Source organism: Phasianus colchicus, chromosome Z (genome assembly GCF_987193195.1).
Source record: "Phasianus colchicus chromosome Z, bPhaCol1.hap1.1, whole genome shotgun sequence".
Lineage (NCBI taxonomy): Eukaryota > Metazoa > Chordata > Aves > Galliformes > Phasianidae > Phasianus > Phasianus colchicus.
This window is the reverse complement of record NC_143476.1, coordinates 61,524,508-61,596,596: the sequence shown is the minus strand read 5'-3', so window position 1 is coordinate 61,596,596 and position 72,089 is coordinate 61,524,508. Positions and strand designations below refer to the sequence as shown.

Here is a 72,089-nt window from a genome sequence, read left to right as displayed (position 1 = left end):
TCAATCAGTTCTCTGCTCAGCCTGTATTTGTGCTTCAGATTACACTGACTTATGTGGAGGATCTTACATTTAGCCTTTTTGAATTTCACTTGTTCACACAGAACCACCTCTCAAGCCTATCTAGGTCCCTCTCAGTGATATCCCTTCCCTCCAGTGTGTCAAATGCCCCACACAGCTTGGTGCCATCTACTATCCTGTGAAGGATGCAATAAGTTCCACTGTCTGTATTGCCAGCAGAGAAGTTAAATTCCTCATCCACTGAGTGCATCAAATCTACATTTCTCCAGTTTAGAAACAAGGATGTTGTGCAGGAAAGTGTCAAATGCTTTGCAGAAACCCAGGTAGACAATACCAGTTGGTTTTCCCTTATCTCCCAATGCTATGAGTTTATCGAGAAGGTCACCAATAAAGTCAGGCATGATTCGTCCTTTGTGAAGCCATTTGGGATGTCACCAGTCACCTCTTTTTCTTTCTTTTTTTTCTTTTTTTTCCTCTCCCCCATGTGCTGTAGCAGTTTCTAGAATAATTTGCTCCATGATCTTGCCAGTCAGAGAGATAAGTCTGACAGCTCTGTATTTTCTGTATCTTCCATTTTTCCCTTTGGTAAAAATGGGACTGAGATTTTCACTTTTCTAGTCTGTGGGACCTTCACCAGACTGCCACAAATTCTCTTATATCGTGAATATCAGCTTAGCAACATTATTCACTATTTATCTCGGGAATCACAAAATGACATGTTTTTTTTAATTTTTGATTATCAGTATTCCACATCATAACATCATGTAGTACGCTGGGAGTTAAAGAGTTCTGGGTACTTCTCCCAGAAGAGAAGAAGAAGTACGTACTCCAGAGGACTTTGCATTCAGAGAGGAGATATAACCCCAGGTGAAGTCACCTAATGTCCATTTTTTTCCCTTTTTGCTTTTGGATCATCAGGCTCTCTTCCCTGCTGCTCGCCCCAAATTCATGTTTCACCTCAGCACTAATGTAAGGCCTTCATCATAATCAAATTGCTCAGGTTGGAAAAGACATTCAAGATCACAGTTGATTTGTTATTTATGAGTACATTGGTTCTTGTCAGGAAAGAGAATTTAAGAGCATCATCATGCAACCAAACCTTCCTTCTCATAAAAGTTATACAATTTCCTTTACTATGGCATTAGACAAACAATTAGGTTCATTCTTTACATTTCAGTAGACTCTTGGCAGTATACTTAATCTGAAAAGTAAGCTCTGCAGGTGAGATCCATTTTCAAATGTACGTAAATTCTAGAAACATTTTCTTATATTTGCTGATGATAAAGATGACAAATTTTGCATTAATGGTTTTATGACTTTTGTTATTGATATTCCACATCATAGCATTATGTAGAGCACTAGGAGACAAAGAGTCAGTGCTCCAGTTTCATAGATTGTCGATATTTCTGGGTACCTGGTTCTCAGAAGAGAAAAATAACTTCATACATCAGAGGACATTTGTTTCTGTTTTCCATTCTGAGGGAAAGATAAATTTGTTCAAAAGTCACAATATTGCCTTATTATTTGCTGCTGAACTCAACAGCGCATGTTCCCTATCCACCTTGCCCTCAGCATTAGAGTACAGTCTTTGGTTTTTGGACATTCTCTCCCATTTTATCTGATTTATTAACTTCAATTCAAATTATATTGTATTATATTATGTTATCTTGCATTCCGATATCATATTTAGTAAATTCACTTTCCTCATAGATTGTTGCCACTGTTTTGTTTTTGGCCTATCTCCCATCTCCCTATCCTTTCCTCTTTTTCCCCTTTCCCTTTCCCGGGATGTGGGTCTGTGGGTCCCCACAGACAGACCCAGAGACAATTCTGCAACATCTTGTCTCACTCCAATTTATAGGAGGGAGAAGAGGTTCTTTTAATATCTGTATACCCAGCGTGAGATTCAAAAGTTGGTCCGACCAGTTTATTACAGATCTTAATTAGGGAGATGGGGAAGGGGAGGATGGACGCTATTATGAATTAGGGTAATGGGGAAGGGAAGGAGGGCGATAGAAAAGGTAGGAAAGAAGAAGCAAGGAGTCTTTATAGGAAGCAAGAGGGATCACCTCTTGGTCACCACCATGGATCCAGCGTGGTTCATAGTTCAGCCTTTGATCTTCAGTAGTGTTGGGTCATCAGGCATTGTTGTTCTGTTGACTGCGATGACAACAACGATGACGATAGTGACCATGGTGATGATGGCTCCTTTTCAATACTTTCAAAGTGGTCGAGTCAGCTGTCTTTGGAGTGACAGCTCAAATCCAAAGTGGTTGAGTCAGCTCTCCTTGGAGTGGCAGCTTCTGGCTCTGGGATCTCAGCAGAAATTCTTTTGTTCCCACCTTACGGGCCTTGCCAGCAGATAAGAGGGAGCAGGGATGCCCATTTGCATCCTTTTTTTCACAGGACACGATGGTACCATTCCCCAGTTTTCCCATACCAGGCTGGAGCTATTTAGTCACAGGTGAGATCTTCCACCAGTAAACACTCCTGAGCACTCTCTTTCGGAGGTAAGCAGCTGTGGAGGAAGGGGCTTTCAAATGTTCCCAGAGGGATGTCAATTGTCACACAGTAGCACCCATCACTTGCCTCCTCAACAAATCAATCAGAGTCTGAAAAAAAAAAAAAAAAAAAAAAAAAAAAGCATTCTCACACATCTGTAAATCTCCTTAAGAATTCCATTGCCGAAAATGAAGATTTTTTTTTCCTGTCTTCCTGTGACAATTTCAAATTCCACATGTAACTTCATAATTTTATGAAAATTGCACCAATGGGAAATGAGGTAGCTGGAGAATGACAGGATCCTCAATATATGTCACTTGTTCCCACTAGAAAAAAGTTTCAAAGCAAACTAAAGATACCATTCTATTTAATAGAATCAGATTTATTTATCGAAATCAGTATAAATACTGATAAATACTGATAAATACATTTATCAGTATTTATCAGAAAATACATATTTGCTTCATTTATCATAAGTATGGTTTTTTGTTTGTTTGTTTTGTTTTGTTTTTTAATTCAAGCCCTATTGAGCTTAGAAGGTGCACAGTACTTTTTTTTTTCCTCTGGATGTGATTGGAATTTTCACTTATATCACTACTTTCTCTGTATTATTCTTTATTTCTGAATATTCTTTGAGAATACTGCACTGTGAGAACATTACAGAAATAACAATTTGAAGGCTAAATGAAAAATTACGTACTTTAAGTTTTTATTATAATTCTCATGTATTACTCATAGATCTTGGTCATTAACCTGTGAATATTCACAGAAAAAGAAAAGTGTAGAGAAAAAGAAAAGAAAGGAAAAAATTGAGAGATTTTACTAGATTTGCAAGGTATTAAAAATGAATACTTCAAGTTAGATTCTTTGCTAATATAACTCCAAAGGTTGTAGAAGACTTACTTCCTCAGATAATTTTTTTTGTGATATACATGACCGATTTCAGTAGGAATGGACAAAACTACAAAACAAGCTACAGTACATTTTTAATGTAGCTAAAGATTACTGCTTATGGAAATAAACTGTTAAAACATTGGAGTGAATTTCAGTTTTAAATTGAACACAATATTTATAATTATTGTAAGAAATATATTCAAAATATATACACTCACAATTATGTATTATTTTTAATGGAAGAAATATACAGATATAGATGATATAGACATAGTCTTAAAAATTCCTAATGAAGATCAAAAGAAACAAACAAACAACAACTAGCCAGTCTCACATAAATCATTATTTCATACCTATAGCATTTTCCAGTTCATTCTTGATATCATACTTTGCTTGATACTACAGAACATCATCTGATGTGGTTGATGACCTGCACATGTTAGGATGTTTCTTGAATCAGTAATCAATATATAATTTGTTAAAATTGTAACAAATTTTGGTTAGTCACTGGTCAGACTCTGCAAGATATTTGCCTAATGGCTCAATAATTTTTATGCACTAAAAACTGTTTTGGCTAAAGTAATTACAACCTCCCTGCAGGCATATGCATGCAAATCAATTATTCAAAAATAGCACAGTATAGTTCACTCTGGTTTGCTGTTGTTGTTATTATCCTTTGTTTCCTTTCCTTTGGGGGGAAAAAAAAAAAAAAAAAAAAAAAAAGACTTCACAGGTGACTGTAAAGACAGTCAAAACACTCATTATGCTAATGATACTTAATTTTTGTTCTGTAATTATCACCATCTAAGAGTTAATAATGAAACACCCCTCTCCCTCCTTGGGAGAAAGTAAGGGAAAAGGAAGAGGGAAAAGCCCTGATTGAGATAGGATAAACTAATTTATTTAAAAGAATATGAGATAATACTTAATAAATTATTCAAAATAATTAATAAATTATTCAAAAGGAACCAAAAATAAAACCAGAGGAGAGAAAGAGTCAGTCCAACTCTTTATTGGCGGCCCTCCATGACTTGCCTTGCAGTTAGAGAGCTCTTCCCCTGTCACTTGGAATCAGAAATCATATGGAGGCTCTTGGGAAATGCAGTACATCTCAGTGTATCTTCCTCTTGTAGATTCAGAATTCATGTGAGACTGCTAGAGAAACCAGGAAACAAAGCTCCACAGTGCACCGTGCCTCTGTACCCAAACAAACTGTCAACTGATGTCATGATATGGAATACTGATAAATCCATGACACTAATGATAACAAGATTTTCAGAGACCAATAAAGCAAACTTGTTTAGTATGTTCTGTAAGGTCTAGCGACCTTGGTACTTCATTTTTATGACTACAAGTACAATCAATAAACATTGGTTTGGAAGAATGTGTGCTTTCTTACATTAATACTAGTTAATACTTACAGTAATACTAGAATTTCAAAAGATAAGACAATATAAACAGGTAAAGAGAGTGTTTTACTCTAATAACTACAAAAATATTCAACATGACTTGTCTTTTTCCCAATTTCAGTAGTGAATAAGTGGTCTTAAGGAGAGTCTTGCATAACATCCTCATCTAGTCACTGTGAAAAATAATTGAAGTAATTTCACAAGAATAAAAAGAACAGGAAGAACAAATTCACCTTTGTCTCTTTTGTTCAAAAAATTTAAACTTCTTTTTACTATCAAGAAAGGAGTACACTCAAAGCAAGATATAATACTGTGAATATGATGTTTAGTCTTGTAATATCTATGCATCTACATCAATAAAGATACAGAATTTATGTGTATCTCTTTCTGCCTTCAGAATCATCAGATCATTAAAAAAAAAAAAAAAGGAATTCTTAAGCATATTTATTTATGGTTTGGGAAAATCATGGACTTGATATCTTACTTTCAGTGAAAGAAAACTACAAAACTATTACTACATTTAGTACTATAGCACTGTTCAAAATAGCATGCACCTTGTACTGATAGAGAAATACATAGGAAAATCTGAAAATTTAAATATTAATAGAGAGCAGCACTTGGAATATCCTGTAAAAATCTAATAAGAGCTTAAAAGAAGTGATAAATCAGAGATTGCAGATGGCAAAACAAAAACATGAATAGAGATATGAAATAACTATTAAAAATCAATACTTAAAAGTAAAATATGACGGGAATAGTGAAAAGAAGATTAAAAAGTGACAGAAATGTTTATGCACTGGGTGCATAATAGCACTAGAATTTTGAATAACATTAGAATTTCTATTTTACCCTCAAATTATGCCAGAAAAAATACATGATTACTTGAAAGATATGTTCAAATTCTGTCACAGAGTGGTACCTGGAAAATCTATGTACAATATTTTTGATTGTGTTAATTTAATCTGTTTTCTGTAAAATGGAAAAGAAATAAAAATAAAAAGGATGCTAAAGAGATAGTATAAATACAATGTTAATGAGATTAAAAAAATAATGATATGACGTAGTGTAGATGAAAGGAAAATGCCAATTTTACAGCATTTTAATCATCAGTTTGGTCACATTAAATGATTCATTATTTGATGAACATGCAAGTGAGAATGTTTTGTGTTCTGCTTCCATAGTAAGTGAAAGGAAACAAAATGAGCAGTTTTGTATTGAACATTTAGTGACAGATTATGTATCCTTTGGGATTAACATTTGAAGATGATACTTACCTGCCTATGAAAGCATTTTAAGATAACTCTAAGAAAAGACATATATATGAAAAAAAATATTAAGAAAATTTATTAAAACCTTAAAATCAATTTTCATTCATTATTATTTTATCTGTTCAGATTTTATGTGATAAGTTGTCTATGTCTTCAGATAACTATAACACAAAAAAAGAGAACTATGTTCATTATTCTGTCATTACTCCTTTAATCACTGAATCGACAAAGTTGGAAAAGACCTCCAAAATCATCCAGTTCAACCATTTACCTATCAGCATTATTTCCCATAAAAATATGTTCCTCAGTACAACTAAATGTTTCTTGAACACCTCCAGGTTCGATGACTCCATTGCCTCCGTGGACAGCTTGTTCCAGTGTCTGATCACTCTCTCAGAGAAGTATTTCCTAAAGTCCAACCTGAATCTCCCCTATTGCAACTTGAGAGCGCTCCCTCTAGTCCTATTGCTAGTTACACAGGAGAAGAGGCTGACCTCCACCTTGCCACAACCTCCCTTCCGGTTGTTGTAGAGAGCATTAAGGTCACCCCTGAGTCTCCTCGTCTTCAAACCAAACAATCCCAGTTCTCTCAGTTGCTCCTCATTGGGCCTGTGTTTCAGACCCCTCTCCGGCTTCGTTGTTGGCCTTCCCCTGCTCCTCACCCATAAGGATTTGACCTTATTCCCAGAACTGAGCTTTACAACATCAAAACACTCTGTAACATAGTCACACCATCACCTCTCCTTCCTTATCTATCCCTCTTAAAGAGCTGATAGCCCTCCATTGCAGCACTCCTATGATCCCATCATATTTAAGTGATGGTACCTAAATTACTCTTCTAGTGCTGCACAATGGCTTCTAGATCTTCCTCCTTGTTTCCCATGCTGTGTGCATCAGTGTAGAAGCACTTCAACTGGTCTAGGGAACCTGCTTTGGCAGGGGGGTTGGACTTGATGATCTATGGAGGTCCCTTCCAACCCCTACGATTCTATGATTCTGTGATTCTGTGGTCTATTGGTTTCACTCTTCACTTAGGGATGCTGCTCCTAGGTTCATTTCTAGCAGCCTTGATTTTATCTCCTTCCTCCTTCAAGCCAAAAGTCCTCTCAGTGAGCTCTGAAGTCTTCTGGGACAGAATCTTTATCCCTTTTTGAGACAGATGGATCCCATCTGTAGCCAGCAGAGCTGGTGCTGAATAAACCACCCCAGGATCACTCACACACACACACACAAATAATAATAAAAAATCATCTGATGATCCTAGCCTCTTAACCATGTGTTAATCAGGTGAGTTTTCCTTCTCCACTCGGTATCTATCCCTGTTACTGAGGGGATCAGCTACCTGAGCTTCCACTATATAAATAACTACCTTAGTGCCCTGAAAGTCCCTCTTGATAACTCTCAGGCTTCTTTACTCAATTTCATTGCTGCCTAAATAGCAGGAACAGGTAGTAATCAGAGGGCCATAGTGTTTTAAGGAATAATAATAATAATAATAAAAAGAAAGATTACATACTATTTTTCAGCAGATGAATAGCATCTCATTATCCATGGGGCAAAACTTCACACAGTCGCACAAGGACTGCTTGTAATACAAATGTAAAATATCTCAAGCCACAATTTGCAGGAAAAAGATATCATTGACAATTTCAGATGAATAAATGCTAAAATTATTTATCAGTTCACTATGAAGAGATCATTTTTATTTCTGATTTGGAATTAGCAATTTTTTTTCATTTGACCTTTCTATTATGGCGAATGTCATGCTGACTAAAAGAAAAGAGATGGGAAAAGGGAATGAAGGAGAAGAAAAAAAATGAAAATTTCAGATTTATACTGTACAAATGGAGTGAAGAATAGAATTAGTAAAAATTCAGGTACTGAGAAGGACATTAAGAAGAACCTAAACTTCAATAACAATATTGTGATTTTCTTCTTTAAAAGTGAGGAAAGTCTTCGATTGTGACAGAGTTGCTTTAATGTGTGCCACTGGGAGGAATATTATTGAGATAGCTGCTTCACTTACTTTTAAAATATCACAGCAACATAGAAGGAAAAAGGTGGAAGGGAAAATGAATGCACAAATGATTAGAAACCTCCTTTACAGTGAGGTGCTTAGCCCTTTTAGTCTCCAACGAACACATAACAAAAAGTCCCTTCTGCCATCATCAGTGTAGTGCATACTCTGAGGTAAAACATGGATATTTTAAACAATATAAAAAACATTGTAAATCAATCATGCTTAATGGTTTTGGCATGGAACTATAAATTTTGCAGATAGAATTGCAGGAGTAATATCTGAAGTTTAAAATCTGCAGATGAGCTATGTCTCTGACTGTCTGAATTATGTGTAACTTTTTACATAGCTCAATTTCTCTGGATAGTTGAGTGCTTTAACTTGTATCAGTATAAAGGGGATGATTTTTCCTCTCCATCTCAAAAGCATGCTATAACAGTGAAAGAAAATCCATTCCAAATACGTAGCATTTACTTAATCTGAAGATGCTAATAATAGATTTCATATTTATTTTAGAGTTTATGCTTAAAATTCTTGAAGCACTTTGATATCTGAACAGTTGCAGATACTCAGATACTGTAGTACAGTCTGGTCTGCAAGTGCTGAACTTGGGTAGAGGATAAGACTTGTTTTATGAATAATCTTGTACTCTGCAGAAAGGAGGATTATAATTCAATGTGAAATCAAAAAAAACAAGGAACATTAAGAGAGTTGTGAAACTAAACAGTGAAATCTGATTATCACTGTTTACAAGAATGGTTAATCAGATAATGACACCCGTAACATGGAAAACAGGACACGTATATCTAAAATAGTAACATATAAAAACATTTTTGTGTACTTTAATTTAGTAAATATTTACAAAACATTAAATAAAATTCAGTACTAACTGTAGTTTCAGCAAGCTAGGCCTTGAGAAAAGAGTTCTAAGTTCCCAAGCTTAAAACACGTACTGAAAATATCACAAGTTACCAAGAGAGATTACAAAATTGACCTTACATCTCATTTGAAAGATAGATTCTCTGGTTGCACAGTTAATGTTTACTGATTGGAAGGGAATTATGACACTAACTGTATCACTCACAAAGTTGAGAGTGCTGTAGGAATGGAAATAGTAAAACTAACTGACCTACAAGAACTGCTAGAGCTACCAGGCAGAAAAAATAAGACTCTCACAGATTACATTTCTGGTGACTTTCTGAACAATCTGTAGTAGAATAGTTTCACTTCTGCAATGATATTTATGATTACAACAAAACATGTCTGATGCTAAAAACTCTAAAATTATTAGTAGTCTTTAAAGCATTTATTTGGCTTATGATTCCATATGGTATTGAAAAACAACAACTACAACACAAAAAAACAAACAAAAACACTTTTACATGCAGATATGAAGAGAAATTGTGTCAAAAGTTGTTTCCTGTATGATTTTTTAAATAGTAACAGAAGAATATACACATTTTTCTACTTAAAATTTCCCTGTATATATTCAATATTAAAAAAAAAAAAAAAGGGGGGGGGGGGAGAAACAGATTACTTTGGTATTTATGAATCAGAAATCTTGATTCTCAGACAAGGAAAACTGAATCATTACTTTTAAAATATTTTAAGCAGATGGGTAGTTACTATGACAACCAAAGATGATATCACATTAATTATATTTCATTTTAACCACCTATGCATTCTCATTCTATTCCCATTAATGCTTAAAATGATATAGTATGTGTATGACTAAAAAAGCAAAATGTTATCCAAATTCAGGAGATTTAGGTAAGTAGACACCAGTGAAACCAGAAAAAAAAAAAAAAAAAAAAAAAAAAAAATTGACAGCTTCTCACTGTAGGAAAAAAAAAAAACAAAACAAACAACAACAACAAAAAAAACAAGAAACAAAGCTTATAATAAAAAATGCTAAATCTTACATTAAAAAACAAAACAAAACAAACAAAAAACCCTGCCCAACTATAAATATAATATTTGAAATGACAATTAGACCTGAAACAGAAAACATCTTTTTAATATTTTACTGACAAATAGATTTGCAAATGTTCATGAATATAATTGGGACTCCAATATAACCTTTTGTTGAGAACAGATTAAAGCTCACTTTTCTATAATATATATAGATGGATATGACTACATATTTCTTTGTTATATACAAATGAAGAAATTTTCCAATGTTCCTAAATTTATTACTACATTTAAACTTACCAGATTTGATCAGATATTTGTTAATAACATTCTTTTTTTAATCATCACAGTACATAAAGTTGATTTAGGAAAAACAAACAAGCAAAGAAACAGGAAGCTATTTTTTTTTTTTTTTCTGATTGTTGTGGGGCATGATTAATTAACTACGGTGAACTACAAATATATAGTATACCAAAATTCTCAGCAACACTTCAAAATAATAAATGAAAATGCAAAATCAAGATAGGATTTTTATCCTAGAAAATGAAGAAAGGGTGAGGCAAGGGGAGAGGAGGGAAGGGAAGGGGGGGGAGGAAATCCTTCATCTCAGAGAAATGTTTTCTCATAGATTAGAAGTACATGATTTCATTAATATGAACTGTTATTGTAAATATTACTGATGGATTTGAAATTCATTTAAAGACTACACCACTTTGGAAGTGTTCCTGAAGCAAGGTAACTTCTGAGTCAATTCAGCTTCCAATTACTCAGGTGTGGTATACTTTTTTCTTCTTAAATTGACTCTCTAGAACTCCCCCAGAGATAATGTCAGATCTACTAAAAGACACAGAATTGTTTAACAGTAAACTGAATGACTTCTGAGGAATTAGCAATAACCATACGTAGGCACTCCACTTAAAACTATTACTGAGTCAAAGAAATTGACATACTTACAAGAACTTCTACTTCTTTCACTCCTCAAGTGTTTTCTTCCTTATTGTTGGCTGAGAAGATATTTTTGCAGTCATATGGGAAAGTTGCAAATACCATGACTTAAATAATCTCTTTGCTTTCCAAAGTGCCTCACTCTGGATCTATTTATCAAGCATCTTTTCAAAGAAAATGTATCCTAGTCATTTTACAGAATCTGCCATTTTCTTCATATAACTACTGAAATTTTAGAGATGCACATATACTTTAAAATTAAAAACTTGTCACTACCACCACCAAATAAATTAATAAATAAAAAAAGCAAACAAATGAGCAAACAAATAATGAATCTGAGGTGACATCCCTTCAATAGTCTAATGTTAAAGATTTTGAGGTTACCTACCCTGGATTTCCAGCATACTTCCAAAATCTTTGTTTAGAAAGACTAGTGCTGTCATTAAACCACAAAATATTTATAGATTGCTGGAAAAGTTCCTTAAAGACGAGGTACTTGCAGAGTAAGGAATTAATTTTATTCCTTATAACTCCTGAGTTATTATGTTGTCGAGGTTTTTGGTTTTGTTTTTTCTGTTTTTTTTTTTTTTTTTTTCCCCCCCAATGAATTATTCAACTCGGAATGGAACATTCCTAAAATGCAGATTAAATGAAGATTTGCCAGTCTTAATAACGACATGAAATATCTCTGAAAAGATACATGGCATAATAACCTAAATGACACCTAACTGGCACTTAAACTTGGTATTTTAAAGTATGCCTCAAGATCTTTTACAAACTTATTATTTTGGACAAGTTGTAAGTGTCTCACAATTCTTAAAACATAACAATTCAAAATTCAGTTACTGTATTGCTCTGAGAGTTGAAGAGTTAGAACTGAACAGTAAAAAGCTGAAGTATTTATGGGCAATCAATGTCTTTGCTTGTGTCATGGCTTTATGATTTTTGGTTACTGGTATTCCACATCATAACTTCATGTAGTGCACTGGGAGCTAGAGTTAATGCTCTAGTTCCAGGCTCCTGTCCAGAAGAGAAGAACTATATACCCCAAAACACTTTGTTTTCAGAGAGGAGATATAACCCCTGGCAAGGTCATGAGACCTTCTCTTTTTTGGCTCTCTTCCTCCCTGCTGCTTGTCCTAACCACACGCCTCACCTCAGTATCCGCAATAGTTTAAGGCCTTCAGCTTTTGGACACTTTTTCTCTCCTCATATTTGATTTATTAGCTTCAATTCTAATTATATTGTATTATAGTGTGTTATCTTGCATTCCAATATCTTAATTAGTAAATTTGTTTCACCTCAGATTGTTGCCACTGTTTTTAATTATTCGGGGCCCTGTTTCTGCTTTCTGGAGGCCTGGATTCGCGAATCCCTCCAACCCACTAATCATGTAATTGGGCTGAACCAACCTTTAAACTGTTGGCGGCTTGGAAATCTGCTACAGTCAAAGGAGGAAAAAAAACAAAACAAAACAAAACAAAAAAACCTTAAAAACTTCATCCTGTTTATAGATTTATGTTTCCTGTAAGATACTGGCATGTCATTATGCACAGCAATTTGGAAAAGGAGGAGTTCTCAGAGACTGTCATGATTTCGACAAATCATTCTAACTAATATTATCATGAAAAGTACATTTGACTATCCAAAATATATTCCCCCTCAGATCTTCATCTCTTGTTTGCACATTTTTTTTACCACGCAACTCCTTCTTAGCCTTACTTTTTTCAAACACAGTTAAATGAGGAAATGAATTTTCCTCTGACTAACCGCTCTTTTAAGTAGCAGCATTTTTAGATGAAATTTTTCACAAGTTGCCTCAATTTATGCTAAATTTCTGGATTGTAATTCGAAAGCTCAATATTACTGAACCAGAATGATATTTTGCAATTGAATATGTAGCACTGAATAGCCAGTTGTACTTTTATCTCTTCTATCCCCTCCATGTCTTATCTTGCTCATTTTATAGAGTGCAGCCCAGTAATTTTTCATGTCCATTCCACTTGGGAAGATGTACAAATACATTACGCAAGGACAAATCCCACACCAATTCTCCCATACTGCAGTTGGTATTCTTGGAAAATGATGAGCTTTTCAGACATTATTTATTTCTATTTGTTCATTTTGTCATTCTTTGCTTTCCTTTTCACAGATCATAGTATTTGAAATTCATTTTTTGCACACAAGTGGCAAATTTTAAAATATTTTTTATAGTCAAATATCAGTCATTCATAAGTCTGATAGCCAGATATCAATAGCTAAGCCCAGTTTCCTATACCAGACTCATTTTATTTGTTTTAATTCATATTTATTCCACAGGTTTCTGTGCTGAATATTAATCTCGCAAGTGTTTGTGCAGTTTCATTTTGATATTTAATACATATTGAATTGTAAGCAGGTATGAATTTTAAAAATCAAGTTACTGGTTTAAAAACAAAATAAAACAATAATGAACTATGAATAAATTAAATTACAGATAAATAAATAATGAAATATAAAGAAAAAATATTTAAATGCTTTTCTAAATTTTCACCCTCATTGAATATATTTAACTTTACATTTAAGTATCTTAGCAGCTAGTGGATACTTAGAAATAGTAATCACTTTAATATGAATTTAGCAGATCTTTACAGAATAGATTGTTTACTTTTAAAATAAATTATGCTTTCAGTATAAACAAGTATATTATCATCCGTTATCTAGTAGGGCTCTTTCAGACATACAGTTGCTTCTACAATGCATTCCAGCTTGAAATAAAGCACTGGACATGTGCTTAATGTTTTCATGGGAAACAGTAGGTTCTATATATTCATTGTTCACTGTTACCTCAAGTAAATAGTTTGCCACACTAGGTAGAGTGTTTGGATTCAAATCGTGAAATTCACCACAGAATCTCAGCTGGGTAAATGTGTGTCAAATGTCATCTCTTGTTTAAACTATGTTTCCAGTGTCTACTTCATAACCCTGCTCATCTTGATATGTTTCATCAATGCTGGACAATTTTTCATCTCCCTGTGACATGACTTTCTAATGGTTCTGCGCCAGATTGAGAAAAAAGGACATATGATAAACATTCTTCTACATAGACACACTTCAAATATGTCAGTAAATATGATCTCTTAAGTGTGACTGAGATTGGACAGATATTCTGCAACCACAATACTGGAATAGATAGCTATTTCTTCATTGAAAGTTTCTTATGTCTGTGAACAGACTTGAAATAGACACACTATAAAGGCAGCTCAAGAATAAATGTATCTCTTTTGTACTCTTCAAGAATTTAGCGGGGAAGATGAGAGCTGATTAAGATTTTTAAATTTTATTATTCTGTCTTCCAAAATAGTACAAAAAAACCCCATGGAATCGTAGAATGGCTTGAGTTGAAACAGACCTTAACAATAATCTACTTCCAACTCCCCTGCCATGAGTGAGATTGCCATCCACTAGATCAGGATGCCCAGAGCCCCATCCAACATGGCCCAGAACATCTCCAGGGATGAGGCATCCACAGCTTTTCTGGGTAGCCTGTGCCAGCACCTCACCGCCCTATGAGTGAAAATTTTTCTCCTAACATCTAATCTAAACATGAGTTTAAATAATGGAGTTAAACGTTGAGTTTAAATTGAGTTTAAATAATTTGTCCAGTTCTATCACTCTCAGACTGCATAAAAAGTCAGTCTCTCTCTTGTTCATAAGCTCCTTTTAAGCACTAAAAAGCTGTAATGAGGTGTCTCGCTCCCCTTCTCTTCTCCAGGCTGAGCAGTCCTATCTCCCTCAGTCTGTCTTTACAGGAGAGGAGGTCCATTCCTCTGATTGTATTTGTGGTCATCCTTTGGATCTGCTCCAATAGCTTTACATTTTTCTTGTGCTGAACACACAAAAAGAATAAAAGTTAAACCCTGTAGTTTTTCAGGTTCATGTGAAGTATTTAATACAGTTACTGAGTAAGATGAGAAAAGTTTTATCTGTTATTCTAACTTTTCTTTTTTTTTTTTTGAGTGATTACTTCATATTTTTTTTCAGTTCCCATACTAAGCTTTAGCTGACTTTATTAGCAAAGCAAAAAAAGTCATCAGCATATCTTATTTCAGTCCCCAAATATGGGTTCATCATGGGTTTTTTATTCCTTTAGAGAAGGCAGGTGTATTTCTCATGTGCTGCCAAGTATTTATGATAGAGAATGAGAGAAACCTATCTGTAGCTCAAGGAAAGCAGAGAGAAGGTGTTCTACAGTAAGGGTTTTTTTGAATACCAAAATAATACATCAGGTAATGTCAGATTTGTAGTGATTTATAATGGAAATAAAAGACTAATTTTTGCCAAAGGAAAGCTAAAATATCAAATAATCATTAAATCTGAGGTTGGTTAGATTTAGTTGAATCTCTTACCTCAAAGAGGATAACAGCCAAATCTACACTGCATACCAGTCGCCCATTTCCCTGTCATCACATCAGGATATTTTGTCTGACCCAGTTGCCAAAAGTGATCTATGAACCCATGTATTCATTGTATGTTGAGACCAAGAGACCTTTTCACTCATTAGTGGATTTTGTCACCTCAGTATTTTGACCTTGAGAACTAGACATACCTCCTTTCAGAACACACCTTGTTTCAAGTCAGTTCATCCAATCTGAAAGGAACTATGTTGTTCTGTCCCATAAGGAGGAACTGGATGGCACGTTTTAAACCATGAGCAGGTGCACCTGATAACATATATCTACTATTGTTCTAAGCTATTTAAATCACTTAAATTCACTAGGTTAGCAGGTTGGCTAAGCTCCTCACCACAGAGAAAAGGGGAAAAGAAGTCTCCCTGGTACTCAGTGAATACTTATTTTCTTGAAAATATATTTCGGATAACAACATTTTTGTAATTCACTCCTGAAGTGCGCCTTACCATTTTGATTTTACACATACAAAAACAATCAGATGACACTGGCCATTCATCATCTGTTTGCTGAGGTTGAAATTTCCCCAAAGGCTTACAACTGGAAAAAGCCCATTCATCAATAAGGTGTCACACAGACTTTATTCTTGCTTTACCTGAAGTTGTTCATACAAAACTCTAATTTTCATTTCTACAGATATTTTATCAATTATTTCATCATAAAGTCCAGTACACAATATGAACATACGATATGAATTAATACTTGAAATCCAACACACATTGACAATGTTACCTCTGTAGAGTCAGTCTCACTGAACTTGAGTTACATTTAAAATGTTGCTGGTATGCTGAGGATGTGAATGAAGTGATTCTGTGCTCTATTTTTTGACTTGCAAGAAAAAAAAGGAAGATTGTTTATTTCAGAGCATGATGTATACTTCAAGATATTTGGCTTGTCCCCCTACGTTTAACTCTGCTATGTATCATTCTACCAGGTGCACAGCTCTTTCTCTCTCTCTCTCTTTTTCCTTTTTTTTTTTTTTTTTTAATTTCATTTACATTTTCATAAATCAAAGTATCAGACTCACTTTCAGAAGACATACTCTCTACCATCAGCTCACAGACTTATGGAAGTCAGAAATGTAAAATGCTGGTGTGAACAAAAGCTTTTTATTACAGAATCATTGCAATAGATTTCTGACCTCTTAAAAGACTTATTTTTCAGCCACTTACTCTCATTTCTTAATCTGGCAACATTGTAACTTTTTCATTAATGTTTATTATTTGCTCACTGAGATGACTAATATGCCACCTTAATTTAAGTTCTCTTCTAGATTCACTCTTCTCCAAAGACAGTAAAAATTAATTAAAAAGTGCTCTTGGGGTGTCACCATGGACAGATAGTACTTTTTTACTTGATATATTGATAAAAGCAAGAATTTATTTGGAATCAACCCATTATCATCTTCAGAGTTAGTGTCAAGCACATGACTATGATATGAACTGAAAAATTATATCAAAATCAATTTACCATCTTGTTAGATAATAAGGTTCATGTTTTCATGAGCATTTTCAAAGAACCGTGACTAAAATCTGTTGGGTAACAAACTAAATTTTAAGAAAAAAATGTTTGAATATTCAAGAAAATATAAGCAAAATATTATAAATTCTGCTTTAAAATTTCTACATAAAATGGATTCACGAAACAGCAAAATTCAGGTACAGAAATAGAACAAAATAATAATTACTAAATCTTTCAGCTCAAAAACCACTCTTAAATTCAGTGACATAAATCATCTGAAGATTTGTTTAGATTTTCCTGCTTCAGAAACTGTCATTGCAGTTACAATTTCCCAACTAATTCTAACCTTTCTTATATGGTCTAAACAAATAAGTTAGAATTTTTGCATGTGAAAGACTGGCATAAAATTCAAACAATACTGTTTTGGTATGACATAAAAACAAGCCAGTCAGGACAGTCCAGGCTCTCAACACAGCCTTGTCTCTGATAAATATTTTAGGTGAAATTTGGTATGAGTAAGGTCACAGATGTCCAGTCTGGCTCCAAGGTTTTTATGATGTTTCATGGTTTTATGATTTTTTTGGTTATTGGTATTCCACATCATAACATCATGTAGTGCACTGGGAGTTAAAATGTTAACACTCCAATTCCGGGCATCTGTCCAGAAGAGAAGAACTATATACCCCAGGGGGTTTTGCGGTCAGAGAGGAGATATAACCCCTGGCAAGGTCACCTGATGTGCTCTTCTTTGTCAGGTTCTCCTCCCTGCTGCTCAACCAGACTGCGCATTTCACCTCAGCTTTATGGTGAGGCCTATTCACCTTTAGGACACTCTCATTATATTTGATTTATTAACTTCAATTCAAATAATATTGTATTACAGTATGTTATTTTGCATTCTGATACAGTATTTAATAAATTAGCTTGTTTCTCCTCAGGTTGTTGCCGCTGTTTTTAATTATTTTGGGGTCCCCTGTTTCCTTTTCCTGGAGGCGTGGATTTTGCAAAATCCCTCCGCCCCACTAGTCACGGAACCAGGAGGAGAAATGAAAAATTTAAGAAAAGCTGTAATGTGGTAGAATTTCTGCTTTCACAATATATTCACAAACTCCAATGTTTTGAGATTTCAAGGCCTGAAGCATCAGCATCAGAATCTTGGACTTGATCTCCTGAGATCCCTTTCAACTCCTAAAGCTCTGTGATTCTGTGGTTCTGAAGTCTTATTCTCATTACCATGTTTAGTATTTATAAGTACAAATCATATAACACATATGAAAATAGACTCATTTAAGCACTTAAGGCAGCAAGTCATCTTTTTACTGTGCATGGAGAAAGGCAAATTAAAATTATTATACTGTAAGCAGTCTGATACTAATTCCATCAGCAAAAGAACAGGAAAATATAACAAAAGGGGAGGGAGTTCCTGCACTGAAAACTGGCTTAAAACCATGCCACAACTTCCAAGATGGTATGGGCTTTGCCATTTTCTTTAAATTTCATGGAGGAGGGTAACACACCTATTTTCTGCAACTACAATTATCATCCAAATGCACATTATTCCTTTCACATCATAATCATCGTAATCATATTCTGTGCAATACTAAGAATTCTTCAACATGGCATGTAGTACAGCTAACTAAACAAACAAACAAAAAATACTTCCAAATGATTAGCACCTCTAAAACTGAAAAAAAAAAAAAAAAGAGGAAACAGAACCAAAGCAGTCTTTCATTTATATGTATATATATATTACTATTTTTTTTTTTCATGGAGCAGATCATCTGGAGCGTGAAAACATGGCATTGCAAGATAACTGGGGAACAAGTCCTAGCTAACATGGGTTCATGAAAGGCAGGTCCAGCTTAACCAACTTACTCTCCTTTTATGACCATGTGAGTAACCTGGTGAGTGAGGGAAAGAATGTATATAGAACCTACCTGGAACCTCAAATTACTAAACCATTATCAAGGCCCAAATATGACTACTACTGCCTTTTTTGAATCCTTCCATTCGGTGCTTCTGAAGTTTTTAATTAAGCTAGAATTTGAGACAGAAAAATAAAGCCAAAACAACATGAATAAAAACCACAAATTAAAGAGTAAATTCTTCTGCTTAATAATAACAATGAAAATAATAGATGGCAATAAATGTTGATCTCTCTTCAGAATGTGGCTTATAACAAGTTGTTTTCAATTGATATTGTTAGTTCTCTCAGTGCAAATTAAAGATGGGTTTTGTTGTTGTAGTTGTCAGAAAATGTCTGATCACATTTGATGATGAAGGCAGAATAATCAGGTCCCACTTCTTCAAGAGAAGTTATTGATGATTAACTATGCAGTTATGTATTTCATATAAATAAACCTACATTTAATATCTGTAAAAAAATCTTTGGATGTCATACCTTAGTATAAGTATTTGATACAGAAAAAGGAACTTTTACCATAAGAGAAAAATCATTACACCTACTACCATTATTACTCTAAACACCCCTCTTCATTTTTCTATATCATGTTAAAGTTTCTGTTTATATCAATCACCGGGATTCCTTCACCTAAGCCCTCCTCTACCCAAATGTACCTTGCCTCTTGTTATAGATCGAAGCTTGCATTTTCTCTGCATCTCTGCTTTCTCTCCATATGTAGATGAAAAGTTCTCCATAACTATACTTTTTTTTGTCACAATATTTCCTGAACCAACAGTTATTTTGAGTAGAAAAGTGTTAGAACATCTGTAATTTATCCAGTAATTAAACACTTACAGTAAGTAAAAGGTGACTTTAAAAACACTCCAAATTCTGGAAATTGTTAATAGATGACTGATTTGAAGAAAACTGAAATTACTTGGATAGCAATATTATGTCTGTCAGATTAAAAGATTGATGATAAAATTTCTTGTCTCTTTCTAATAATGTCTGACTGTAAATGAAAAGTTTTGTTGTTCTCTTCTCTGAACACATTCTGTAGCTTATAACAGAAGCAGAACACTTGCAAGGTATACTATAAAATTTTCTTGATATTATTGACAAGATGAGAAAGATATGCCATCTTTTTGACTGGCATCACTATATCTTTCTGAGCAAAAATATGTTCTGTATTATTTTCTCCTTCTTACTAAATACTTAGCTGAGGTTTGGCTTTTGTGTTTGTAAATTTCATTTGAACAATTTTCTTTTACTCATCTTGAACCAGCAATGAAATAATTTTCAACAGAGTTAAATCCACTTTATTCAGGACTCTAAACACCAAAGGATTATTTGAAATTCAGTTCGGGATTGTCTAGTGGCATTTCCTCCCACCTAGAGAAAAGACCATGCACAGGAATTACTCCTCAGCCACACAGTGTAAGTGTGAAAGCAGAATAAATAATTAACCTGTCAGGAAAAAAAAAAAAAAAAAAAAAGTCAGTGACAACAATGTATTTACAATGCTGGCTCAACATATTCTTACTCATGACTGCATTGACCTTACTGAAGAATGATCTTCACCAGTTTCTGTGATGTTTTGCCAAGTCTGAGCTTTAACTGGGTTGGAGGATGCAACTGATTTAGATTCCAGAGTATTCAGTTAGTCTCTTTCACTCTGTGTTATCCTGCATATATTGCATCTAATCTGTTACTTTGGAAGGGCCTGCAGATGCTGTTAAGTGATTTATCTTGAGTAACCTCTGTGCTATGACAGCTCTGAGAGAGTAGATGGTCCCAGCAGTGATAAGAGCAGGCACACTCAGCACAAAGTGCACAATTGCACATTTTTGTCAATGTAGGAGTTGCCAAAGAAAATTTGCAATTTTATGATTAATAGGTACTTTTCTTTTAATGAAAATAATAATTAAGAAAGCAATGTAATCTCCAAACTCTTGTGGGGATAATTGCCCTCCTCTGCATAGGTATGAATTTTATAAAATGTTTTCACAAAAACAATAATAGAAAAGTTCTGTGTGCGCACATGTGTGATTAAAAATGTGACATTCAAAAGCAAACAGTTGTACTAAGAAATCTCATTTAATTCTGAAGTCATCAAGTGAATCCAAACAGCAGCAATGTGAAATGTTGCCTTAATTGAAATCATGAAGGCCCATAATATTTAAATATACTTTTTTCAAAATACATACAATTTTATAGACTTCATATATCATGACTTTTTAAAATGTTTTATAGCTTAAACTTATTTACAATTTATTAAGTAAAAAAAAAAAAAAAAAAAAAGAAAAGAAAAATTTTAAAGTGTAATAAAATACCTTTGTTTCATTAAAAAAAAAAAAAATAGTCAATGGAGTCAGGTTTTTAATGTGTCTGAATTTCCAAAGTGCAGAATTATTTTTGGCTAAGTTGAAATGAATGAAACTAAAGGATAACTCATAGTTATCATTATTCCAGCAATTGAACTTTTCAGAATCTTCATTCTTCTTAGCTACTGTAGTGAAAACTGCATTCCACTAAAACTAAATTAGGCTTGTTCAAGCTTTTGGAAGGCATATCTTCAGTATCATAAACTGTTACATTATACTATACTCTTTATTGTTGCCTCAATATTATTTTGAAATGAATTAGTGTTATACTTTCCAGTGTAAGATTATTTGGTTCTCAGTTTCAGTCTGTACCTCTACATAAAGATCTAGTATCTAGGCTATGTAAAGAAGCACATATATTTTTAAGCTTGTTACTGAATGCTGTCCCACCACCGCTTTCAGACTTCATCAGTTTCAAACAAAAATTCTGGTACAAAACTTTCCAGACGAAGTTTAGTACAAGGCTAAATTCAGATTAAATGAGACAATTAAACTTACTGACACAGAAAGAACGCCATAGCTCCAAATCTGAAAAAATAAGAGAAAGGAGATCTCATAAGATCCGTAAGTCTGCTGTAATGGAAAGAATGGGAAAAAGACATGCATTTCAAGTTCTGAATTTTAGCATTCATGAAGTAGGTGTCTATATGAAAATAGAATTTGAAACCTAAATCTGTAATGTGGTATCAACTGTCAGGTGGCTAAGCACCAGACAGTCATTCACTCACTCCCCCACAATGGGTTTGAGAAGAAAATCAGGGAGAAAAAAAAAAAAAAAAGGTAAAATTTGTGGGTTGTGATAGAGAAATTTAACAGGACAGTAAAATAAAAGAAAGTAATAATAATAGCAATATATATGTATAAAACCAGAGATGCACAGTTAGCAGGCAGTTGTGCATTGATGTCCAAGCCACTAGCTAAACATCCGCTGCTCCCTCGCCAACTCCCCATATTTTTATTGTTCAGCATGTCACATGGTATGAAATATTCCTTCATCCAGTTTTGGTAAGTTGTGGGCCCACTCCCATCTTTTTGTGCACCTCTAACCTCCTCACTGGCAGGACACTATGGGAAGCTAAATAGTCCTCAACATAGTGTAAGCAACTGTTCAGCCACAACTAAAATATCAGTGTGTTATCAGTATTCTCATTTTCAATTGAAAAAACACAACATCCACACCATACCAACTAGGAAGAAAATTAACTCTGCCCCAGTAAAAACAAAAAAGGACAATAACAATCTATGTCAAGTACAGGTTTTGTGCTTTTTGCTTTCAAATAAATCAGTACTTTTTTTTTTTTTTAAAACTATATAGACATACATATATCATTCCATTAGTCTGAGTTTTCCCTCTAAAATGTCTGTTGAATTGTCTAGTGACATTGGACTCCCTACATCAAAACAGGCCTTCAGATCTCAAGGGGTGAGATACAGATTGTTACATGCTGAAACTTGTTCTGAGTCTCTCACCATTGTTGTTGTCCAGTTCTATCACCACCATTTTGTTTAGGTCAATCAAAATTCATTCTACATTAATCTAGGTATTCATACTGCAATACATTTGATACAAATTACAGCAAACATAGTATTCATAACAAATAGCATATATATTCCTGCCAAGGGCTGTGCTTCATCACCAGCAATTTCTGAAGCAGTTCAAACCCCTTCATATGTTGTCAGTATCTCTTTTTCATTTGGAGTGCATTGGATCTTGGATCCTCTTCACATCCGAATCTAAAACCTTGAAGAATGTCTTGAAGTGACTTTGTAAATGCCACTGAGTGTAGGTTGGTGAAAATATCAACTAGTCCCCTCAGAATTCTGGGATGCGTTCTCACCAGAATCCATTGACTTACAGATGTTCAGGTTCCTTAGGTAGCCATGAACTCATTCTTCATTTACAGTGAGAGTGATATTGCTCCTGTAGTCCCCACCTTCCGACCCATACTATTAAGGGCTGTGTGAAGAGCAGCCATCAGTGAGGACTGGGTGCCTCAGCCTTTTCTTTTTTCATTGTTATGAGCCTGTTCGTATTGCTCACTAGAAGTGTGAGTGGGTATACCTTGTTGGACTTCTCTTCTCTGGTTTATGTGCCTGCTGAAGCCAAGTCCAGTTCCAGCTGGGACTCAGTTTTCCTGATCCCACCTCTACATAGCCTTGCAGCATCTCACAGAATGGCCAGGGTTCGAAAGGACCTCAAGGATCATGAATCTCCAACCCCCCTGCCACATGCAGGGCCACTACCTCCTCATTTAATGTTAGACCAGGCTGCCTTGGGCCCCATCCAGTCTGGCCTTGAACACCTCCAGGGACGGGGCATCCACAACCTCTCTGGGCAGCCTGTTTCACCACCTCACCACTCTCTCCATAAAGAATTTCCCCCTGACATCCTAAGTCTTCCCTCCCTCAACTTAAAACCATTTCCTCTTGTCCTGCAGTTATCCACCCTTTCAAAGAGTTGATTCCCCTCCTCTTTGTAGGCTCCCTTTAGGTATTGAAAGGCTGCAATAAGGTCACCCTGCAGCCTTGTTTTCTCCAGGCTGAACAAGCCCAGCTCCCTCAGCCTGTCCTCAGAGGGGAGGTGCTCCAGTCCCCTGATTATCTTCATGGCTCTCCTCTGGACCCTCTCCAACAGCTCCCTATCTTTCTTGTACTGGGGGCTCCAGACCTAGACACAGTACTCCAGATGGGGCCTCACAAGAGCAGAGTAGAGGGGGACAATCACCTCCCTGTCCCTGCTGGCCACTCCTCTTTTGATGGAGCCCAGGATACCATTTGCCTTCCGAGCTCACTGGGGCACACTGCTGGCTCATGTTAAGTTTTTCATCTATCAAGACCCCCAGGTCCTTCTCCACAGGGCTGCTCTCAAGGACCGCTCCTTCCAATCTGTATGGATGCCTGGGATTCCTCTGGCCCAAGTACAAAATCTTGCACTTTGCCGTGTTAAACCTCATCAGGTTCACCCGTGCCCACCTTTCCAGCCTCTCGAGGTCCCTCTGAATGGCATTCCTTCCTTCCACCATGTCAACCACACCACTCAGCTTGCTGTCGTCAGCAAACTTGCTGATGGTGCACTCGATTCTGTCTTTGATGTCATTGATAAAGATGTTAAGGAGCACTGGTCCTAAGACAGACCCCTGGGGGACACTGCTCGTTACTGGCCTCCACCTGGACATAGAGCCATTGATGACCACCCTCTGTCTGTGACCTTTCAAACTGTTTCTTATCCATTGAGTGGTCCACCCATCAAATCCACATCCCTTCAATTTGGAGATGGGGATGTGGAGGGGGACCATGTCAAAGGCCTTGCTCAAGTCCAGGTAAATGACATCGGTCGCCTTCCCCTTGTCCACCAATATCACTCCATTAACTGACTCCACTCCATCGTCACTCTCTCTCCATGGAGAAAGCAGGGTATCTGTCCCTGATTTCACTACTTGTGCATTTTTCTCTCCAGTTTGACCCAGCAGGTCCAGTTCAGACAGTTTCTTGCCTTTCTTTCCTAATTTCCTATACCTGGGGATGGAGAGCTCCAGTGTCTTAAGGAAAGCTTCTTTACAGTTCTATCAGGTCTATTTTGCTCCCTTGTCCTTGAGGACAGTTTCCCAGGTTTTTGTTTGTTTGTTTGTTTTTACTAACTCCCTTAAGAGCTGGAATTTGGATTTCCTACAGTTTGGCATCCTGATTTTACTGTCTGTTTGAAATCCCTCAGGCAGGTTGACTTCACCATTACATGGTCACTACAGCCAAAGCAGCCTGTGGTCCTGATGTCACTAATCAGCTCACTTGTTTTGGTGAGCAAAAGCTCCACTATTGCATCTAGCGTTGCCTGGGACTATTACTAGCTCAAGAAGTTATCTCTGATGGACCACAGGAGCCTCCTGGATTGCCTACAGCTAACCATTCTAATTTTCCAGCAGATATCAGAGTGTTTGAAGTCCCTCAGCAGGACAAAAACTGACAATTGCAATGCCTCCTGTAGCTGACCTACAGTAGACACCAACCACAAAGCTGCTTTTATTGCCCTGGTCTCTAACTCTCACCCATAGGCTATTAATTTGGTTGTGGCCATTCTTAAGGGACAATTCTTCTCATTCAATTTCTTTCTTGTTATAGAGGGCAATGCCTCTTCATCTCTTTCTTTGCTTGTGAATTCTGAACTGCTTGTAGCCCTTAATAGCCACATTCCAGTCATGCTAATCATCTCATTAGGTTTTGATGGAATTATTTGTTAATGTCAACTACATCATAGTTTTCCAATAGTACCGTGACTTCTAACTCTGCCTGTTTCTTTCACTAGCTATGTATATTGGTGTAGAGGCAACTTCAGCTGGGCAGACAGGGCTGACATCTTCTTGGAGAAGGACTCCTTCATTCCTTTGAAATATTTTTCTTGGTTTCCCTATTGTCTTTTCTTTTTGCCTCAGATGTTCCTGGCTCTTGGTTGTAAGCGTCCTGCAGTGTTGCCAGCATATCTCAGGGCAGCAGGTTGAAGGTCTCCACTTATACCTTGTCCCTCTACCTTAGCTAAACCTTGCCATACCTTATCATGGGTAGGCTCATTGTTACCTCCCTTGCCACTCCCCCTTCACACCTTGTTTAAAGCTCTTACAATGACCCCTATCAGCTTTTCCCCAAGGACTCTCTTCCCCCCTTTGAGAAAGGTGAACTTCATCTGCTTCCCACATGCCTGGTGTCACATAGGCTGCTCTGCTGTCAAAATATCCAAAGTTTTGGCGGCAGCATTAGAGACAAAGGCAGGTGTTTATAAACAAGGTGTTTTCAATTCTTTCAATATCCTTATGTAGTACACAAAATCAGAAAAGATAAAATGATCTGTGTCCCTGATTACTTCAGCTGATGTCTTAAAGCCCTGGAGTTTCTTTTGATGGCATTTGAGCTATATGTAGCTGCTTCTTCATTCACTACAGAGAAAAGCAGTAATGGTCTGTTGGCTCTAACAGGCTAGGGATTTCTGGGTGCAATCCTTAACCTGAGCCCCGGGAAAACAGGAGTCTTCTTTAAGAAGATATACTGCTCAGCAGTGGGGTTGAATGCACTCTCAGCAAGTTTGCTGATGGCACCAAAACATGGGGTGCAATCAACATACAAGAGGGACAGAATGCCATTCAGAGAGACCTCAGCAACCTTGAGCAGTGGGCCTAGGTGAACCTCATTAGCTTCAGCAAATCCAAATGCACAGTCTTACACCTGAGTCAAGGCAACCCCCATTACCAATACAAGCTGGAGGATGAAAAGATTGAGCTCAGCCCTGATGAAACAGACCTGAGGGTATTGGTGGAGGAGAAGCTGGATATGCACCAGCAACGTGTCACTGCTGCCCAGAAAGCCAACCGTACTCTGGGCTGCATCAAAAGAAGTGCAATCAGTCAATCAAGGGAGGTGATCTTACCTGTCTACTCTGTGTTGGTGAGACCTCACCTGGAGTCCAGATGTGGAGTCCTCAGTTTAGGAGAGAGGTGTGTCCAGAGAAGGGCCACAAATCTGATTCAAGGGATGGAACCCCTCTCCTGCAATGACAGGCTGAGTGAGCTGGAGCTGTTCAGCCTGGAGAAGAGAAGTCTGCAAGGTGACCGGATAGTGGCCTTTCAGTATCTAAAGGAGAGCTACAGGAAAGAAGGGAACAGACTCTTCAGCAAGGTTTCTCCCTCGGGAATCCCAGACCCTGGCGGTTAGTGAGAAGGTCTGGGGAATGGAAGACTTCCCTTCAGTCAGGGAAGAGGCGGTCCAAGAGCGCCTAGGCAACACCAATGTTCATAAATCCATGGAACCCGATGGGGTGCATCCACGGGTGCTGAGGGAGCTGGCAGAGGTGATTGCTGAACCGCTCTCTATCATCTTTGAGAGCTCTTGGAGAATGGGGGAGATGCCTGAAGACTGGAGGATAGCCAATGTCACTCCGGTCTTCAAAAAGGGCAAGAAGGAAGATCCAGGTAATTACAGGCCAGTCAGCCTCACCTCTGTCCCTGGAAAGGTGATGGAACAGACTGTGCTGGATGCCATCTCCAGACAACTGGAAGAAAAGGAGGTTATCAGGAGTAGTCAGCATGGCTTCACCAGGGGGAGGTCATGCTTGACCAACCTGGTAGCCTTCTATGATGTTGTCACTGGCTGGGTGGATGGGGGGAGAGCAGTGGATGTAGTCTACCTTGATTTCAGCAAGGCGTTTGACACTGTCTCCCATGAAATCCTTATAACAAAGCTGAGGAAGTGCGAGATAAATGAGTGGACAGTGAGGTGGGTTGAGAACTCGCTGACTGGCAGAGCACAGAGGGTCGTCATTGGCAGTGCAGAGTCCGGTTGGAGACCTGTAACTAGCGGTGTTCCCCAGGGGTCGGTGCTGGGTCCGGTCTTGTTCAACATCTTCATCAATGACCTTGATGAGGGGATAGTGGCCACCCTCAGCAAGTTTGCTGATGATACGAAGTTGGGAGGATTGGCTGACACACCCGAAGGCTGTGCTGCCATTCAGCGAGACCTGGACAGGCTGGAGAGCTGGGCAGTAAGAAATGAGATGAAGTTTAACAAAAGCAAGTGTAGAGTCTTGCACCTAGGGAGGAATAATTGCATGCACCAGTACAGGTTGGGGGATGACCTGCTGGAGAGGAGCTCTGCAGAGAGGGACCTGGGTGTCCTGGTGGACGACAGGTTGGCCATGAGCCAGCAGTGTGCCCTTGTGTCCAAAAAGGCCAATGGCATTCTGGGGTGCATTAAAAAGAGCGTGGCCAGCAGGTCGAGGGAGGTGATCCTCCCCCTATACTGTGCCCTGGTAAGGCCTCATTTGGAGTACTGTGTCCAGTTCTGGGCTCCCCAGTACAAAAAAGACAGGGATCTCTTGGAAAGAGTCCGTTGGAAAGCTACAAAGATAGTGAATGGCCTGGAGCATCTCCCCTATGAAGAAAGGCTAAGTGAACTGGGTCTGTTTAGCCTTGAGAAGACTGAGAGGGGACCTGATCCAGGTCTATAAATATCTGAGGTGTGGGGGGCAAAGTGGCGAGGCCAGACTCTTTTCAGCAGTGTGCGGAGACAGGACAAGGGGAAATGGCCAGAAGCTGGAGCATAGGAAGTTCCGCACCAATGTGCGCAAGAACTTCTTTACGGTGAGGGTGACGGAGCACTGGAACAGGCTGCCCAGGGAGGTTGTGGAGTCTCCTTCTCTGGAGATATTCAAGACCCACCTGGATGCCTACCTGTGTGACCTGGTGTAGGGAGCCTGCTTTGGCAGGGGGGTTGGACTCGATGATCTCTGGAGGCCCATTCCAACCCCTACGATTCTGTGAATGTCTGTGGCAACAGAACACATGGAAATGGTTTCAAGCTCAAGGAGTATTTAAGTTAGATTTAAGGAAAAAAATTGTTTGCAGTGTGGATGGTGAGGCACAGAGCAGGCTGCCTAGTGATGTGGTTGATGCCCTACTCCTAGAGACTTTCAAGGCAAGGCAGGATAACCTGGCCCTGGACAACCTGATCTAATAGTAATGTTGTACAATCAATAAATATACAGATGTTATACTATACCAGAGAGCTTGGGTATAAAGTTACTACACTAAAGCAGTAAAGATAGAACACTTACCCATACCTTGGGCTCACTTGTGAAACTCCAGCAGAGTGAATCTCCAGAAGAGATCCCTCCTTACTGGTAGTCAGCTCATAAATGGGTCTAGAAGAGGTGGAGACAGGCTCCACCCCTTCTGGCAGCAGGTGAATTGCCTTCACCTGTGCTTCCCTGGCTGACTCATTGCTCACCTCAGAGGTTAATCAGAGGTTCAGGCTGTGATTCAGCAGTTCCCATACAGATGTCCCTGTACATTGCAGGGGAGTTGGACTAGATGGCCTTCAGAAGTCCCTTCTATCTCTCAGGACTCCATGGTTCTTTGATTCTATGATTCTGTGATACTGGGCGTTCAGTTCCCTGCAGGGAAGAGTTGTAGGCTTGTCTCTTCATCTTAGATATTGAGCCTTGTTAAATGGGAGAAGCCTTTGTTTTGTTTTGTTTTTTGTTGATTCCTCTAGTGTAAGTAGGCTTTTATTAATAACAGATAAGCATTCTACATCCAGAGCTTGTACAATAGGTACAGAGAGAACTCAGGGGATAGAATGGGCAGGCATGAGTTTCATTTACAGCTCTGAGCAGAGACATTCCTCCATCCATTCCTTTCCTTTGAGTTCTTGTCTTCAGCCTGACAGAGAGGGGATACAGGCTGCCTTGAATCTTGTGCTTTCTTCTGCAGAAGAATTTGTCCCTGAGAGGGCAGAGTGTATTTCCTCTGCTCCTTCCCAGGGATCCTTTCTGATCCCTGTGATACTTTTTAACCTGCACATTTCATCTGGTAGCCTCACCATTGGGCTGAGCAATACACCCACTTGACTGCACCATACATACTGTTCTCGCTGTTGCAATACCAGTGAAAGACTCAGGTACTCTGTGGAGCTGAAGGTCTGGATGACAGCATATTTGCCTTGGAGTTCAGTCTGGGTTTTGGAATCCTTTCTGGTGGATGCAGGCAGTCTGGCTCTCTGTCATGTGGATATCATGGCTAGGGTCTTTATACTCAGAGGGTGATAACACTATATTTATGGGACAAACTGATGCCCCAAGTTGTTTACCCATCCTGTTCCCAGTGTTCTTGGTCTCTTGTGGTCATAGAAGCTTCCTTTGTAGGTGTGGAAGGATTCTACCACCCATGTAACTTCACCCATGCTGTTAGAGCAGCTTCTCATCACGGGTTTTGCACTTCTGACTTGGTGGCTTTGCCTTGCTGAGAAATGTTGGCCACTGAGACCTTCTGCTCTGTAGCTGGTAACCTCAAAGTCATCCAAGTTCAAGGCCGTTCAAAGCCCCATCTCAGCTGGCCTTGAACTTTTTCAGGGCTGGAGCACTCACAGCTTCTCTAGGCAACCTGTTCCTTTGCTCTACCACTTTGAGAGTAAAGAATTTCCTCAGAATATCTAATTCAAAACTACTCTCTTGTTGTTTAAAGCCATTGTGCATTGTCTTATCACTACATTCCATGATGAAGAGTCACTCTCCAACTTCCTTGTAAGTACCTTTTAAGTACTGGAAACTTTCCATGGAGCCTTCTCTTCTGTAGGCTGAAAAAAAACCAAAATAAAACAAAACATGCTTAGGCTTCTTTGAAAGGAACTGCCTTAAAATCTTTATGTTTCTATTTTCCAGTTTTGAAAAAGTACATGTGATTTCTTTTGTGATTCTGCATAAGGTATCTGAAGTAATGAACTTTTTTTTTTTTTGGGGGGGGGGGGGGTGTAAAGAACTGTAAGAATGCGTATTTTACTCCCCCACCTTTTGAAAAAAAGGTAAAAATGCTACAGATAAGGTTTTTTGTTTTGTTTTGTTTTTAATTATTCTCAGAATGTGTATATTTAAGAATGATGATAAATTTTCTCTCTTTCAAGAGCAGTTCTAATAAAGAACTGGTTGTTTAGGTGTACACCTGCATGAAAAAAAAAAAAAAAGAAAAAAAAAAAGTATGCAAAGATGATGAACATCTATATAGATAAACAGCTGAACATTAATTACTGGTGTCTAAATCTTCCTCTCAGTATTTTTCATTGCTTGTTTTTCTTGCTGTTCATTTAAGTGAACACTAAAAGACTGACATCTCTACGATACCCACCATTTTTTTTTCTGGCACTCTCAGCTATGAAACAAGCAAGTATATTACAATTATAAAGATTGATTCAGCAAAAATTACTAGAAGAAAGATAACTAAAGAAGTACTGCTGTAAAAATGACCTTGTAAAATAAATGACTGATTTCTTTTGAATCTGTGTAAAGACATTTTAAAGGAAAAGAAATAACGGGATCTCTTTCAGTTACCCGAGTACTCTGAGTTCTTACTGCTAACAGACACTTCAGGTTCACTTTCCCTATATGCAAGAGTTGTCCAGTACTTTCCTTAAATTTCTTTATGTATGTTCAAATGATTAGTGGTTAACCACAAAATTTCAGTATTGTTTTTTCAGTGGCAATTGAGGTTGTTCTGAGTTTTTTCTGTAGTTGTACTGTTATCTTTCAAATTCACTAGCTGCCACCCCAAAATGTAGTATCCTTCCTTTCTGCACCTTTAAAGTTTAGATAAAGTGAATTGTATTAAAGAAGCTCTGCCATAAATTATAGCTGACAGTGGAAGTGATTAAAGCACATAGTTTGATTGCATGCATTAATCTCTACACCTTACCTCAAGTTTAATTTAATTACATACAGGTGTACATTTGTTTTTAATTTATTAACTTTGTCACTAATCAGTTGCCTTGTATGCTATTGCCTTCAAAATGTTCAAGCCAGATACATGAATAGAAGAATAGGACACTAAGGAGCAAGATAAAAATAAAACAAGCAAACAAGCAACCAAACAAACAAAAAACATACAAAAACAGAACACTAAGTGTCATAATCCTCCATCAATTATGGAGGATTCAATATAATCTTTCCATCTTTCCATCATCTATTCATTTTTCATTATGCCAAAAAAAAAAAATGGAAGTCAAAAGGCACTAGATCCTGACTATACAATAGGTGTGGTAGGACAATCTAGCCAAGATTGTCAATTTATTCCATCATCTTCAAAGTGTTATGAGGGCTGGAATGATCACATTTCAAGAAAAAGATTACCTTCTTCTTTGGCCTGACTCTGGAAGTTTGAACCTTCATTAAGACAGCATCACAATGTGGTAGTCAGAGTTGATGATTTGTTTGGGTTCCAGGAAATCCATAAGAATCACCTCTTTCCTTTTCCAAAAGACGATGAACACCGCCTTACCTGCTGAGGGCTGTATCTTGAACTTTTCTTTGATGAGGAATTCACATATCATCACTCCACTGACAGCCATTTTGATCTGTCTCATAGTGGTGATACAACAACCTATCCCTGGTAATAATGCTATTCAGGGAAATGTCACCTTCAGCCTCATATTCAGTTTAATAAATTCTGACAAACATGCCTACAGTGTTCTTCCTGTTCCTATTCTTGTTCCTGTCTGAGCATTCACAGAACCCACTTGGAACAAAGTTTGTGATATTCCAACACTGGCACTATCATTTCCAGTGCACTAAAGCTGATATTCAGCTCCATGCACAGTGCCTTGGTTGCAATTCACCAATTTGCACAGAGAAGCTGATAAAGAGGCTTTTCATTTAGTGGTGTGTTAACTATGGAAAAAAACTTGTTTTTCCCGTCACTACTGTTACTACTGAAATGCAATGCCCAGTGTCTCACTGTTCTCACATCCACTGGTTTCCATAAATGCTAATCAAGTGTTGATGAATGTCAACGGGTGCTATTTTTTCTGCATGGAGGAATTTAATTACATATCTTTGCTTCAACCACACTTCCATGTCAGATACCATTTTGTCAGACTCTGTTGCCATCTGTAACTCAGCAACAAAAGGTAATGGAATATTGCTGGGAAGATTCAACCTGCACTGTTATATCACCAATATCCGCCTCTGACTTTGCAGGTCAGTAAAATAATAAAGGAAACATTATTCAGTTGTCATCAATCATACAAACTGTTGCTGTTATTTTATTATTTAATTTTATTTTATTTTACTTTGGTTTATTTCATTATTTTATCACTGTTTGGATCTGGCTATTCAATGTTTGTGTGTGTGTGGTGTGTTCATCATGACTGGTTGACTTACGTCCAGTGCACTACTTTCATTCTCCCTCCCTAACAAGACAGGCTGAGAAAATACAGATGAAGAAAAAAATCTTTTCGAGGTAAGGATGATTACAAGCACAGGCAAAACAAACCTTTTGGAAGATTAATGTATACCCATTTAGCAACAGAAAAAAACATTAGAAATTAAAATCTGGGCTACAGAGAACTTCTGCTCCACTCCTGGGGCAACTCCTGCCCTCCTTCTGCACTGATTTTGAAGTCTGCAGGGTTAGTTATCTCACATTCTCACTCCTCTCTTCCAGCTACTGATGGGTAATGGTTTTTCCCTTTCCTAAATGTGCTCTCACAGAGCACAGCCAGTGTCATTCACTGGTTCAGCAGTGACCAGTGGAGAATGTTTGTTTTGTCATTTTATCTTCCTCTTGTAATAAACAGTAAAGTTAATTTTCAATTGTGGTTAAAAGAATAGAGAGAACATCTCTGATTTTATTATTTCCATGTAGACATAGTCAAAAACACAAAACTTAATTTTTTTATGCATCCAGAAGTGAGGAATAGTCAACAACTGTGCACTGTATTTTCTCACTATCAATTCACAACATGTGTGAAACCTAAATGAGTGAGTATCTGACAGAAGAAAGATTCACTTAGCTAGTTATACAGTTAGCTAGAATAGGTTTATACCCTGCTGACATTTAAATAGCACACAGTAAAGAATTTCAAAAAAAAAAAACATAATGTTGAGAATATACACTGTGGAATTTAAAAAGGTCTCTTAGAAGAGTGAATGGCACAGCACATACAATAATTATTAAAGTTGTTTAGTAAATATAAGCAAGTAAATTATTTGCTTATGACCAGTGGTTTTAATTACTGCACTTGCTGATAGAAAAATAAGCCTTCCCATGGCATAATTAAGTCATATTTCATAGCTATTAATTTTAGAAAATATTTCTAATACAATACATGTACAGTACTACTGGTTTTGGTTGATAAGCGCAGTATCACATCCTCAAGTGAGGAACAATTATAGTACAAATTATAACTTACATACAAGTCCCTGACTGTGTCCTGCATTGTGCCAAACTTCATGAAAGGACAGAATGATTCTGAAGAAATGCATGAACAAGGGAATTAGGAACATTTCCAGTTTCTATGCCATATAACAACTACATGATATAACCAGCAGGTAGATAGTGCTAAATGTGATATTTTAAAATGTATTAATTTCCACCATTAAGTGCATTATATAGTGGAACTAAGTCTAAAAGTGTCATTGTTTTTTACATGTATATAAGCTGATGAGCAGTCTGGCAGACTGGAGAGAAGTTTAATCCCCATTCAGTGCTAAAAGAAAATCCCATGACAAGAAAAATAGTTTGGAAGGAGTTGCCATTGGACCATCATCAGGTATAAAAAATAAAGAAAATTCTAAAAAAGCCAGGAAGCTCGTTTAGTCTTCATAGTACATATACATAAGAAGAGTTTTCAGAACAAGGAAAAATGTGTAAAATGCCAAAATGTTTAGTGCACACTAGCATTTTCAAACCAAAAAACAGCATAATACAAGTAGTTGTAACAGAATAAATTTCTTCATTGACTTATACAATTTCTTGCTAATTTGCTTTTCTATATTTTTCATCTGTTACTGTTTCATGCAGAAATTTACTACTTGCACTGCAATAAAAAACTGAATTGTTTCCTTGTAAATGTCATCAAAACAGCTAAGTAATGCACAAAAATAACCTTGCAACCTAAGATATCAAGGTGAAGATACAAAGATACATGAAAAAGAAATTTAAAGTGGAGAACCTGATTGGAATAGCTATTAAAAATAAGAGTGAATGTCTGAAGACAATGAACTAATGAAACCCTTATTTTTCAGGTATCAAAACAGAATAACAAGTGCCAGGAAGAACACTACTTCTTGGGAAATTTATCACCTGTCTAGAGAAGATGTGCTCACTTTACATGCAATCTGATGAAATAGCTGTTCCTTACATTTAGGAGACAAATTAGAAATGTTTACTGTGACGCAAGTACATTCCTTCTACATGCCACAGTTATTTAAACACTATCATAGATTAACTGCACTGCAATATTATTTCTCAGATTAATTAACATTCAGAAGTAACATTAATTTTAGAAGAAAAACATTTACCATAGTGAAAAGTAAAAAGTTATTTAAAACTTAAAAAAAAAAAAAAATGGAGGAAGGGAAGGACGTGAAGATATTCTGGCATTGATTTGTTAGTACTGCTGTCTAATCTCTTAGAATACTTATCTTGAATAAAGACAGACTATGGCTTGCTCTGCTCTATTGAGTACAAAATTGTTCTGTTATTCTTCACTCTGATTTGGATATAGAGTGTGATAACTCCAGTAATCCATTTAACTTATGCAGCTCTGTGACAGTCTTCAGAAAGATGAATAACAAGAAGGGGATATTGATGAATGTCAAGTTAAACATCTTAAGCCATGTAAACAAAAGGAATAATTACTTAACTTACCAGGTTGCTTTTTATGTCTCCAATAAGAAAAAGAAGAATGAAATGGGCAGCCTAGTCTAGTATTAAATGGGGAGGTTGGTGGCACTGCATGTGGCAGGGGGGTTGGAGATTCATGATCCTTGAGGTCCCTTTCAACAGTGGCCATTCTGTGATTCTGTGAAAAGTAAGTTATTTTTAGAGCAATGTATTTCAAAGGAAAAGAGATAAATTCTATGTAATGCAGATTCTAGGCTAGAAAACATCTTTCCTTAGCCCTGTGCAACACAATATATCCTTGACATTTGGCTAGAGATCTAAGAACATCTAGATCTTGCTGAAAACAGGAAGATAAGTTGTTTTGCTCCAATTTATAGGAGGGAGAGAAGGTTCTTTTAATATATGTATACCTAGTCCTAGTCATTTAGGGAGGAGGGGAAGGGAAGACAGACGATAGAAAAGATAGGAAAGATAGAAATGATAGGAAATAAAAGCAAGGAGTCTTTATAGGAAGAGAGAGAGAGATGGTCACCACCATGGATTCCAGCATTGCTTGTAGTTCAGACATTGATCTGCAGGTGGGTCATCAGAAGTTATCGTTCAGTTGATGATGACAACTTTCAACAATATACAAACTTATTTGTAAGTCCAGAGTGGTTGAATCAGCTCTCTTTGGAGTGACATCTCAAATCCAGGGTGGTTGAGTCAGCTCTCTTTGGAGTGGCAGCTTCTGGCTTTGGCATCTCAGCAGAAACTCCTTTATTCCCATCTTCCTGGCCTTGCCAGCAGATAAGAAGGAGCATCATATCCTATTTTTCACAGGATATGATGGTATCATTCCCCAGTCTCCCACTGCAAGACGGAGTTATCTGGTCACAGGCCAGATCTTTCACCAGTAAACACTCCTGAATACTCTCTTCCAAAAGCAAACAGCTCCAAAGAAATGTTTTCAAATGTAAAATTGTCCACAAAGTGATTCCAACTGCCAATGGCAACATCCACCTCTCATCTCCTAGATAAGTCAGACTCTTATCAAAAGAAATGCCTCAGAAAGCAAGCTCTGAGCCAACAAAAAAGAAGGGTTTGGACATAGATGTACCTTGGTGAATGACCAACGTGATTTGTAATGGATAAACATTTTTAAGTACTCCTTTATCAGAACTAAACAACTCACGTCTTACAACACTCTCTAAAGTTTAAATTCTCTTAAGCACAACTTTCAAGATTTTTCACTAATTGGGTGTGTTGTTTTTTTGGTGGCATTACAACCCATTCCTTTGTAAAGAAAATTATTCAGAACAGAACATATGATGCATTCTCCCTTAGAAATGGAGACCTAGTCTCCATAATGGAAGAATTATGTAAGAAGGGCATGTTTCATATTCAGCACAAAACCACATGTATCATCTGCACAAACTTTCATCCAGAGGAACCTGGACAGGCTGGAGAAGTGGGTCCATGAGAACCTAATGAGGTTCAACAAGGCCAAGTGCAAGGTGTTGCACTTGGCCCAGGGCAATTGCAGGTGTTTATACAGACTGGGGGAAGAAGTCCTTAAGAGTAGCCCTGCAGAGAGGGACTTGGGAGTCCTGGTGAATGAGAAGCTGGACATGAGTCAGCAGTGTGCGCTTGCAGCACAGAAGGCCGGCTGTGTTCTGGGCTGCATTAAAAAAGCAGTGGCCAACAGGGAAAGGGAGGTGATTGTCCCTCTCTACTTGGCTCTTGTGAGGCCCCATGCATCCAGGCCTGGGGACTCCAGCACAAGAAAGATGTAGAGCTCTTGGAACTAGTCCAAAGGACGGTCACTAAGATGATCAGAAGTCTGGAACACCTCTCCTGTGGAACTGGCTCATTTAGCTTAGAGAAGAGAAGGCTCTGGGGAGACTTTATTGTGGCTTTCCAGTACTTGAAGGGAGCGTATCAACAGGAGGGGGAATGACTGTTCATGAAGGTGGATAGTGATGGACAAGGGGGAATAGTTTTACACTGAGACAAGGGAGGTTTAGGTTAGGTATTAGGAGGATGTTTTTTACCTAGAGGGTGGTGACACACTGGAAGAGGTTGCCCAAAGAGGTTGTGGATGTCCCATTCCTGGATGCATTCAAAGCCAAGCTGGATGTGGCTCTGGGCAGCCAGGTCTAGTGGTTGATGACCCCGCCCACAGCAGCAGGCTTGAAACTAGATGATTTTTGAGGTCATTTTGTACCCAGGCTGTTCTATGATTCTAAATGTTATGCAAAAGGTAAAATGACCAAGATAGAGGCTTATTAAAATTCTTTTGTTTTTGTAATTGTTGTTCCTTTGCATGACTTCTGAGAGATCATATCCACAGGGGAATTTGGCATCTGCCTAATTTTCAGGATCCATTGTTGCTAAAGGATGTTTTTGTTTTCAGATCACTGCATTCTAAAGCAGCTTGTGCACTGAAAGCTGAGACATGGAAACTGGAAATTGACATGCTCCACAGAAGACTGAGACAGAATGTTTCTCTACTTAGTAGCTCAGGCAGAACGTGTAATTATTGTCATGACTTCCAGGAACTTTAGTTTAGTCTTAGATTGTTTTAATGTTTTGCACTTGCAGGGGAAAAATAAAAGGAAAAAAAAAAGAAAAAGAAAAAAAAAAAGAAAAAAAAAAGAAAAAAAAAGAAAAAAAAAAAAAGAAAGAAAGAAAGAAAGAAAAAGAATCATTGTGATTCTGTCACTTATCACTCTGTACCAGCTTAGTGAATTTGTTAGAATCACTTTCAGGTTTCATAAGTGACTATTGATCAGTTCTATCCATGGAGAAAACAATTAGTTTCCAGTTAGATTTGTCATAAAGTTTTCTTGCTTCTTCTCTATCATCTTGGTAGATTATTTTCAAGGATTGTGAGTAACACTGCAGGCATCAAACAGAAGTTTGGTTGCCGCCCTCTCAATCCTGCTTTAATGAATTATACTGCTTATCTGTTCTACAGAATTGCATCAGCCAATACTTGGGAAAAAAAAAAAAAAAAGTAAAGAGCTTTTATATGCATCATAGAATTATAGAATACCTAAGTTGGAAGGGAACACAAAAGACCATTTGGTCCAATATTCTGTGGGAAGATGGAGGTGAGATGTAATTACACAGCACCCTGTACAATTGTGTTTTTAAAATCTCCATTGATAAGTGTTTTTACCATAACCTTGACAAGGCTGTTCCAGTGATTGATATTTCATACAGTGAAAAATTCTGTCATATCAACAAGAAACCTCACCCATAGTAACTTGAATCTGTTAGCACTTTTCTTCTTTATGTGGCTTTTTATTAAGAGGAAGTTTCCACTGTCTTTATGGCTGCCCTCTAAGTACTAGAATACTGTGTGATGTCTATCCTGATCCTTCTCCAGAGTGAAAAGACCTAATTCCTTTAGTCATATTTCCTTATAGGGCAGGTTCTCCAGGCTTTTGATCATCTTTGTGGCCCTCTTTTAGACCTCTCCAATTTCCCCTTTGCTGTTTCGTTGTTGTTGTTGTTTTTGTTTTGTTTGTTTGTTTGTTTTTAATTGTGGGAACCAGAGCTGATCACATTATTCCAGGTATGGCATGACAAACACTGAATAGAGTAATGACCATATTTCTAACTCAGCTAGTATGCCTCTGCAGATGCAAAGGCTTGATTTGTCTTCACTGTTATAGTAGCATATAGCTAACTCAAGTCCATTTTGTCGTCCACCAGGACACTCATGTCTCTTTTAGCAAATCAGTTTCCCTACCACACAGATTCCAGCCTATGCTGAGGTCATGAAGCCCTTGATGGCTATTTGGACACATTTTTATAGCTTGTACTCTTTTTTGCTTCCGTGTGCATACAAAAACCTCACTGTTTGGCCAGAGTGGTTTCTTTTTCTGCCTTCTTCCCTTCTCCTCATAGAAGATGAAATATTTCTGTGCATCCAGGAGGTTTGGTCCTGAATGACTGCCCACCCTCACAGACTCCTTTACACTCTATGGACACTTCTCAATTATTTTTGAGTTTTTGCTTAAATTATTGTTTCTTCAGACTTTCTCAGAAAATGAGGATCATAACAAAAATAACATTCTTCAGCATTCATTTTATCATCATATAGTAACTTCAAGCCAAAGTGTTGACATATGAATAGGATAAATAGAGTGTAACATGAGTAGAAAATTGTCAAGACTATGAGGATCAAAAGTCTATGAACAATAGCAAAGTCCAGTTGGATATCAGTTACTACATATATTTATGTCATATTTATTACAGCCTGGATTATAGGATGACCTGCACCTTCAATAAATTTGTGGATGATATGAAATTTGGATAAATGATTAATACACTGGAGGACAGGGTTATGATGCTAAGGAATCTAGGCAGCTGAAGAAACAAGGAGAAAAGAACTCCATGAAATCAATCAAAGACAAACGCAAAGCCTAGCCACTGTGATGGAAAACAAACGAACAAACAAAAAAAAAAACTCTGCTGCAGGACAGGTTGGGGTTGACTGCGTGGGATTAGCTCTGTTCATCAGTGCCCTGATTGCCCTGTGGACAATGCTGATGCACAATAAATTTGCCCCCACATCAAGCTGAAGAAACTCAAGTATTCTATCTTGTTACCTGGGACCTGCAAGATGCACCTAACCTCTGTGGTGAGTCCAGGACTCTCACAATCAGCATAGATACTGATTTATTGAAAGTGTCCTGTGGAAGCCACTGAGGCTGTCTGGGTTGGAGCACAGCATTTGAGGAGTGGCTGTGGAAACGGTCTATTCAGCCTTTAAGAACAGGGATAGTGAGCCAAAACATTATTCCTCTCTTCATGTAATGGGAGAATGTAGAGAAGATTAATCTGTATGATGAAATAAATAGACAACATGTAGATGGGAAGTTTCTGGTATATAGGAAAATAAAACTTTTGAACCATACTGGATACTGGAAAATGTTACTCTCAAAAACTGTGTGATACTGGGGGACATTCAAAACTCTTAACAGAAGTACAAACATCTTAACAATTTGATCCAGCCAGGCTTGCTTTCCACATGGAACTAAATGATCACTTGAAATTTTCCATGTATGTTTTTTCATGATTCTGTGCTACAGAAAGATTATCTCTAAAGTAATAACTTTACTGGTGTTTTACATAATCAGCCACACAATGATTTTGTTTAAATAATAGATCACATATATTTACACATTTCTCTTAATTGTCTTTCAAAATCTACTTGCACTACACAGACAACAAGGAATTTTAAAATAAAGTAAGAAGTTCTCCATTTGGAAATGCCACTGGTCTTGTTTAGATCAGACTTTCAGTTCTACAACAATTGTTTCTTGACCCATATTCTTTGGCAGTCTTTTAATATATGTATACCCGGTGAGAGACTAAGAAACAATGGTTCAAATGTTGGTCCAATCAGTTTATTATAAATCCTAATATAAATCCTAATTAGGGAGACGGGGAAGGGAAGGAGGGCAATAGAAAAGATAGGAAAGAAGCAAGAATAGTGTAAAGCAGGGATAGTCACCACTGGGATCCAGCAGCAGTCCCACTGCATGCTGTTTCAAAGGTCTGAGATAAAGAGCTGGGGGGGGAGGGGGGGAAGATGGAAGGAGGTGGGGGGGGGGGAGGTGGGGGGGGGGGAGGTGGGGGGGGGGGAGGTGGGGGGTGGAAACAGCAGCATGGCCGGCCTTGGGCAGCAAGCACGTAGCAGGAAGAAGTTGCAGAGCCAATCTGGGAGGAAGCAGCAGGGCTCAGGTAGCAAGCCCAGGAGAATTCATCAGCATGCAAGAATTCCGTAGTGAACAATCTGATGGCAGACACCTATCCTCATGGTTGTTGATCCTTTTTTTATCCTCCCTTTTCTCCTGCTTACATGACATCCCTGGGTGCTTGAGCAAGAGTCTTGTGAGTTCCCCCGGAAATGGCTATCTTCCTTGAGATAAGTCCACAGAAAAGACTGCTTCATGGAAATAAAACTGCAGCTTATCTCTCTCTCATTGCCCCTGGCCTTGTCCATCCCTCAGACAAAGGATTTCATGACCCTTGCCCAGGACTTGCTTGGACTTGTTCATCTGTGTCCCCAGCAAGTTTGAGACAATGATGTAAAAGAATATCTTGCAGGCTGCTGATTCCTACTCTTATTATTGGACAGTCTCTTTGCTACACACATTTTTGCCAACCATTGATCAATCCAAATAATGTCAAGAAGATTTTAAGTATGATAAAACAGATAAACTTAAAATTTTCAGTACTTTGTGGGGATGTGAGACTTTGAGCACTTAAAGGATATAAAGCAGACATGTCAATATGAATTACAAGTGAATATACAGAAGGAAGTGATTCAGTTTCCCACTCGCAACTACTGATTGTTTCTGTATTTTATGAACTGAAAACGTATTGCTTTTATTTCCACAAATGTTGGTTTGGGAGAAGTCTTGGGAAGTATCAAACTCTGTATGCTATGATGATAAATCAAATGTAATATACCATTAGAAGAAACGCTACCAAAATAATTAATGTTTTAACTCACTCAGAGAATTTTCACCGGCTGTTCCATGTACTAGAAACTGAAAGGCTTGGCTATTTGCTCTCCCTCCTCACCCCCCTCCCTCAACTATCCCCATGACCAACTGAAGAAGTTCAGTGAAATGAAAATAACATTAGAATCACTGTCATCACCAGATATCAAAATGTGATATGGAAGAGTTAATGTCAAGCTACTTCATTACTTATTTGCTTGAATTAAAAACACATTAAATATAAAACTGAAATTACCTTTTGTTCAGGTTCTAGTTTCCTAACCAATCAGCAGCCTGTGGAATAGAAGAAAAGCTGTAAGAAATATTTGCTGAAAATTGTTTTTGTGAGAAATCTATTTTCCCTGATGGATTTGCACAAAAGTGTAGCAATATTTTCATCACTTCCCTTCCCTTATGCAGAGTTTCCTTCAAAGCTTTGGTATAGGATTGTTCTTAGTCTACAGCAAAGGCGAAACCTCTTGTGATTTGAAGCTGTGACATCTTCTCTAAGAGCGCCTGTATTTAGCATTACAAAGAGAGTCCATATTCATTATAATTTATACTAAAACCTGCGTCACTGTCTCTTGGTTTCTATGAGAATTTTAAAATTCAAATTGCTCATAGGAAATGCATTTCAAGCACTTAATACACCATATTATAAAAGAGAAAAAGATACAGTAGTTTAGAGCCACTGGATCTTTTTTTTATCTACATTTACAGAAAATCAAAAATTTTCTTTTCTGGAGACAGTGAAAAAAATTAGAGCTTAGAGAGAAAAAAAAGTCTATCAAGGACACCCTCAACATTATAAATCACTTTTTTTTTTGTTTTGTTTTGCTTTTCCAAAGCATCACAAAAATTTAAAATATTTTGTCTTTTAAAATTCTAATTGTTATTTTTATAATCTTTACTTTACTAATTGTAACATATACTTTATATCATGAAAACTAAAATAAAAACATATTCCTCCCATGTGTAGATGGCATCAACAGCTGATGATCTGTAGAAAACCATGTTCCTGAATAAGTTTGTGCTATTTTAAAAATCATTCAACATCTACCAACATAGTTCTTATTTTGGTATATAATATATCCAACTAAATATAACCATAGCAAGTCAAGGGATTTCTTAAGCCAAGAGCCATTCCCTTACTATCAATCTACTTGTTGGAGAATATGGGGTAGCAATAGATTGCTGATCTTAACATGGGATTCACTGACTGAAGCATCACTTAGTGTAAATAAGTTATTATATTTAAATAATAATAATAATGTCACATTTGTGAATTAGGAAGATTCTTTCTGCAGCATTTTGGTCAGAAATAAGCGTAAACTCATAGATGCCATCAGAAACTTCACAGCAAAATTACTTCTTATTATTAAAATTATATCACAAAACATCATTTGTTAAAAGTAAATAAAGTAGTACTCTGTTCCATTGCTGTTGCTGCCATTCATATGTTCATTAAAAGTAACCTTCTCATAAACATTATGTAGTGAAATTACAATTTTAGTTTGAGTGGAGATTTTTGATTACACGGATAACATAGAATCATAAACTCATAGGCTATCCTGAACTGGAAGGGACACAAGGATCATCGAGTCCAATGATTGGCTCTTCACAGGACCATTCAAAAATCAGACCTTACGTTTGAGAGCATTGTCCAGATGCTTCTTGAACTCTGGACAGCTTTCCCAAGGAGCCTCTTTCATGCCCAACCACCCTCTGGTGAAGAACCTTTTCCCAACATCCAACCTGAACACATGCTAATGCAGTTCCACACCATTCCACACCATTGTATCTTGTTGCTGGTCACCAGAGACAGTAGATCAGCTCCTGCACCTTTGCTCCTCTCCTGAGAAAGTTGTAGGCCACCATGAGGTAGAGATGTAGGGCATCTTCTCTGGACTGAACAAATCAAGAGACTTCAGCTACTCCTCAAATGTCTTTCCCTCCAGACCATCCAGAATCTTTGTAGTCTTTCTTCGGACATTCTAAACTAGTTTTATGTCCTTTTTTAATGTGGTATTTAAAACTGCACACAGTTCTCAGGGTGAGGCGGCCTCAATTCTGTGGATATCATACAAGTGCAAAGCAGCATGCTAGTCAGGGCTATCCCAGAAAGATATGAATAACTACAAGGACAGGAACACCATAGCCTGTTCGAACAACCTGTTCAAGAGTTTGACAACCTTCACAATAAAACCACCAACAATAAAATAAAAACACAATAAAAACACCAACAAGGCAACAAATAAACAATTTTTTTTCTCCTGTTAAAATGATTTTACTGTATCTCAGTGTGTGCTGATTTTCTCTTGCTTTGACAGTGGATAACACAGAGGTGAATTTAGCTCCGTCTTAGCACACTCCATTAGATATTCACACATATGGAGAAGATTCCCCGTAGGTATTATTTTTCTACAAGGTGATTGGCTCTCTCAGACTTTTCCTATGTGAAAGATATTCCAGTCGCTTCATGGTTCTCTGCTGGACACACTTCAGTGTTTTAATGTTTTTCTTGAAGTGGAGAACCCAGAACTAGCCACATCACCCAGACATATCTCATATGGGGGAGGGACTCCCTTGCTGGACTTGCTTGCAGACCTGCCCAATGTAGCGCCTGGAATGCTTTTGTCCTTCAACGCAGTTTAACCCTAGTAAGCATTTAAGCACTACACATATGTTTGCTCTCTCCACACCTGCTACCCAGCTCAGTGAGAGGAAAAGAATCAGAATGGCAGAAGTTAGAAAAAATCCAGTTAGATAGAAATAGTTTAATAAAAATAGAAAACATACACTACTGAATGAGAAAAATAAAACTTCTTATATAATTAGTAACTTCATTTTAGCCATGTTGTGATTATAGAAACTTTGTACTGCATAGTCCAGCTTCTACTTAAAAATGTGAGCTTGTGTTTTCCCTCATGATTATTTTAGTCTCAGCTGTCACTACAATAATAATAATAATAATAATAATAATAATAATAATAATAATAATAATAATAATAATAATAATAATAAAATTTAAAAAATAAAATAAAATATTGCACGGCTTCCTTCAGTTTACACTGGTAGAAAAATGGCTGCTATGCTACCTAATGATGGAGTCTGATCCAACTCATTTCAAATGAGAATCCAGCATTATGCAGCAGCAGTTTAAAATCTATTAATATCCTTTGTACAAGTCTGTGGAGAACAGCAGCAAAAATCTTGGATTTAAATTTGCTTGCACTGAACTTAATGGGTATCATATCGCTAATTCCACCACAACAGCTACACCAGTGATGACTGCTTTGGAAAAATCCTGCCATATGTGATTTTTAAATATTCTTAATTCAGATTAACAGAGATAAGGGTTGGTGTTTTTTTTGTTGTTGTTGTTGTTTATTTGTTTTTGTTTTGTTTTGTTTTGTTTTTCTTGAAGATAGTGTTGTTTCTCAGTGAAGGCTTAATTTGCCTCAAAATTCACTGCAGAAGAGAAATATTTGCACAGCAAAGAATACAACCATTTTTAAATTTTTTCTTACTTATGCTTAAGAACAGAAAGCTACTTTACAGCAATTTTTCAAAAGACAACGAGAAAAATTCTTGAACTGTAAGTTTTATATAGACTGTGAAATGGAAATCAAGCATGAAACATTAAAAATTTATGTTAAAAAAGTGTAATTTATATATATAAATATAAATATATATATATATATAAAAGCACATGTGTATATATATTGGAAAGGCAGTCCAGGAACCATATCTCTGCCTACACCATTTTTAGGGAAAACAATGTGACAACCAATTATCTGTGTGGATTTATTTTAAAATAATAATAATAATAATAATAATAATAATAATAATAACAATATATTTTTGATACAGAAAACGTAAAGGAAATATATATATATATATATATATAATATATATATATATATGATAAATATAAAAGAAACAGTGTTCTTCTTTTCATTCCAAGATATTTTCACTTTTAAATAAATTCAATTTTAAAAATTGAACAGACCGACTCAAGGTGAAGCATTACTAGACCTGATGCTCACCAAAGCAGAGTAGATCACTAAAGAGTTTAAAATGAAAAGCAGCCTAGGTTGTAGCAGTTGTGCCTTAGTCAATTTTGGGATCTTGAAGAACATGGTCCTGGCAAAGAGCAGAGTCAGGAACCTGAAATTCAGGAGATCAAAATTCAGGCCACTAATGAAATTATTTGATGAGCTCCCCTGGAAAACTGGAACAGAGCTGGCAGTTCTTTAAGGACAACCTTCTGAGAGCTTGGGAGCTCTCCATCTACCAAAATAAGAAATCAAGTGGAGGAGGCAGGGAATCAGAATACCCAAGCAGGGATCTGCTGCTCAAGCTGAGGGCTAAGAATCATAGAATCATGGAATCACAGAATCATAGAATCATATAATGGTTTGGGTTGGAAGGAAGCTTTAGGATCATCTAGTTTCAACTCCACCACTATGGAACACCTCCCCTAGACCAGGTGGCTCAGAGACTCATCCAGTCTGGCTCTGAATGCCTCCAAGGAAGGGTCATTCACTGTCTCTCTGAGCGACCTGCTCTAGTGTCTCACCACCCTCACAGTAAAGAATTTCTTCCTAATATCTAGTCTAAATCTACCCTCCACCAATTTAAAGCCATTTTCCCTTATCCTATCAATACCTATCACTACTTATAAAAAGTTCCTCCCCAGCTTTCCTGTAGGCCCTGTTCAGGTACTGGAAGGCCGCTGTGAGGTTCCCCTAGAGCTTTCTCTCCTTCAGACTGAAAAGCCCCGACTCTTTCAGCCTGTCTCTGAATGGGAGGTCAAGCCCTCTGGCCATATTCATGGTTTTCCTCTGGACCAATTCCAACCGTTTGATGTCCTTGTGTTGGGGACCCAAGAACTGGACTCACTATTGCCAGTTGGGTCTCTCAAGGACAGAGTAGAGGGCAGAATCACCTCCCTCAACCTGCTGGTTATACTTCTGTTGATGCAACCCAGGATATGATTGGCCTTCTGGGCTACAAGTGCATGTTGCCAGCTCATGCTGAATCTTTCATCTGTCAACACTTCATATCCTTCTCCTCAGGGCTGTTCTGATGCCATTCCCAGTTCATCCTGTGTCTGCTTGTGATTGCCCTGACCCAGATGCAGGACCTTGCACTTGGCCTTGATGAACTTCATGAGACTGTCATGGGCCTGTGGGGGAAGATGTAACTTTGAGCAAGTCACCAAAGAGCTTAACAGACTACTTGATAGACCTTATCACTGAGAAGCCTTAGGAGACTGGAATGTAAGACAAAGAGCAAGTGGAGTCAAAGGATGAACAGGAGGTTCTTTTGTATTCATTGCTAATCTTGACACAATTGAGAAACCTTTCATCCTTTATCACTGTTGTTAGGGAGAAATTAGGGCCAATTAACTGTTACAGGAACTTACTGTTTGTAAGTGAGTGGTATATAAAATATATGATGAACACAATAAAGAAGATCTATTCTGATGCTAGAAGAAACTGAGAGAACTCTAACTCGACTGAGCACTGACAAATGGCACCTGAACAGGGACCTGAAACTTAACCTGACTTGAAGGCCGGTCTAGAGCACATTTAGACAAACACGGGGTACCTTGAGAGAAAAACAGGGTGCTTTGAGAGAAATGTGGCAGGCATTGAAAGAAACGCGGCATGTGCTAAGAGAAACACAGAGTATGTTGAGGAAAATGCGGAGTGCGTTCAGATAAACCCAGCAACCTGAGGATTCATTGTCCCTACGCACTCCAATTGCTTTTTGCTGGATGAAGGTAAGCGTTACCATGGGGAATAATAATATGACCTTGGAACAAAAGAATGACCTAGTTACTTTTCAAATTATTCTTAAAAAATGGAGAAAGACGGTGCCCTCTGCTGCTTTACAGCAAATGCTTGTATGGGCTACCAAGTACGACCCCTTGATCACAAATCTGACAGTTTACAATTCTGAAGTATGGGACCAGACTGGGGTGATGTAATGGCTGATTCTAAGAGTGATAAGACAGCATTTGGGTTGCTACAGACTTGGAGAAAGATTTTTGAAGCTCTGAAGAGCCATGTAAGATAGCAATCTGATACCCCCAGTCTGCCTGAGGGCAAGAAAGTGACCAGTCCCTCTATAAATCAGCCTTCAATGTCATTGGCTCCCCCGCTACCACCATCGGATGGGGTTTTTACTGCTTCCCCTCCCAAGGATTCTTGCGGCCCTTTTGGTCCTGGCCCCATAGACCCTGAAGAAGAGCTGAATTTGTCCCCTCCTGATCCACATGACACATGTGCAATTGTTTGGAGGGAGGCTAGGAAAGCCAGAGATACAGATATGTTGAAAGATTTCCTCTCTGTCATAGTCCTGGATCAAGAGCCATGTTGGGAAACTTTATCATATAGTGTCACACCCATGCATCCATGTGAAGTACTGGCAGGCACTCGTATTGCTCAACTGATTTATTCTCAGGCACAGCCAGTGCCGGCTTCACCCATGGAAAGTGGGGCTGCAGGGTTTGTATCAACAGGTACCCCCACACAGAAGTTTGATATTTCAGGAATTTTATAACTATTGACTTAAAAGACTGCTTTTTCACCATCCTTCTGGACCCCCACAGTGCTCCTAGGTTTGCATTTTCTGTCCCCTCTGTAAAGCGTCAGTACCAGCCCAGCAGTATCAATGGACAGTATTACCTCAGGGCATGAAATATAGCCCTACAATTTGTACTGATAATGGCCCGGTACATATATCCCAGAAAGTGTTACAATTTTTACAATCATGAGAAATTTAACATCTCGTGGACATACCTTACTTGCCCATAGGATAAGTCATAGTTGAACATACCCATAGCACTGTTAAAACTATGCCACTTAAACAAAAAAGAGGGAATTGAGAAGGCATTTCAGCAGAAAGGCTTGCTAAAGCTACATATGTATTGAACTTATTAAATCAAGCGTGTGATGACAGAGGACGGCTGATAATCCTCATTTCATTTAATTTAACAAGGACAAAGTGAATATTCATGAAAAAATTATGATACTAGTAAAGAATCTGAAATCAGGTCAATGGGAAGGCCCATTCCTACTGATAAGATGGAGGAGAGAAAGAATCCTTAAGATAAACTGTACTGGTTATTGTCACTGTCTTTGTGATTGTTAAATGTTTGTGGTATATAAAAGTGTAACTGTTAATGGTATACAGAAATGTAATTGTTAATAGTATATGGAAGTTTGATAGTTAATGATATACGGAAGTGGAATTGTCAATGGTATATGGAAGCATAAATATTAATGTTGCGTGGAATGTTAATGTTAATGCTATATGGAAGTGTAAATGTTGATGCCATATGGAAGTGTAAACATAATGTTATATGGAAATGGAATTGTTAATAGTACAGGGAAGTAGGAAGTGTAATTGAGGGCACAAGTAGTGGAATTGTGAAAAACAAACAAGCAACACCAAAAACAAAAACAGCAAAAGGTTACAGAAGAACAATGAATTAGAAATATGAAAGTTTGTGATCTGCTCTAGCCAAAGCAGATAAGTGCTGGCAGGAGACCATGTCCCCCGCACTGCTCCCCCCGCAACTTGTAAGCAGAATGTAAACAAAGTATTACTTGCGAATGGGGACAAAACAGAACACTGGAAGCGAGAATAACCTTTATCTGCAGAAATCCAGGAAACCCGATATCCCAGTTTTAGCACTGGGAACCTCTGGAGGAGGTGAAATTGAGATATATAAGTAGTTTTGTAAAGTCTGGAAAATGAAATGTTTGGGAAAGACACAGGTTGAGGAAGGCAAATAAGAGCAAGGTTTAACTGTGGCAATTAGAAATGGACTCCCTTGGTAGTGAAGAGCAAAAACTTTTATTGCTTGTGATGAACTTGAACAATATACACTTGGTCAAGTGCCTTATTAAATGTGACTCTCCTGCTGCATGCATCAGTGTTGGATCTTCCATCCTTCCCTGAAGAAGATGGTGCTGGAGCTTGTCTTGTCCGTCTTGTGTCATCCCATGGCACCTGCATCAGCACATGCTCAGCTTTGGTGTTGATGAGGTTGGCGTGGTACCAGTCTTTGCTGCTGTGGGTGTTGAACCAAGGCATTGGCTCTGTCAGCCTAATTTCAAACCTGTTGTATCTCAGCAGCATCTCTTGGTAGCAGGTGATAAGATCGAAGAGGCTGTCAAACACCAGGCTGTCAGTCAAAAACTTAGGGCTGCTGGCATCCTGCTGCCAATGGATGCAGCAATTCTGCACCTTCTCATTACACCAGATGGACAGAACATATTCCCCAACGAATGTCTCACTCTCCCTGACAAGGTAGGAGCCATCAGGGGCCCCTGTCTTGGTGCGGTACTCCATCAGCTGTCATTCAGTGATGTGTCACTACCTACTGCGCCCTGCTCCCAGCTTGCCATGCAACCATTCCTGCATGAGATGCAGCTTGATGTTGTTGCTCACCTCCTTCTGCACAGGTCATCTCCCTCATCTGTTCCTGGCCAGGACAATGTGAAGTGGGTTCCATGCATAACTGATGGAGTCTACCATAATTTGATAATCTGTCTTCTGCTCCTTTGTCACACGTGGACCCATGGTTCCTTGCCACTTATTTCTGTCAGCCACCCCAGGTTTGGTGGGGCTTGCCAATGGTCTTTATAGCATCTGCTCACATCCATGACAGATATACAAGCTTCATGTCTCGTGATTATGTCAAGAAATTCTGTCCGGCACAAACAGTTAAAATCTTTCAGTTTTCTCTCTCCATGTCTGCTGAACTTGTTTAAACTATCAGAGGTCTTTTGCTAGTCAGAATGAGAATGTCTTTATTTTCTCCCAGTAATATACAAATTAAAAGAATTGAAGTAAGGATAAATAAGGATTAAAGGAATTGAAGTAAGGACCTGGATAAATTAATTGAGGGGGCTTGGAAAATATATAGAAACAGATATTGGAAGGAAAGAAAGAAATTGGGAAGAGCAGTTGCACTAGAGCAGGACTGGAAAGGCCCAAGGATGAGTTTTGCTCCCAGTGGACTGAATGCAGTGTGCACTCATCAGGGTAAAGATGTATGTTTTCTGTTTGATACAAGCACCTCTCACTCTGTGCTTCATCAAGAATTACTCCCCATAGATGATTTTTGTAACAGTAGTAGAAGCCACTGGCCAATAAGAAAAAGCTTACCAATTAAACTAAAAAAAAAATGGAGCTAAGGGTAAAGCAAGAATCCACGGGAGTGACTATAGCTGTACTTTCTGTTAGTATTTTATTTTGTAGAGAGATCTAATTTAGTGGTTTGTTCTGTTTTGCAAACAGGTATTCCACTTGGACTCTTCATCATGCACTGGCCATGTGGATGTGGGATACAAATGGAAAAAAAAACCTGCACACCTTGAGAATAAAAGCAGGAGAGAGTCTGCATTCAGTGAGAGAGGGAAAGTATACTTTGAAGCAGGGGATGCCCTGCTGGCACTGCCTATCACATCCACTGCTGGCATGTTTCTTTTCTCTCCTTTCAGTGGTTTGCCATCTCCCAGGGGTCAATAAGTAATAGTATATTAGCTTAAAAAGTTTCCATTTCTCCCTTATGGAATTGTCTAAAATAGATGCCTATTGTGAGTGTGGATATTTTGACTCAAAATATTGTGACCTTCTATGTAAATCCTTTCTTAAGTTTAGTATGTTATCAACTGAGGCCTTGATTGAGTTATGATAATTATGTTATTAATATAATTACTGCTATTATTTTATAGTGTGCTAATAAACAAAAAAGGGAAAAGTTGTGAGGGAGTATGGAAAGCTAAAAAAGGAAACTTGTGAATATATTAAGGGGTCTCTTTGGAGGTTTTGCAGGATGGATACAGAGCTTCCTAAAAACACGATTTGTCTTATTGCTTTTCTCTATTTTAATTTGTATTCCATGGATGTTACAGTGTATACAAAAAATGATACAGGATGGTATGAATTGTGCCTTTTTTATTAATAAAGAGGGAGATGTGGGGAAGATGTAATTGTGAGCGAGTCACCAAAGAGCTTAACAGACTCCTTGATAGACCTTGTCAATGAGAAGCCTTGGGAGACTGGAATGTAAGACAAAGAGAAAAGGGAGTCAAAGGATAAAATCAGGAGGTTCTTTTTTATGCGCTGTTAATCTTATGTCAATTGAGCCCAACAATCAAGCTTGTCCAGATCGGTCTGCATGACATCTGTTCCCTCTACCACATCAACTGCACTACTCAGCTTGATGTTGTCTGCAGACTTGATGAGGGTGCGCTTGATCCCAATGTCCCCACCACCTACAAAGATGGTAAATAGCACTGGTCCCAACACTGATCCCTGAGGTCATAAATGTGTGGACACTGAACCACTGACCACAACTCTCTGAATGTGACCATCCAGTCAATTCCTTATCTAGGGAGCGGTCCATTTATCAAATCCATTTTTCAACTATATTGGTGGCCAGGATGTCATGCAGAACAGTGTGAAATGCTTTGCACAGGTAAATTACATCAGTTGCTCTTCTTTTGTCCACTGATGCTGTACCTCCATCATAAAAGGCCACCATATTTGTCAGGCACAATTTTCCCTTGGACAAGCCATGTTGGTTACCACAAATCACCTCATTTTTATTTTTCATGTACCTTAGTAGGAACTACAGGAAGATCGACTTGTGGTCTTGCCAAGGCATAGAGGTGAGACTGACTTGCTTCTAGTTTCCTGGATCTTCTTTTTTTCCATTCTCAAAAATGGAAATATGCTTTTCCTATAGAAAAAGCATTCCTTTTCAGGCCAAGAAAGCAGTCACCCTACCAAGCAGTTCCCTGAAGAGGTCAAAAGTGCTTTCTTGAATTCCAGAGTAACAGTTTCGCTGTGCATCCTCTTTGACACCCTAAGGATCTGGAATTCCACAATTTTGTGGTGACTAAAGTCAAGGCTTCACATTATTCATCAGCCCCTCCTTATTGGTGAGGATAAGGTCTAGCATAGCACCTTTTCTCATGGGTTCAGTGGGACTTAGTGCACCGTCTGCAAATTTGCAGATGACACCAAACTGAGTTTTGTAGTTGATATGATAGGTGGAAGTGATGCCATCCAGAATGATGTATGCAGGCTTGAGAAATGGGCCCATGTGAACTGAATGAAGTTCAGCAAAGCCTAGTGCAAGGTATTGAACTTCTGTTTGAGCTATCTGGAAATGTGTATAAATTGGCAGAAGAACTCATTAAGAATATCCCTGTTGAAAAGGACCTGGGGGTACTGATGGATGGAAAGTTTGACATGAGCCAATAGTGTGTAGCTGGGGCCCAGAAAGCCTGACATGTCTTGGACTGCATCAAAAGAAGGGTGGCCAGCTGGGTGAGAAAGGTGATCGTCTCCCTGTATTCTGATTTTGTAAGGCCCCATCTGGAATATTAAATCCAGGCCTGGGATCCCCAGCACAAGAAGGATGAGGAGCTGTTGGAGTGGGTCCAGAGGAGGTTCATGAAGATGATCAGAGGGCTGGAGCACTGTTCTTCTGAAGATAGCCTGAGGAATTTGGGTGATGCTTAAAGTCTTTTCCAACCTGAGTGATTCTATGATTCTACTCTATTCTATGGTTCTATGATTCTATGGACATTCTGTTTCAGTAACTCATATAGTGTCTAATATGATTCAATATGATTCATAGTGATTAAATAATTTCCTCCTAGTATCTAATCTAAATTTCCCCTCTTTTAGTTTAAAACCATTCCCAATTTGTGTTTTCACTATCAGTCAATGTAAAAAGTCATTCTTCCTTCTGTTTATAAGTTTCCTTTAATTACTGGAAGGCTGCAGTACCTTGGGAGGCCATTTGGAAAGTGTCCTCCTTCTCTTCCCCAGATTGAATGAGCTCAGCTCCATCAGTCTTCCTTCATAAGAAAGATGTTCCGGCTCTTCAATCATCTTCATCAGCCTCCTCAGGTAGCTCCACGTCTTTCTTGTGTGGGGGCCCCAGGCTAGTACTCCATGAGGCCTCATGAGATCAGAACAAGTGAAGATAATCACTTTGCTTGCCCTGCTGGCCGCTCCTCTTTTGTTCCAGCCTTCTGAACTACAAGTGCACACTGTAGGCTCATGTTCTGCTTCTCATCCACTGGAATAATCAAGTCCTTCTCTGCAAGAGTGTTCTCAGTGAGTTCTTCTACTAGTCTGCACACATACCTGGAATTACCCTGGAATAGGTGCAGTACCTTGCACTTGGCTTTATTGAGTCTCATTTGGTTCATGTGGGCCTACATCTTAAGCTTGTCCATGTCCCTTTGTGTGGCATCCCTGCCTTCTACTATATTATCTGTATCAATCAACTCGGCATCATGTACAAACTAGTTGAGGGTATACTAGAATCAATTGCTTATGTGCTTGAGCAAGATGTGGAAGGGTACTATTCCCAAGACAGATCCTTCCTCAATGGCCTGCACACAGACACACAGCAAATTTCTGGCTTCAACCATCCAGCCAATTCTTTATCAACCACATAATCCATGCATAGGTTTTATTCTTTTTTTTTTTTTTTTTTTCAATTTAAACCAAAATCAAACATCTCATTCACTTGTATGATGTGGAACTTGGTGTTTTGTATATTTTAATTTTATGAAATTGCTTCTAGGCAAGAAGTACAAATGTATATGCCAACAGCAAGATCAGATAGAGTAAAATAATCTCTATTGTGATTTCTATGCTGTTCATTTATTTTCATTTAGCATTCAATCACATATTCATATGGATGGAAAGAGAACTCCAAGAGTGAAATGACTTTGACTAATGTGACTATGTATCTCAGTAAGATTTGACAGGAATCCAATAGAAATTGCCTGAAAACCTGTACCATATGGGCACAGAAAGGCTGCTGTGGACCATATGTTCCAAAAATGGTCCAGAAAGACTTCCCAGACATTGGATAGACAGTATCAGGAAACATACAAGAAATGAGTCTAATAGTCACGGATTTATCAACATTTCATCTAACTACTGATATAGCTAATAATCTGAAGTATTTGCCCAGTAAGGAGCAAAGCATTTTTAGATAAATTGTGTCACAGTATATAGTTCATATCATAATTCCTTTAATTGAGAAATACGATGAAGTTAATGCCATTTATAAGCAGTGACATTACAATCAAACTCATACATACTAAAAAAAAAATCATCAAATTATGCAAACTATAATATAGAAGAAAGCTCCTTTTCCTTGCCTTGCTTTGCCTTTGCTTTTCCTTGAGAGTTGCTATTAGCATCTGAATTAGCTATGTGAGGGAGGAACAGGTCATGTATCTGCTGATGAACAACAGGACCAAGGCTTAGAAAACAAGCTTTGTTCAAAAGTCCTGGCAAAGCAATACAAAGTTGGATAATCTCTTGAATTACTGTTTTTAAAGATAGCTTCTTTACTACCTTGAGCTATTGCATTTTGATTGAATCTCCTTACTTCTTGATAATCTCATAGATTTTGATGGAAAAAACCTTTTGAATTTTATTAACCAGATGATCTGTCGCTAGAAAAATTCTTGAAAATAAATGGAGAAATGGGAAAAACTGCAAGGAGAAATAATGATATTCTCATGAGTATACTTTGACACTTTTTTATTGTTATATGAACTAAACCTACCTTTATCTTCATCTCTTCTACATAAGAAAAAAAGAAGTGTTTTTGTTGTTGTTTTGTCTCGGAGCACAGGAAATTCTATTATTCTCCTCTTTTCACATTTTTTCTTAATTCCTCTACTGACTGGTAGAAAACAAAACAAAACAACAACAACAAAACAAACAAACAAACAAAAAAGCAAACAAACAAAAGACAGACAAAACTCTATTGCTAGTTCCGGAGAAAGTAAAACATTGCCTGCAATGCAAATAAGCAAATGAATAATGATATGAAGAAGTAATTACACAGAATATTCTGTTAATGTTTGCTTGCAACACAACAGAAGCCTTTAGACATTGTGGATGATAATTGTGATGTAGCACTGTATATGGGAAGACAGGTTGTAAGACTGTTCTGCTCTAGGAAGGCAAAAGAAACAACTGAAACTGCAGCTGTTTAGTGAAGTTTTTATCACTTACCAACTTCAAAGGAAGCCAAGATCCATACATAAGAGGCAGAATTGGCCTAAAATGTGACAGAGAGCGTCAAGACATTCCCCTTTGTCCTCCTTGTCTGTGTATGGAGCGACTTCCTAGGTTGCATTCCACAGCACTCTTTGGGACAAAAGGAATGTTGGGAGAAAGCTAATGACATCCCCCCCCCCCCCCCCCCAGTCTACTAACAGTGGGCAAACAGTGCACTATCACAATTCCAGGAGGACTAGACTATGTCTTTTGGGCAATCATTGGGAGTGGTTAGGATAATGATTTGGGGAATGTAATTAATATGTAATATATGAGAAAATATAATCTGTTCATGAATGATCAACTAGTGGAGCATTCAAGGATAGTTCTCCCAGTGCTACCCCATCAATGCTTAATAGTAACAAAGTAAGCAAGGATACCTTGCTTAGTAGTAACAAATCTTTGCTGTTATGTTCCTAAACACATCAATTTCTTAGAATCAATAATTGTCCCAAAGAGTTCTGTGATCATTTGGGAGCAATATGAAGATGTGTTTACAGGAACAGGTCTTGAGTCCTAACATAAATCAATGCCTGTCTTCAGCAAATCACATAAGTCCTAAAAGCTAGATCTAGAAAATGCAGTTGAATGATCAAATTCAGTGGAAATTTATTGGGAGATACATATATGCAAGTCAGGTATTTATAAACTTCAGTATTCTCTGAGTTCAGTGATCATTAGACGCCACAGATCTTTCCTTCAGAAATATAATGAGGAAGTATCTTTTCATTTGGTACAGAAAAAATAATTTCATCCTTTGCCAATATGCGGATGATAGTGGGAACGGAAATGTATTTACTTTGATTAGGATGACGCCAAAGGGAAAGTGTCTAAAAACCCACTCATCTGATGTTATTAAGCAGTTGAAGGAAACTCATAAATCACTATTCATTTTGAATCATATAAAATAATCATGTCTAATTGGGACCTTATTACTTCATTATTCATCTTGTTTTATTGGGAGTATTCCAAAATTCTAAGTTATAATATATAGTCTATCAGAGAACACTCTGCTTTATGCTGGCACATCTTTTGGTTTAAATCATTTCCTTCCTGTTTTCCATCTTTGCATATTAGAACATTTTAATTCAAATTACATCACTGAAAAAGAAACTCTGCCATGGAAAATGATAATAATGGGTTCAGGATGTGAATTCAAACTAAGTATCTTTTGCTCTGAATCTCTACGATTATCTGTTATTATATTGGATTGATTATATGTGGTTATATTTGTAGGAAATTCTTTTCTTCTGTTAAATTATCTTAATAGATTGAAATTCAGGGCTGAAAATACTTAATCAAGATTCTTAGACTCTTAATTTCTGGTAAAATTTATAATGTTCTGAATACAGCTTTTCCTCCATACTACAATTATATAGTCTATTCCTGAGTGAAAATACACAGACTATTTTTTTTTTTTAATTGGCCTAAATGTGCTGAAGATCAGTACTCCTTCTGAAGTCTATTCCTTATAATCACTGAGTTCTATATTCTGAAATGAGTATTTTGACATTTTTTAGTTACTAGTTACAAATTATTTTCTCCACATTACATTTTTTCAAGCAGCACAAATGACAAAAATGATGAAGATACAACAGAAGTGCTAAATAACAGTCAGCTGATAAGGACAATAAGCTCTATGTCAGCCTTTACAATAGAAACTGGTAATAATTCTCATTAAATCCACTCCATAGGAATGCAACAAGTAGTTTGGACAAGATCCACAACTAATATAAAATTGGCAGAGCTCCACTGAAGTCAGTGAAGCTATGCTGAATTCCATCATCTAAGCTTTAAGTTTCTAAGTTGGAGGAAATGTAAAGTATTTTAAACTTAAGCCAGTGAATTGTGGGTTCTTTTATTTGTTTACTTATTCATTCATTCATTTATTCATATATATATATATATATATATATATATATATATAATTATTATTTATTTTTTTTTCTGTAAGGCAAAATAACTTCCTGCAGTTTTATGATTTAATCTTATATTTGCCAGTTATATCAACCATGAAATGTTCTAACCTGTAAGGGAAATTTGCTATCAGATGTACCTGTAAATACATGTTTGTTTAAATAATTTCTTGATCTTTTATATTGGTTTTAATTATGCATATTGCCTCAATTTCTGTAAGAAGAAGAAAAATTAAAATGCACGCTGAAGATCTCTATATCTATTCCTGTCTTTCATTGTTTGAAAAACTACTATAAACCCAGATTAGATACAAGAGTCCACTAGAATAATGTTTTTTATCAGTTTGTGCATGCCAGTTGTTGTTTATGATACGCATAACATGACAGCACTGATCTGGTAAAACTCCAGTATTAAAAGGAAAGAATAGTACAGACAGATAAAAAAACACATACTGATGATACATATTCCACTTGGACTAATTAAAGAGAGTTTATATTCAGATACTTTTCCCTACTTTGCCCTCTTTATCCATCATCTTTTTCCTGATGCTGTGTTTTGATTTGGCTTTATAACTACTGTCTAAGTACAGTTCAGCATTCATGGCCTGGCCCTCTTCATACACTGAAATCTTATTTTCTTGCTTACAGGCATTAAGTCTCTCTCTAAAATGTTGTTGAAGAAACCTCAGGGGCACAACATTTGTTGATCTGCCTGAGGGTAGCAAGGCCCTACAGAGGAATTTGGTTAGTCTGGATCAATGGGCTGAGATCAATTGCATAAGCTTCAACAAAACCATCTCCTGGGTCCTACTCTTTGTTCATAGTAACCTAATGCATCTCTACAAGCTTGACACAGAGTGGATGGCAAGCTGCATGGTGGAAAAGGGTTTGAGGGTGTTAGTTGACAGTCATCTGAAAAAGGCTGGAAGCACCCTGGCTTGTACCAGAAATAGTATAGTTGGTAGGACTAGGGACATAATCACCCCTTTGTACTTGCCACTGGTGAGGCCCCAACTTGGGAAGTTTGTTCAGTTTTGGGCCCTTCACTACAGGAAAGACACGAAAGCCCTGGAGTGTGTCCAGAGAAGGGCAATGAAAATAATGAAGGGTCCAGAGCACAAGTCTTACGAGGAGTGTCTGCGGGAACTGGGATTATTAAATCTGGAGAAGAGGAGACTCAGGGGAGGCATTATTGCTCTTTATAACCACATGAAAGGAGATTGTAGTGAGGCTGGGGTCAGTCTCTTTTCCACACATTATCAGAAGCTGCCAGTTACATTCATCTTTCAGAATACTGTATTGAGCTAACATGTCAGGATTTTGGTAGTGGTGTGTCTGTAGGGGAGGCCTCTGCATGAAGCGTCCAGGAACTGCCAGATCAGAGACAGTTCCAGCCAGCTCCAAAAGGGAATCATAACTGGACAGAACTGAGACAAGAGTGATATTAGTTGCACCTCCCTAGTAATGTACTTAAGAAAGACTAAGAAGTCAAGAAATAGAGGTAAATATGTGAGAAACAGCTCTGCAGCCACCAAGATCAGTGCAGAAGGAGGGCAAGGGGTGTCCAGGTACAGAGCAGAAGCTCCCTGCAGCCAATGGAGAGGACGATGGAGAATCAGGCTGTCCCCCTGGATCCTATAGGCACCATGCTGAGCCGCTGGGCAGATTTCCACATGCAGCCATGCATCCCACACTGGAGAAAGAAAGAAAAGAGAGGTTAAATTTGTCAAAGTAGCAGAAACAAGCGTTATTGACTACTGCAACACTCAATCTCCATTCTCTTTTGCCATTTTGGAGGAAGAGGTAGAAAAGAGAGAATAGGGGGAAGGTGTTTTTAATTTGTTTTTAGTTCTCAGTGCTCTTGTCCACTGACAACTGACAATAAATTACATCAATTTCCTGATATTGAGTCTGTTTTGCCCATGAGAATAATTAATGAGGATCTTACAATCCTTATCTCAACACACAATCATATTTTCTCTGTCTCTCTCTCTCCTTTTTTTTTTTTTTTTTTTTTTTTTTAAGAGGAGAAGAAGGAGAATACTGCGATGGACCTGAGTTGCACTTCAGTGTAAATATCTTTGTGGATGATGAAGCAAGAGACAAGAAAGACTTGCTTTGATTTTTAGAGAAAGGACACTTCTGTATTTCTGCCAGTTAGAATAATCTGTCTTTAGCTAGCTAGTCAGTGGATTTGATTACTCAGTGATGACAATAAAGATAGAAAAGCAGGATATCATTTTACAGTGGCTAGTGTTCTCATTTTTCTCTACCCTATGATGCTCAAAAGTTATCTGGGAGAAGTTTTAATGAGCACCATCCCAACATTTTACCTCATGGCAATTTGATCAAATCATGGAGGGATGAGGAAAGAATTCAATGGGGTGACAGCTTGGAAAATGAATGACAAATTTAACTGTCATTACATTCAAATAATAAAATGAAGTAAAATAAAATAAAATTATATTAAAATAAAACAAAATAATAATGTCTAATTAACTTCTTAGAGACAAAACAAAAGAGAATCAAGAAAGTTGAAGCGAGATGGAGATGGAATTTTACAGATCTTGAAGCAGCTCCTTATCTAATAGACTCTGAAGGTTTAGAAGTACTTGGAAGAATAAGTGGCAGGTGTATATATAAATACAGACAGACATATAAATACAGCAAAGCAAAGTGATTCACCACTCTTAGATCCAATGACGCCTTGGTTTCAGGTACTGATCTTCAGTAGTGGTGGGTCGTTGGAAATGGTGTTCAGTTGATGACAGCCAATGACAACAGTACAAACTTGCTTATAGTCCAAGGTGCTCAAGCTAGCTCCTTTGGAGATAATTTCTGGTTTAGGGATCTCAGCAGGAACTCGTTTATTCCTCTCTTTCAGACCTTGCAAATTTCAATCTACAAGCAAGGAGAAGCAGGAAGACACTAGTTTGCATCTTGTCTTCACAGGATACAATGATGTCACCTCTCAATTTCCTATATCAAGCCGGAGTCATTTGCTCGCAGGCCAAGCCTTCAGCCAATAAATACTCCTGAGCCCTCCCTTTCAAAGGCAAACAACTCCAAATTTTCCACAAAGTGATGTTGATTGCCCCATGTTGATTTGGGACAGTCCTTATCAGTCTTAGATGGAAGGTTTCCAAATTACTTATTTGTACTAGGAATTAAAACAGTTAACACGAGCAATACATCTTTGCAAATAAGTCATTGTCATCAGTTTAATGAAGTGTGACTGAGAAGCATGCTATTCAGTATCTCTCCTACAGGAGATCTCATGGTGAAAACATCCACTTGACAACAGATACTTCAGACTACTGTAAATTACACATATAGTTGAACTAGCCATACACACTAGTCTGAGTACAAATAGTGCAGATTATCAATGTAAACTACACAATTCAGCTAGATTAATTAAACTGTGAAGTTTGCATTGATAATTTGCAATTTTTGTACTTAAACTAGTATGTATGGACAGCTCAACTATGTGAAAAATCCACTATGATTTGAAGTTCAGAAACCTTGAAAGCGCATATGCAGAGAAAAATAATGATGGGTCAGCTCAACATTTAAGGGGCTACTGAGGATACACAATCTCTTTTTACTTTCACATCTCCTAGAAAATGGAAATCCTTGTTCAGCGCAATTAGAAAATGCATACAAAAATTAACTAAACATTTTCACATTAGAGATCAGTTTCTTATGAGCCCTTACACTGATATGAATATGTCAAAATTTTATTATGAAAATAAATGTGAATCACCACAGCTCCTTAACATAAAAACACTTAATAACATTAAACAACTTGCTTACACTATACATTAAAGTATTCTTCCTTCATGCCATTGAAAGCCTTTGTATAACTGCTGTCTACAGGAAGATATGTGCTCTGAAAACCCATGTAATCTTAATGAGAATCTTGGTTTATTGGTTTGTCAAGTTTCTAATTCTGGAAATAGAGAACAAAAAACTAGGATACAATTTAATATGTTAAAAGGCTTTATCCAGAAGTATTGTACTCCCAGTACAAGAAACAAGTATTATACTAAAGATAGTATATAATATTAAAGTTTCAGAAACATACCCTGAACTAAGTTGGTGATTTGTTTCAACAGTGGACTTTAGTAGCAATTAATTACATTTTCAGTCTGAGTTCTGGATACCATGGAAATGGACTGCTGTGACAGAGATATTAATGTTTTTTTATACATTAATAGTAAATTTAACATATTTGGGACACTCTGATGTACTGCTTTCAGATGTAATAATGTTTGAATACCTGAACTCTCTGTCTGTTTTTATCTCATAGTAATCTGGAAAGGCAAAATTTATGCTATAACTGGGCAACAGAAGAACATATTTTCACAGGTAACCATTTTTCTTCTGCACTTTTCTCTTGCACTGAAGTACTAAGCAACATTTCCACGTAAGCCAAAAATGAACTGTGTAATCCTAAAAAGGAAAATAATAACATGCAGCTAACAGCATAAGATTGTTCTCAGAAACCCAAATATTAGCAGAGCCATCTCTCATGTCCCCATGCTGAGCTGGGGAGCAGACAGTAGGGGCACTGATGCAGTGTTGTTGACTGGGCAGGGTTGTGAGGAGGTTGGCAACCTTGTACTTTTTATGTACGTATATGTTTCATTTACATCAGTACTCTTGATAATTACTTTTAAAAAATTGTCACTAAGTTATACCTAAATACAAACAAGGTGTTACTGATATTTCTGAACTGAAAAATCTGTTTCCACAACCCTTCATCATTCATCTGTTTTTCCTGACTGAAAGATAATGTGAAAGATTTGGGGTGAAGGTAAATGTTGCACAAGTATTTTAAGACCTCAAAGCGCCCAATTCTTACTTCAGGGCAAATCTGACAGATTAGTTTGAGAAGTACCTAGTTAAGTATAAGTACAATAGATGTTACTTAGTTGATAGAATGTTGATCGTCTATCAACAGTTTGGGGCCAATTTGTCTGGTTCCATGACTAAATGGGATAGAGAAAACAACAGACCTATGCCTGGGATAGGGGGAACATGGGTAGTCAGAGGGAGATGGTCCTAAGATGGTCTTAAGAACAAAACAGTGGCAATCAGCTAATAGAGAAAACTAATTTACTAAATATGATATCAGAAAGAAAGATAACAAAATAAAATAAAATATAATTGGAATTGAAGCTAATAAATCAAATAAAATGAGATAGAGTGTCCAAAACTGAAGGACTTACTCTAATGCTGAAAGTGAGACACCTAGGGAAAACACACTGCAGAGACAAGCAGTGAAAGAAAGGACATCTCATGACTCACAAGCAGTTATATCTTTCCTTTGAATGAAAACAAAACAAAACAACAACAACAACAAAAAAAAACAAAACAGTGAAGCCTTCTGGGAGATGTAGTTCTTTTTCTCTTCTGCAACAGGTACCCTGGAAGTGGAGCATTGATTCTTTAACTCCTACTGCACTACATGATGTTATAATGTGGAATATAGATAACAAAAATCATTAAACCATGACAACCATCACATATTATATGGAATTAACTGTTTACTCATACTCAGTCTCAACCATGTCTCAATGAATTGATGAAACAAAAGTCAGCCTTAAATCATTTCTGTATTTGTTTAGTATTAGAAAACATAATTATTGTTAGTCAAAAATAAATGCATATTCATAGTGCAGATTTATGCAGCAAAAGTCTATAAGATGAAAGAGACATTCAATGATACAATTTTAAAGATGGCATTCACAGTGCATCCTAATTCTTCAATAAAACTCAAATAGGTTATGAACAGTTTAGGAAAATTAAACATCATCATTTAATAAGAAAAGCTGACAACTCCAATTTAATGCACTTATTTGAAACTTATAGGGAAGTAGTGGTGCCGTTGTATTGTACTCTGAAATTACACTTGACATGAAGCATGAAGCATTAACACCACCTGAGAAATCCCTGCTTTGCCATTTGGAAAACCAAATAAGTAATTCCAGACTTGGTTAAAAAAAATACCACTTTTCTTTTTTTCTTTTTTTCTTTTCTTTTTTCTGTTATGAAGACAATTTGAAATAAATGTTTAATCTCTTCTTGATTGCTGAGACTTTGTAGGCTAATCTTAATAAATATTAATTACCATTCAGCAGATAACTATTTATTTACTGGTTATTTAATTTCTAATATAATGAGTTGTACCTGAGTTTCAAGATATATATCTTCACCTGAAGGAGTCGTAACCAAGAAACTTTATAAGTATAATGGATTAATACAATAGGCAAAACTGTATAATAATTGCTGAAGTGAAATCAGGGAAGCAAGAAAGAATACTTCAGGTAAGACTGTTGCCTCTATTTTATATAAAGAGTGATCACTTGCAAAATCCAGCTAATCAACATTTTATTTGAAATGAATATTTTCAGTATATAAAATATATAAATCTATCTAAAATGTATATAGATAGTTTAGATACATATGTAACTAGACAGATACAAAGAAAAAAAAAAAAAAACTTAAAATTAAATTAATGTTTTCCAAATTATATTTTCCAGAAAGAATGATTAATATATGAGTTTGCAAATTAATCTTTTTTATTATTATTATTATTATTATTTATCCCACACAAGCATTTTCAGCTCCTGATTTAACATACAAATTGGTCAAACTTGGCAGAAGTTAGGAATATTTAATAGGATACAGATGGTACAACAGAAAGTAATATCCAGAGGTGTGGGTGACTTGAGTGCTCTTTACCCCTTGGCCAGCTGCTTTGGCTCAAGCGTGAATAAAGACCTTTTAAGAATCAATAAGTGTATCTTATGTTGTGACTAAACGTTGCCCACCCAATCAAACTGACACCAAAAACAAAAGCTACCATATGGCTGTAAATATCTTAATGAACAGGGCACTGCAGCTTGATACTTAATATTAAATATGTTAATTGAATATTGATTGCTTGAACATTCACAATTTCCATTGTCCATCAAGTACCAAAAAAGTGCAATTCTCCACAGATTTTCAATTCTAATTGTGGCAGAAAATAAAACAGACAGCAAATGCCTGAAGCTGCAGGAAAATGGAAGAGACTTTCAATTTATTTTGTTAGAAACAATAATAAAATCACAGTCGCAGATTTTAGTTATTGGAATCATAAAACAACATTAGCTGCAGTTAACAATCGAGTCTTCTGGGGCTGTAAATGTTCTATATAGTCTTTGCTTTTTATAATGAGTTATTATTAATTAAAAGAGTCAGATCATAATGTGGTCATTCAAGTGCTGATGTTTCAAAATAAAACACAAGAGAACATCAAGCAATGTCTTATGTTTGTTTGTTTGTTTGTTTGTTTGTTTGTTTGTTTGTTTGTTTGTTTGTTTTTCAGGAGCCTGTATTAAATACATCCATTTTCAAGTTTCTAGTGAATGCTAAAATATAAATGATTAAGTGGATTCCAATTGCAAATGTATTCTTGTGGCATTCAATACAGGAGGCAATATCGTAACTGTCCTTCTAACAATGCATTTCTTCAGCATCAACTTGATACTACATTCACAGAATCACAGAATCACAGAATCGTAGGGGTTGGAAGGGACCTCCAGAGATCATCGAGTCCAACCCCCCTGCCAAAGCAGGTTCCCTACACCAGGTCACACAAGTAAATGTCCAGGTGGGTCTTGAATATCTCCAGAGAAGGAGACTCCACCACCTCCCTGGGCAGCCTGTTCCAGTGCTCTGTCACCCTCACCGTAAAGAAGTTCTTGTGCACATTTGTGCGGAACTTCCTATGCTCCAGATTTCAGCCATTTCCCCTTGTCCTGTCTCCACATACCGCTGAAAACAGTCTGGCCTCGCCACTCTGCCCCCACACCTTACATATTTATAGACCTGGATCAGGTCTCCTCTCAGTCTTCTCTTCTCAAGGCTAAACAGACCCAGTTCACTCAGCTGGAGAGATGCTCCAGGCCCTTCACTATCTTTGTGGCTTTCCGCTGGACTCTTTCCAAGAGATCCCTGTCTTTTTTGTACTGGAGAGCCCAGAACTGGACACAGTACTCCAGATGAGGCCTTACTGGGGCAGAGTAGAGGGGGAGGATCACCTCCCTCGACCTGCTGGCCACACTCTTTTTAATGCACCCCAGAATGCTGTTGGCCCTCTTGGCCACAAGGGCACACTGCTGGCTCATGGCCAACCTGTCGTCCACCAGAACACCCAGGTCCCTCTCCGCAGAGCTCCTCTCCAGCAGCTCATCCCCATTCACATAAGCACTGCAGTTTAGAGTGGTACATATGGTTGTGAAATCCATAAAAAATTCATAAAACAAATATATTAAATATAACTCATCAGAAGAATGCGGCTAATAATTATCACAAAAGTAATAAAATAGATAAAAACTTGTTTGCTTCACCCATGTATTTATGTTAATTAAACTAAATCATTATTTATGAAATCAGAACAAAACTTAATGGCATATCAATCTTCTAAATCATTCCGTTTAGTCTAAAAGATATATATATATGTGTTGTAGTGATGTACTGTAGGAAGTTAGCCCCTCAAGAAGGTACATGTGCTGCTGGCTAATTTCTGGCACATTCTGAATTCCAATGCATTTCCTTCTGCCTTTCTTCTTTCTTTTACGTCCTTAATGCCTAACAGCTGTGTAACTAGTTTCTTAACCTTAGAAAACAAAGTTCCATAAAGATAGTTTTTTTTTTTTTTTTTTTTTCAATATAATTATAGATTTTTATTTTTTTGCAGTATAATATGTGGCACAAAAGCGAACTCACCTGTATGATCTGAAACAGTTTGTCTTCTCTACAGAGCCTAACTGAACCTTGAACAGAAGTTCCATAAAAAAGTTAAGCTAAAATTATAAATATATATCAAAATATTAACTTAGAGATCTAAGTTTTTCAAAAGGGGCTCACTAGGCAGAATATGCTGAAAAAATAGAAAAGTAAAGTTCACAACATATTTTGAATACTGAGAAACTTACCTAACATTATTATTAGATTTCTGTTGGAAAAGCTATGTTTTAATCTGCAAGAAAATAGACAAATGTTACTGACATCTTCATTTGTCATTAGCTCATCCAAATTAGAAAATAGAATTAAAATGTAGTTCAGATGACAAATCACTGTCCCTAGGCAAAAGTACAACCAAAGGAATATTTTATTCTGGTGTAACGAATTATTATTTCTGATGATGAATTTCTCATCTTATTCTTCCTGAGTATGTTGACACAGTCTTAACTTGCTGCCTTAGAAATAAACTTAAGCCTACTTACTACTGTATATTCTAGCTGTGCTTAAAAGTTCTCTGTTTAAAGGAAGTACATCATTAACTTTAGAATTTCAGTGCTCTTCAATAGCACTGAATAGCACTGGGAAGTTAGAAAAATAAATAGTTTCATTGAATAAGCTGGGTAAAAAATAATGATCATAAAAGAGAATGTATTTTAAAAAGTGATAAAATCTCCTACAGAGACCTAAGTTATTTTTCATGATCTCCTTTTGGATTACTTCTAGTAAGAAATTATATCTGACAATGTTTATGTAGCACAATAAAGAATAATTCATAAATTAACTTTCTTGAAGAGACTTCATAAAACTGAACAGCTTCTTAATTTTTTTTCATTCATTTCAAGATGAAATGTGTGATTCCACTTATGATTCTGCACAACTTACATTGCTTCAGTTAAAATGTCCTTCTTTCAAGTTAAGGTTTCAGGCTTAGAAACTGATGGTTTCTAAGCTCTGTGACTGGCTGGACATCAGTCAACTAGTGAAAGACTGCAGCAATTGTTTTAAAATTTCTTCAGTTGCTGCTGTTTTTCCTTTCTTTCTTTCTTTCTTTCTTTCTTTCTTTCTTTCTTTCTTTCTTTCTTTCTTTCTTTCTTTCTTTCTTTCTTTCTTTCTTTCTTTCTCTCTTTCTCTCTTTTTCTCTTTCTCTCTTTCTCTCTCTCTTTCTCTCTCTCTCTCTTTCTCTCTCTCTTTCTCTCTCTCTTTCTCTCTTTCTTCCTTCCTTCCTTCCTTCCGTCCTTCCTTCCTTCCTTCCTTCCTTCCTTCCTTCCTTCCTTCCTTCCTTTCTTCCTTTCTTTCTTCCTTTCTTTCTTCCTTCCTTCCTTCCTTCCTTCCTTCCTTCCTTCCTTCCTTCCTTCCTTCCTTCCTTCCTTTCTTCCTTTCTTTCTTTCTTCCTTCCTTCCTTCCTTCCTTTCTTTCTTCCTTTCTTTCTTTCTTTTTTTCTTTCTTTCTTTCTTCCTTCCTTTCTTTCTTTCTTTCTTTCTTTCTTTCTTTCTTTCTTTCTTTCTTTCTTTCTTTCTTTCTTTCTTTCTTTCTTTCTTTCTTTCTTTCTTCCCATTGTTATTTTTTTCCTTATTTTTTTTCTTTATTTTTTTAAACGATCTTTTTTACCAACTCATTTTATCCTTCTAATTCTCTCCCCACAAACCTGTGAGGGAAGAGAACAAGCAGCTGTGTGATACTCACCTGCTTAACAGGATTAAACTACAATTCTAGGACAAGATATGAAAATCATTTTATTATTTAGAAAATTATATTTTAAAAGTTATTTCACAATTTGTGTATTTAATTTTCCATCCCACTTCATATTCCCATTAAAATAATAAGTCTTGTCTACTTTTTAGTGATGCAACCTTCATCTGAAGAACAAAATAAATTTTGCAAGAATTAAGAAAACTCCCCTGTGAGAAGGAAAAACATGAGGAATGATCAGAGATCCTTAAAACATCTATGCATATATAAGGGTTTGCTTCATTTATTCTATACTGATACTGGTAATGTTAAGGACTCATCATAAATACATATCTCTGAATAGCTATGTGAATGATTGACAGCTCATGAAGTTTGAATCTTCATCTACTAAGACTAGGATATCAAGACATATTTTGTAAATCAGACAGAAAGAAAAGCTTAAATGAGATTTTTTAGTGAAAGTGAAGGGCCTCAAGTTAAGTGGAAGACATTTCTATGAAATACAAAAAGGAAACAAGAGGTGTGACATGTAAGCATGGTATATGAAGACAAATTTCATATTCAGCAAAGTCCTTTTTTTTTTTTTTTTTTTTTTTTTAAATTATGTAGATCCTTACTATTTATTGTACAATGTATAGCAAGCTGGGAAAAGGCAAAAAGCCTGGTAAGTTATTGCATAATATTCAACTGGAGGTTTTCATCAATATGCACAATTGGTCAGCCTAAATCCTGGTCTAAAGACAGAATTTCATACTGAGGTATGCACAATAATAACTGCTTGAAACAATGCTGATCAGAGAAATAAAAACAAGTATTGGTATAGAAATCATTCAGTACTTAGAAATGTATCATATCAGGATATCATAAAAAAGAGAGGGCATTCTTTTCTAGAAAGCTGCTTTGTGTAACTAATTCTACTTAAGAAAGGGCTTTTAAACTTCCCCCCCTCCCACAGCAAAAAGAAAACTATGTAAAATATATTAGTGAACGGAATAAAACACTGTTTTTACAGTCTTTTCAACACTACTAGTTTTGATAACATTTCTTTTAGCTTTGGTCCTTCAGATGACCACATCCTAGTGAGATGTTATTTGTTGATGGTGTTCTTTCATTGATAAACTATATAAAATGAAAATTTTAGTAGCCTTGGTGTGGTAGTGGTATTTATAAATTGTTCAGAATATATTTAATTGTTCTTGTTAGAACTGCTGATGTCTAACATAAGCTTAAGCCTAATTCAAATTTAGCTAATCACATTTTAAATGATATCCTCTGTAGTGGCATTTGGCTCCTAGCAAAATCTAAGGCAGCAGAGTTTACGAATAGTTGGTCAAGAAATACTTTTTTTAGTTTCTTTGTTTTGTTTGTTTGTTTATTTTTTCCTCCTTGGAGAAACAACATCTGTTTATGACCACATTATGAAGCAAAATCAAGATATCTGCCTTCACTGCAAAAAGCAGATACAGAACTACATACTGTTGCGAGACTGGAACGATATTACTACTTAAAGCTTCACAGCTGGCAATATTAACTATTGAAAAGGCCAAAAAAAAAAAAAAAAAAGTTGATATGAAGTCTGCCTCTATAGATTACAGTTTAGAATTTGCTTCAGAGAAGGATTTTTGAAGACATAATGACAGCTACAGGAAACAGGAAGGGATAAGGAGAGAATATATAAAAAATAATAGTGATATGGCTATGTGTGGATACTTTTCATTAACTGAAGCAGAATGTGATGTAGTAATAGTTTTAAATGTTATTTTTGCTTCTTCTTTTTTTTTTTTTTTTTCACAGTGGGCTTCATTTCAATGAAGAATTTTATGTTATACTGAACTCTTATAGAATCTCTTACATCAAAATTCTCCCTGAAGGTAGTGATTGGGAAAAAACTGGATTACCTCAAAAGCAAGGTAATCCTAATGACAATCAGGACAGGACTCCATCTGAAAACAGATTACTCTGACCTTAGGTAAGCAGTGAAGAAAATCAAATCAGTGAAGGACAAGAGAAACTGGGGATAACTGAAAAAAAACAAAAAACCAAAAAAACAATGTAGTACTCCAGCAAAAGAGGCCTATGGATAAAAGTAATTCATAGAATAACATTTTGATAAGTTTTCTATCATGTCTCAATTAAAAAAAAAAAAAAAATATTGCCTTTTATAATGTTGCTAAACTGCCACATGAACTGGGGGTTATTGACATATTGCCTAACCTTGGATTAAATGACGTGACATCTGTATCTACAAGAACATTGTTAATACAGAACCATCAACAATGAAGTTATATCAGTTTTAGTAGCACACATTCCCCAAATTCTAATTTATGAACATCATCGTGAAGAGAATTCAGTCAGAAAAAGGATGATAATTATGTGAGTTCTGGCAAATCCAGAGTGCTTTTAGCACTAAATACTTAAAGAATATTTCATACAAACATAATGCAGTCAACTCTAAAACAGACAGAGATTATCATCACCTACACAGTTCAGTGTCTGACACTAAAACAAATTACTAGTTGACTGGTGAGGAAGAAGTGGAGGAAGAAAAAGAAGAAGTAAAAGAAGAACAACAGCAGCAACAAAACCACTACCAATATTATCAGCAATAATAACAACAATAACTCTCCTTCTTCCCACGAGTAACTATTTTCTGGATCCAGTTCTTTTCTCCTGATCCTGTCTATTGTTTCAGTGTCACTGGTAGTACAGTACAGACTTTCAAAAATTCTTGCTCTTTCAGAGATGAATATCACACAAAATGTCAGGCATAATACTAATTTTTAAGGATATCCGAATAGGGATATTTGTCTGAAATGTTCATAGAAATATAGCAAAAAAAGGTAAAAGTAGTACTGAAGACCATGACAGCTAAGATTTGGGATACAATATTTTAAACATCTGTATCAGTAGCTCAGTGAAAATAATTTTCTTGTCCTCTTGAGAAACTTTATTCCTTTGAATTAGTTGGCAATGTCGAGTCATGACACTTTAGCCTCTCTTTTCCACATGGGAATTTCTGCAAGAATGATCATCCTTTACAGATTTTAATCAAATTGAAATTTTTAAGAGAAAGATCATTCTTGTGATCTTGTGTTACATGTTAAATGCAGGACATTCAGAAAAGTATGGGAAGAACAAATAGGTTTAGTAAAATAAATATCAGAATATGTACAGTAGGGAGAGAAAAGGGTTGTAATGGATGACACCTTGCAAATCCCTTGCTTGCTCTCATTAAAATACCTTTCTCCTATATGGTTATCAGATAAGAATGCAATTCACAATCAGTGTCTCGAAGAACATTCTTCTAGTACCTTCAGCTTTAATTATTTCAGTACTCTAGATCTTTCCATAATTTTATTGCCTAAATTATAGGTATCTGAAACTCACCCTTCAGAACAGCATTAAAACATTAAAATGAACAGTAAAATATTCATTGTCTATTACTAGACTTTGTCAGTGTTTTTTGGGCCAAGTTACTGCCTGATTCTGACCAATGGAGTGGGGGCACTCATGGACCCACATCTAGGGTGAGAAAAAAGGGAGTAAAGGTAAAAGGTAAAGAGATGAACCTAGAAACAAAACAATGGCAACAAGCTAAGGGGGAAAACTAACTTACTAAATATGATCGCGGAATGTGAAGTGACTCAATAAACAATGTAACTGGAATTGAAGATAATAAATCATATAAAATAAGAAAGAGCGTCAAAAACTGAAGACCTTACTTTAATGCTGAAGGTGA

At 37.0% G+C, this 72,089-nt stretch overlaps 1 pseudogene; it reads right to left on the bottom strand.

Annotated features, from left to right (window-relative positions):
* Positions 1-49,688: 49,688 nt before the first annotated feature.
* LOC149913028 (1-phosphatidylinositol 4,5-bisphosphate phosphodiesterase gamma-1 pseudogene) lies at positions 49,689-50,417 on the bottom strand (annotated as a pseudogene).
* Between the last annotated feature and the right edge of the window lie 21,672 nt (positions 50,418-72,089).